The sequence below is a fragment of the Crassostrea angulata genome, chromosome 3 (genome assembly GCF_025612915.1).
Source record: "Crassostrea angulata isolate pt1a10 chromosome 3, ASM2561291v2, whole genome shotgun sequence".
Classification (NCBI taxonomy): domain Eukaryota; kingdom Metazoa; phylum Mollusca; class Bivalvia; order Ostreida; family Ostreidae; genus Magallana; species Magallana angulata.
In genome coordinates, this window is record NC_069113.1 from 45,731,808 (window position 1) to 45,795,060 (window position 63,253).

Consider the following 63,253-nt stretch of genomic DNA (forward strand, 5'->3'; position numbering starts at 1 on the left):
TACAATTTCTCAGAAATATTTCGATTACTGATACTACTTGCCATGCAAAATCACATATCGCTGATTTTAAAATAAATGATAATCGATAAAATCAACTCCCGTCAGTACTTCAGTACTTTGATTAATGATCGGGTTCGGTATGTATTGAATAAACGAGGAAAGTACATGTATGTAGTCAGTAATAATATCGTACATTATTTGTACCATACCTTTTATTGATTCTAACAAACAAATAAGTTCTGTAAAATAGTGTCAAGCATTGTGTTATAAATCTAATCGACAGGGGGTTTTTTTGTATTATTACAATCCGGTTCGTTATCGGGTTGGTCTGTTGAAGAGTAAGGGGTAAAAAATGATATTCTGCATAACAGTGCATTGTTTTCACAAATTTCTACCAGCAAATACTTAATGGACTTGGCGAAATTACAAGAGATAAAATAAAGAGTATTATTTTACCCATTTTTTTATTTCATTTCTTTATCAAGTATGTAGTTTGAATTTCCTCTATCCTTTTATCTCTGATTAAAGCATACTATCTCGTTTATTATAGTTTTGAAATAGATGTAATACATGCTTCTAAGCTTTCATAGAAAAATACAAACTGGTAGGGGACGTGTATTGCTTATGCAATACTCTCAGAATGCTTGTTAGTCCCCTAACGGTTTCGTCGGAGGGGACTATAGCTTTCCTCTGCGTCCGTCTGTCCGTCCGTCCGTCTGTCTGTCCCACTTCAGTTTTCCACACTTTTTTTCTTTATGCGTTTGAGGAATTATATGAAATTTGCTGAACAGCTTCAAAATGTCAAACTACAGATCAAGTTTACACTTTTGTAACGTCTGGTTGACATATTTTCGAGAAAATTAATTTTCTATATTCAATTTTTTTAATGTTCAGGTTCGTTATCGGGTTTGGTGTGTATTGAATAAACGAGAAAAGTATGTAGTCAGTAATAATATCGTGATTTACTTGTACCATTCCTTTTATTGTTTCTAACAAACAAATAAGTTCAATCTGTAAAATAGTGTCAAGCATTGTGTTGTAAATCTAATAGACGGGGTATTTTGTATTATTACAATCGTGTTCGCTATCGGGTTAGTCTGTTGATTCAGGGAACAGAAGACGGTAAGAAATGATATTCTGCATTACAGTGCAATGTTTTCACAAAATTTTACCAGCAAATACTTAATGGACTTGGCGAAATTACTGGAGATAAAATAAAGAGTATTATTTAACCATTTTTTATTTAATTTCTATATCAACTATGTAGTTTGAATTTCCTCTGTTCATCTATCTCTGATTAAAGCATAACATTTCCTTTATAATAGTTTTAAAATAGATGTATGCGTCGAAGCTTTCATAGAATAATACAAACCGGTAGGGGACGTGTATTGCTTATACAATACTTTCATAATGCTTGTTATGTATGCTATTTATTGCACCTCAAGTACATATTATAATACATGATACACAACAGCACGAAAGACATTGTAAAAGTAGCAAAAAATAACAGACTTTATATCCACAATCTGTATAAAGAACAAACAACCTAAAGTCCGGTTTTTAGTCCCCTACCGGTTTTCACCGGAAGGGACTATAGCTTTCCTCTGCGTCCGTCAGTCCGTCTGTCCATCCGTCTGTCTTCCCCACTTCAGGTTTCCACACTTTTTTCTTTATGCGTTTGAGGAATAATGTGAAATTTGCTAAACAGCTTCAAAATGTCAAACTACAGTTCAAGTTTACACTTTTGTAGCGTCTGGTTGACATATTTTCGAGAAAATTATTTTTTTATATTCCAATTTTTTAATGTTCGGGTTCGATATTCTGCATAACAGTGCATTGTTTTCACAATTTCCTCAAACCGGTAGGGGACGAGTATTGCTTATGCAATACTCTCAGAATGCTTGTTCTTGTAGTCATTATGCAGCAATAAACAGTTTTGGCCAAAAAACTTGCTCTTCTCTCCATAGACCAGAATAAAACCTTCATAAAATACTGATTGAAACTAATGGTACATGAACTGAATGTACAATATAACAAAACTATTTCTAATGAAAGAAACTACTAGTAAGTCCCAAAACATTCAAAACTCCGTGAAAGTGTGCAGTTACTGTGTATATACTTTTGTCTTTATAATTAATAACAAAGTTCTAGGTTCATAAGGACTCAACTTGGAATAGTTTTAGTGAAAAACTTAAAGAGATAATGAATGGAAAAGGATGATAGAAAAAAATTCTCTAATTTGTTCATTGTCTTTTTATTGTTTAATTGACAAATTATCTTGAAAGGAGCTTTATGCTCTTTGAAAACATTCGTTCATGACAGAGAGAGCGAGTTGTGCAGGGTGGTACCAGAACTGTAACAAGAGTATTACCAATATGTATACATATGCATGCACATGGGTAAAATCTCTGTATTCAAAGAGCAATAATTAATAAATGCTAAATTAATGATCTCTGAAATTCTTTCTGAGTGGTATTTGTAATGAAATCATGATATTTTATTCAAACAGGTAGCATAGTAAAAAAAAAAGTGGAAAGGGGGAGACTCGCCCAAAAATTCTTTACATGCAAAATTACTTCTCAATAATTCGAAAATCGTTAACCGTGGGGGTAGCCTTAAACGTAAGTTTTTTTCTGTTTATTTCCTCCCATTCACTTCAATTTTTTACATACTTTAAAAATGTTTGGGGCAACTCTTTTTTTATTCATTTCTTTATATGCAAATTAAAGAAAATGTTTGCTGCGAGCAAAAGTGGGGGGTACCCCCCCCCCGTCTCCCTGCCCCCCCCCCCCTTCTTAGACGCTACGTGGTTACATTGCTTTTATTGTCCTCTCTAATATTTAATTAATTTATTTTTACCATAAACCGATTATACATATATTTTTATCATTTTTAAGAACTATATGATATAAAAATCGTGCTTCCCTTTTTATTGCACACAATCTGATTAAAATCAGATCCTTTGATACGCTCACGAAGATCGCTACACAACACAAGCCTTGAGGATCTTGAAATTCCACCGATCGGCGCACAATTTTTGGTTTATCAGTTACACCTGTATTTGATATTTCCTTAAAACGTTTTATATGCTCAGGTTTATAATTAACAGTCTCTATATTTAATGTCTTGTCTTGGTTATCACAGGGCTTCGTAGCATTCGTTTGGTAATAGTCTTTCTTTTGGGAGAAAGAAGCTGTAGAAGTTGCCAGTGTATCGTTAACTGTTCTTGCCATGCTCCATATTTGTTCTTTCATGTTATTGTTTTTCTGTTCAGATTTTAAAACACTCTCTACACTTCTGTAAAACTTTAAACATACAGCACTGTTATCCGAAAAGTTGATCTTTGTAACTTTATATACGTTTTCTTGCCTTTATTGTTAAATCTGAGTTTTCTGTCAAAATGCTTATGAGCAACAAGCTCACCGTTTTCTTTCTTTTCGTATTCAATAAAAGAAAACCCACACAACACACAAATATCACTCAGCACACACGTTTTTCTACTTTCGTTTTAAATCCTCTTTTGTAATGCACCGGCTATTACTCAAAACTGTTTAAATTCCGAATGATTTACAGAATCTTGCAAACCGTCGTTTGATTGGATACTACAATTAAAGGTCATTCGGACGTGACCCTTTATTGGCTTACTTCAGATATCCTTGTGTAGCGATCTTCGTGAGCGGGTCAAAAGATCTGATTTTAATCAGATTGTATTGCACATATATCAGTTCGAAGATACTCCAAAAAGCTTTCTTAAAAACGTTTACCGATCCCGATGGAAAGTTGGTTCACGCTTGCGCACATCCTAGTTATAATTCCTAGTTACGTTATACAAAATATTATCAATTCTAGACCAGACTGGCGTGGAATTCATCGCTTTTTTAAAGTTTGACGTATTCTCACAGTTTGGTGATGTAATGAGATGAAAAATGCAGATATTTTTAATAAATCAGCATGCTCATTGAGTAATAGCATTGATTTAACAAATTTTTGTAATTTTGCGTAGAAACCCGTAAAAAAAAATATGTATTATCTGGTGCTTCTGGTGAAATTGCGTTGTTACATATCTCACAGTTCCTTTCTATGAAGGAATTCTAGCAAAACCCATAAAGAAAGGTGTCTTTTGGAAATGTTACATCTGTTACCATGGTTAAACCAACAGCTGTGACAATACATTCCTCCATTTTTGCTTTTACACTGGTTTACTTCATTTGCCATTTTGCCCTCTAACGTTGGACAATTGATCAGCGCATTTCGGCGAACGCCTATATGGGACAAATGAAGTCCGTTCCGTTTACTTTGTTCACGCAATATATGGAATTTGTTATTACAAATTTAACGAAAATACGTTTTAACACATTTTAAAAACCGAAAATACGAATTATAACTTTGAAATAACGAATTCAAGAATTCATTATTTCAAATTTAATTTGTTGAAACAGATTTCAAAATCTGAATGAAAAAAAAACGAATTCATAAAAGAACTATATATGATTTTAGTCAAATCTGGCCCCCATTTTTCGCTATTTTTTAAATGATTCAGGTACATTAATTTGTTGTGTTATATTATAAAAGAGTTGACATGAAATATGTTATTCACCTATTTATTTGATTTACATGCACTCACTGGCAGTATATGACGTCAGAAGTGACGCTATATTTATAATTCAACCAAACTCAATCAAATTTTGACATTTTTCTTATCTTTTTTCGAATGGGAAATATAGAGCGACTCTTTGAACAAGAACTTTTTGTCACTCTTAAGTATTGGAGAGATACGTCTTTGGTGAAAATGTTTTCTTTGTTCAAGCAGTCGCTCAATGCTTTCCTTAAAGAAAAACTGCTTCAAAACAAGCCGTTTTATGCTTAAAATGGGAAAATGGCGGGAAAAGGTAAACATTATGATGTCATATTTTTAAATTGTGGTCACAAAAATCAAAATGAAAATTATGACAAAACTTCAAATGCATATTTGTAGAAATAAAACAAAGAATTTCAGTAAAATGACAATGTTCATTTTAGGGGGCCATTTTAGGCTCAAACCATATATAGTCCTTTGTTATAACAGATTAAATTCATTTTAACGATTTCCTAAAATTTGTTATAACAAATTTAATTCGTTATTACGGATTCAACAATTTGTGAAAACGATTTGAATTCGTTTTAACAAATTCAAGAATTCGTTATGTCAAATTCAAAAATATTTTTGATAGGTCCTAGCGGGCTTCCGTACGTGCATGATATAAAAAGGATACAAATATAAATAGTTAATGTCATTGGTGGTTTAAAAACTACTTTTTTTAGCTCACCGAGCTGAAAGCTCAAGTGAGCTATTCTGATCTCATTTTGTCTGTCGTCCGTCCGTCTGTCCGTCTGTAAACTTTTCACATTTTCAACATCTTCTCAAGAACCACTGGACCAATTTCAACCAAACTTGGCACAAAGCATCCTTAGCCTAAGGGGACCACGCCCTTTTGCAAAGGGAGATAATTAGGAATTTATGAACATTTTCGAGCAATTTTCAAAAATCTTCTTCTCATGAACTATAAGACCAGGAAAGCTGAAACTTGTGTGAAAGCATCCTCAGGTAGTGTATATTTAAATTGTGTAAATCATGACCCCCGGGGGTAGGGTGAGGCTACAATGGGGGGTCGAAGTTTAACATAGGAATATATAGAGTAAATCTTTAAAAATCTTCTTCTCAGAAACTAATCAGCCAGGAAAGCTGACAATTGTGTGGAAGCATCCTCAGGTAGTGTAGATACAAAGTTGTGAGAATTATGACCCCCAGGGGTAGGATGGGACCATAATGGGGGGTTGAAGTTTAACATAGGAATATATAGAGTAAATCTTTAAAAATCTTCTTCTCAGAAACTAATCAGCCAGGAAAGCTGAAACTTGTGTGGAAGCATCCTCAGGTAGTGTAGATACAAAGTTGTGAAAATCATGACCCCCGGGGGTAGGTTTTGGCCACAATGGGGGGTCAAAGTTTTACATAGGAATATATAGAGTAAATCTTTAAAAATCTTCTTCTCAGAAACTAATCAGTCAGGAAAGCTGAAACTTGTGTGGAAGCATCCTCAGGTAATGTAGATACAAATTTGTGAAAATCATGACCCCCGGGGGTAGGTTTTAGCCACAATGGGGGGTCAAAGTTTTACATAGGAATATATAGAGTAAATCTTTAAAAATCTTCTTCTCAGAAACTAATCAGTCAGGAAAGCTGAAACTTGTGTGGAAGCATCCTCAGATCGTGTAGATTCAAAGTTGTGAAAATCATGATCCCCAGGGGTAGGGTGGGGCCACGATGGGGGGGTCAAAGTTTAACAAAGGAATATATAGAGTAATTTTTTTAAAATCTTCCTCTCAGAAACTAATCAGCCAGATGATTCTTTATAATTTATAAGACTTTGGCCCCAGGACAATTCTTTGGCTTCACAAGAAGGTTCAGAGTTTGATGTATGTTTATATCCCATATATAAGCTATTGTTAAGGATCTTTTTGAGAACTGCAATACTCAACATATGATATGACTTTAAAATCATCCTGTTAGAAAAGGGACTAATGATTATAAACGTAAGAATATCCAGGGGAAAATGGATTTTATTTATACAGGATCTACATGTATTATTGTACATTGTCCAGATAGTTTGTATTATGACTGCATTAAGCTGATTTTATCATACCTATTGTTCCTCAGGTGAGCGATGTGGCCCATGGGCATCTTGTTAAACCTTTCTAGACAAGGCAAAAAGATAATAAAACATTTTTTTAAATATTTTTTATGTACGCAGAACACTCAAGTCAAGAGGAACGATGGCTCTTCGAATGCCTATCTGTTACGGCGATCGCAGACTCTTTTTCTTCCTATGCAGAATTCAGCCCGCGATGATGATGATTATAAAACCGTTTTTTACATCATTTTTGGACAACATTGTACACCATTTTCCTTTGGTGTACAATAGATATGTTGTAAGAATGCGCTTTTTTTTTACATCAATGACCACTGCTTTTTTATTGAAAACATTTCTGTCTCATTCTTGACGTTTTCATTACTCACGAACATTTACGGATATGGTTGGCAAGAATATACACTTGACACTAAATATAACAATTTTGTGAATGGAAAGAATTCGATGCACTTCCATATTGCTGCCTTGCAATACCGTATAGCTGAATTTTGACCGTGTATACAACATTGGCCTATTTCGCTGCTTTTTGAAGATTCACCAAAATTAAAATAGTGAAGTTTGCCTCATACGGTAAAAAGATTCGTTAAAAAACGTTCCCGGAGGTTTTTTGTTTTGACGTCGCATAAAACAATAAATATTACATAGTTGACAGTGTAGAGACTACACGAACTTTAGAAACATTTTATTTCTGAGAAAAATGTCCACGCAGTCACAATTTTGGTAGAGGGTTTCGATGACATTATAACCACTCACACGTGTGGGTGAGAGAAGAAGATTTTAGCCTATTTGACCCCGCCTGTGGCGCCCCGAGGGGGTGGGGGCGGGGGGGGGGGGGGGTTAGAGCCAATGATTTCATAATTTAGATTCCTCTAACCATAGAGATGTTTTACAACGAAACTGGTTACAATTGGCCTTGCAGTTTTTAAGAAGTTAAAAATGTAAAATTGTTAACGCACGACGACGAACGAAGACCAATTGCATTATGTCACCTGAGTGACTCAGGTGACCTAAAATCATGTTTGGAAAAATAACAAATATGGAGAAATTATTTTCAATCAGAGTCGTGTACCTTTTCAATATCAGGTCATGCACTCTATTATGATCTTTAATTTTTTTTGCTAAAATATAGGTTTCATAGTCCTTTTTTATAGATTTCAGGCAGGAAGATGGGCGTCATTAAATATTTAAATTTTTCTACTCCAGAATGAAACTTAGATAAATGCAGATATGAGACTCCACGACTAGTCTATGTATAGGCTACGGTAGTCTAAGGTGAGCGTTAAGGCATATTGGCCTCTTGTTTTCAATTAAGCGAACCTATATTGTTTAAATCCAATCTAGTTGTCTAACATTTGTCAGAGATAAATTGTCATATTTTGATTGTCTGGATATATATTTATGTACATGAACGCTATTCAAACTCTTTCAGTCTTGACAGAATATCTCGTGTCACCATTGTCCCTTATGATTAATTATGTCTGGGCTGAACGCAAGTGCAAATTTTATCTCAATTTGCTGTCTTGATTAACACTAATAGGCGAAGAATGATAAAAGGGGAGAATTGCATTGCTTTATTTCTTTTATCTTGATTGCCCAGCCAATGTGCAAGTAAGCTTTTTGTGTTTTTTGAAACGCAACGCGTATAAAATATATTAAAAACATGTTGATAAACTGAATTCTCACACGCATGAATTTAAATTTTTTTATTGAGTAAGCAAGTAAACAAGCAGCAAGCAATGCGACTTACAATTATACAAAGAAATTCCACATATATGTACTATATAAAGAAAACTCAAATTTGCTTACAAATTCATAAAAAAAAGGAGAATTAGCATTGTATTTCAGAATTTTAAAGTAAGAACTAAATATGTTTAGGAAATTTTACAACTAGCTTAGCTTTAAAATGAATTGTTTTATTAATATACCAGCATCATATATAAAAGTTCTTACAAATCATTCTTATTACTTTGTCTTAAAATGAAAGCTTCATCACTTAAATTTATTTCAGTATCTTTTGATAAACACATACATTGTACTATGAAGACTTTCTATAAGTATTTGAACAATTGGACATTTCTACTTTTCTAGAGTAACTGCATAGAGGAGTGGTTTAAAATCAACTCCCAAAAATGAATAGTGCCTGTTTGGGAGGGTAAGAGTTGAAATTGACACCCCTCGAAAACCATTGTCAACCGACGCGAAGCGGAGGTCGACAATGGTTTTCGAGGGATGTTAATTTCAACTCTTACCCTCCCAAACAGGCACTATTTATTTTTGGGAGTTGATTTTAAACCACTCCCCTATGCAGTTACTCTGACAAACCGAAAGTGAAACAGTGTTTGGACCAAAGCACAAATCATCGCCACTGACAAGAATTAGTTCTTGAGAATAATTGATAAATCCGAAATAATGTATGCTAAAGCATTGTTTTTTTTCAAGGAAACATATTTATAAATACCTTGAAAATAGTCAGATTTTTTTAAAAATGGTACGAACAATTTAGATATTGTTTGTAGTTGTATGTATTCTTACGCCAGAGTTCGATATAGTCTCGTTCAACTCGACGCTCGGCTGTCTCCGTAAATCTCCGACAAGCAGAGAGTCTCACTTGCTTGTCGGAGAATAACGGCGACAGCCGAGCGTTTGGTTGAACAAGACAAGAATTCAATATTGCTTGGATCCATAAATTTTCCAGAAATATTTCTATCACTGATACATAGTTTGATTGAATTTATTATATCTTTAGATATTACTTAACATGATTCATATGGGGTTTTATCAACATTCTTGTGTCGAAAAAGTCCGAAAATTCATATTATAAAAATGTGCGTAATTCAAATACAGATTAGAAACTACCTGTACTTGTCGTGCAAAATAACATATCATTGATTTTAAAATAAATAACCATCGATAAAATCAACTCCCGTCAGTTCTTCGGTACTTTGATATTACATGTATACTGAATGTCTTAATTTCAAAGAAAAACTTTACTGGCACTGTACCAGTTATCGGCTAAAATTTAACGTTTTCTTTTCGTAATTCCTTATTTCTTGATATTTTTCGATAAAACTTGGCATACTTTAAAAAGTGAAGTCCTTATTTATCAATCTGTTAGTTTATATCATTATTTAGAACCCAAAACATCTTGTTTTGTGCTTTTAAGCACGCCCCGAATTTGCCGAGTTTTTACAATTTACTGTACCAGTTATCGGCTTCGTGATAAAAACATAGTAAAAATCCGTGTTCATGTTGATTTTATACTCTGCTATATGTAGTTTGAATTATGCCCCTTCTGAGGTCAGACTAAAGCATTCGGGGTCGTGATACATTTTAAACAAAACTCATAAAACAATTTGTTTATTATCATACGGTAATACACCAAATCGTATACTATTCAATACATAATTGTGCAATCAGGCGTTCAATTGCGCTAAGAATCTCTCGGAAATTCGTTAATTCCTTTTGTTTATACATGTTAAATGTATTGATTTTATATGTCAAATCAAAGAAGGGATATAATAACGTATCACAAAGAAGTAATATTCTATTTTTAGCTCACCTGAACCGAAGGTTCAAGTGAGCTTTTCTGATCACCCGTTGTCCGTCGTCCGTCCGTCCGTCCGTCCGTCTGTCTGTCTGTCCGTCCGTCTGTAAACTTTTCACATTTTCAACTTCTTCTCAAAAACCACCTGGCCAAATTTAACCAAATTTGGTACAAAGCATCCTTATGGAAAGGGGATTATAAATTGTTAAAATGAAGGGCACAGCCCTTTTCAAAAGGGAGATAATTGCGAAACAGTAAGTATAGGGTGCATGTCTTTAAAAATCTTCTTCTCAAGAACCACTGCACCAGAAATGCCAATATTTACACAAAAGCTTGTATATATAGTGAAGATTCTAAATTGTAAAAATCGTGACCCTCGGACCAAAACTGGGGCCCCAGGCGGGGTTCAAAGTTTAACATAGAAATACATAGGAAAATGTTTAAAAAATCTTCTTCTCAAGAACCACTGCACAAGAAATGCCAATATTAACACAAAAGCTTGTATATATAGTGAAGATTCTAAATTGTAAAAATCGTGACCCTCGGACCAAAACTGGGGCCCCAGGCGGGGTTCAAAGTTTAACATAGAACCACATATGGAAAAGTTTAAAAAATCTTCTTCTCAAGAACCACTGCACCAGAAATGCCAATATTTACACAAAAACTTGTATATATAGTGAAGATTCTAAATTGTAAAAATCGTGACCCTCGGACCAAAACTGGGGCCCCAGGCGGGGTTCAAAGTTTAACATAGAAATACATAGGAAAATGTTTAAAAAATCTTCTTCTCAAGAACCACTGCACCAGAAATGCCAATATTTACACAAAAGCTTGTATATATAGTTAAGATTCTAAATTGTAAAAATCGTGACCCTCGGACCAAAACTGGGGCCCCAGGCGGGGTTCAATGTTTAACATAGAAATACATAGGAAAATGTTTTAAAAATCTTCTTCTCAAGAACCACTGCACCAGAAATGCCAATATTTACACAAAAGCTTGTATATATAGTGAAGACTCTAAATTGTAAAAATCGTGACCCTCGGACCAAAACTGGGGCCCCAGGCGGGGTTCAAAGTTTAACATAGAACTACATATGGAAAATGTTTAAAAAATCTTCTTCTCAAGAACCACTGCACCAGAAATGCCAATATTTACACAAAAGCTTGTATGTATAGTGAAGACTCTAAATTGTAAAAATCGTGACCCTCGGACCAAAACTGGGGCCCCAGGCGGGGTTCAAAGTTTAACATAGAACTACATATGGAAAATGTTTTAAAAATCTTCTTCTCAAGAACCACTGCACCAGAAATGCCAATATTTACACAAAAGCTTGTATATACAGTGAAGATTCTAAATTGTAAAAATTGTGACCCTCAGACCAAAACTAGGGCCCCAGGCGGGGTTCAAAGTTTAACATAGAAATACATAGGAAAATGTTTAAAAAATCTTCTTCTCAAGAACCACTGCACCAGAAATGCCAATATTTACACAAAAGCTTGTATATATAGTGAAGATTCTAAATTGTAAAAATCGTGACCCTCGGACCAAAACTGGGACCCCAGGCGGGGTTCAAAGTTTAACATAGAACTACATATGGAAAATGTTTAAAAAATCTTCTTCTCAAGAACCACTGCACCAGAAATGCCAATATTTACACAAAAGCGTGTATGTATAATGAAGATTCTAAATTGTAGAAATCGTGACCCTCAGACGAAAACTACAGCCCCAAGCGGGGTTCAAAGTTTAACATATAACTACATATGAAAAATGTTTAAAAATTTTCTTCTCAAGAACCACTTCACCAAAAATGCCAATACATACACAAAAGGTTGTATATATAGTGAAGATTGTAAAAATTGTGACCCCCGAACAAAAAGTGGGGCCCCAGTAGGGGTTTAGATTTTAACATATATAGGAAAATGTTTTAAAATCTTCTTCTCAAGAACTATAGTGCAACTGTTTGGGATATTACTATGCATACATGTACATCCTTAAATAATGTAGATTGTAAAAAATTGTAACTCCTGGACAATTGATGGGCACCAAGAGGGGTTCAAAATTTAAACATTTTAAAAAACATAAAGGAAAAGTTTAAAAAATTTTCTTCTCAAGAACTACAATGTTTTAGTTTGTGGAATTTCTATGCATGCATCCTTCGCTTATGTAGATTCCTAATTGGTAAAATCGTGACCCCCGGACCAATACTGGGGCCCCAAGATGGGGTCAAAGTTTATTATAGAAATATAAAGGTAACGTTAAAATATCTTCTTCTCGAGAACTACAATGCCTCAATTTGTAAGATTACTATCATGCATACAACCTTGGATAATGAAGGTTCGACAGTTTTAAAAAAGTGACCCCTGGACTAATACTAGAGACCCAAGATGGGTTTAAAGTTAAATGTAGAAGTACCGGTATATATGGAAAATGTTTAAAAATCTTCTTTTCGAGAACTACAATGCATCAATTTGTCAGATAACTACGTAAGCACCCTCAAATAGTGTAGATTCGAAATTATAAAAGCTGTGACCTCAATCTAATACTGGGGCCCCAAGAGGTGTTCAAAGTTTAGCATAGAAATATAGAGGGAAAATGTTGAAAAATCTTTTTCTAGGGAACTATAATGCTTCAGCTTGTGAGATAACTATGCAAGCATCCTTAAATAATGTAGATTCCAAATGATTAAAACTTTAGCCCTGGACTAATACTGTGGCCCCAAGAGGGGTTCAAAGTTTAACATAGAAAGATATATTGAAAATGTTTTTAAAAAGTTTTTCTCGAGAACTATAATGCTACAGTTTGTGAGATTATTATGCAAGGATCCTCAAATTGTGTAAACTCTAATGTAGTGGAACCAAGAGTTATCTTTCTTGATGTTCTGTACAGTCTGAGAGTTATTTCTCTTGAAGTGGAACTCTGCTACGTTCAGTTTTTCAGGTTGTGTACGTGCGGTCCTACCGCAGTGCTACACATTTTCATTCGTATGTTACTGTTTATGTTGTTCAAGCCAACCATAAACCTCGGACCATAACTGGGTCCCCAGAAAGGGGTTCAATGTTTAAAATAGAAAAAGCATATGCTACGAAATGTAATGTTACAAGGAACTGCTGTTCAGGTGAGCGATGTGGCCCATGGGCCCCTTGTTTGTTGTTTATAGAGAAACCCTGAAACAAATATTCATGTCCAGTAAAGCTTTACCCATGGTATCCATAAAGGTAACTGAATTCATACAACATATACTCTCTTGAAGTATATTACATGTAGGTTAGTCAAATAACCAGTTCAAATTATACCAGCCATGGTCACTTACCAGTACAATGTAGAAGGTCTTTGGAAGTAAGAATTGACTTTTAAGCGCTCTATACATAGTAATCCTTTGATAATCAACTGTAAACATGATAAATTTGCATAGATAAAAACAAGATGAGTGCTTCACAGCATACGATTCATTGAAATACATTAGAAATTTATGAGGATGTTTATATCATACAGTTCTATGTACATGTATTTCAGTGCTCACCCTACCATGTTGAAGACAAAGGACTGATAATGGGAGATGCAGCACATGCCATGGTACCATTCTACGGCCAGGGAATGAATGCAGTAAGTATGGAGACTTTTACTTGTACTCAAACATGTACTCTGTATATATCTATATATATCCAGTACTTAATGGTAGGTACTATACAGTATTATATAAATAGTGCCTGTTTGGGAGGGTAACAGTTAAAATTGACACCCCTCGAATATCATTGTCAACCTCCGCTTCGCGTCTGTTGACAATGGTTTTCTCGGGGTGTCAATTTCAACAGTTACCCTCTCAAATAGGCACTATTTATATTCACGTTGGTTGACAATGGTTTCCTCGGGTTGTCAATTTCAACTGTTACCCTCCCAAACAGACACTCTTTATATAGTGTTACCCATTCCCAAGTGTGTTGCTAAAGCTGAGGGTAATAGAATGAATTATCAACTGCGTCTAAACCAATCAGATTACAGTATTTAACATGAAAGTAGTCTACAACAAATCTGTAATACTGGTATAGTTGTTAACAGACATGTAGCTTGAAATTGGTTCCAACATTATCAATATGCATAAACTGATATATTTTATGAAACACATGTACTGAATATGTGCATTTATAAATTATAGGAAGGTGGTTCTTTGAAGGGAATCTGTGATTCAGTTGGATTGATAAAGAATAGTTAATACATGTTGATAACATATATTCAGATAATAATTAATAGACATATTGATTGTTAGTAATAATTATTAATAATCTTTTATTACAAAACAGGGATTTGAAGACTGTATTGCTTTGGATGAAATGCTGGACCTATATAAGAATGATTTCTGTAAGTTCACGGAAATCTTAAATATTTATTAAATCTTGTTTTTGTTTTAAAAAAATACATATAAATGCACAAAAACAAGCAATGGATTACTCCTCATTTATTGCTCATCTTTTAATTTGCTTTGTAATTTTAGCCAAGGCTTTGCCGGCGTACTCCGAGACTAGGACAGTGGACGCTCATGCTATCTGTGATCTGGCCATGTACAACTATGTGGAGGTATAATATTAGGTCACCAGACTGTTTAAAGAAACTTGTATCCCTCTTTTATAAGTTAAAGATTTTTGATGCCCCACTTTGCTGGTGCCCTACAGTGGTCAGTCAATCTGCATGTCCTTCTGTTCATCTGTCCATCTGAGATCACTTTTTTGGAGTATATCTTCTCTCCATTGGCCCAATTTGGCTGATATTTCACCTAAAGAGTTCTTCTGGGTAAAGGTTGTGCAGTGACCTTGAAGTAAAGGATTATATATATAATTTGAGCCTAAAATGGCCCCTTTAAATGAACATTGTCATTTTACTGTAGTTCTTTGTTTTCTTTGAACATATTCAAATTTAACATAGATATACCTTAGGAAAATGTTTAAAAAATCTTCTTCTCAAGAACCACTGCACCAGAAATGCCAATATTTACACAAAAGCTTGTATATATAGTGAAGATTCTAAATTGTAACAATCGTGACCCTCGGACCAAAACTGGGGCCCCAGGCGGGGTTCAAAGTTTAACATAAAAATACATAGGAAAATGTTTTAAAAATCTTCTTCTCAAGAACCACTGCACCAGAAATGCCAATATTCACACAAAAACTTGTATACATGTATATAGTGAAAATTCTAAATTGTAAAAATCGTGACCCTCGGACCAAAACTGGGGCCCCAGGCGGGGTTCAAAGTTTAACATAGAAATACATAGGAAAATGTTTAAAAAATCTTCTTCTCAAGAACCACTGCACCAGAAATGCCAATATTTACACATAAGCTTGTATACATAGTGAAGATTCTAAATTGTAAAAATCGTGACTCTCGGACCAAAACTGGGGCCCCAGGCGGGGTTCAAAGTTTAACATAGAAATACATAGGAAAATGTTTAAAAAATCTTCTTCACCAGAAATGCCAATATTTACACATAAGCTTGTATATATAGTGAAGATTCTAAATTGTAAAAATCGTGACCCTCGGACCAAAACTGGGGCCCCAGGCGGGGTTCAAAGTTTAACATAGATATACCATAGGAAAATGTTTAAAAAATCTTCTTCTCAAGAACCACTGCACCAGAAATGCCAATATTTACACAAAAGCTTGTATATATAGTGAAGATTCTAAATTGTAACAATCGTGACCCTCGGACCAAAACTGGGGCCCCAGGCGGGGTTCAAAGTTTAACATAGAAATACATAGGAAGATGTTTTAAAAATCTTCTTCTCAAGAACCACTGCACCAGAAATGCCAATATTCACACAAAAACTTGTTTATATAGTGAAGATTCTAAATTGTAAAAATCGTGACCCTCGGACCAAAACTGGGGCCCCAGGCGGGGTTCAAAGTTTAACATAGAAATACATAGGAAAATGTTTAAAAAATCTTCTTCTCAAGAACCACTGCACCAGAAATGCCAATATTTACACATAAGCTTGTATACATAGTGAAGATTCTAAATTGTAAAAATCGTGACCCTCGGACCAAAACTGGGGCCCCAGGCGGGGTTCAAATTTAACATAGATATACCTTAGGAAAATGTTTAAAAAATCTTCTTCTCAAGAACCACTGCACCAGAAATGCCAATATTTACACAAAAGCTTGTATATATAGTGAAGATTCTAAATTGTAACAATCGTGACCCTCGGACCAAAACTGGGGCCCCAGGCGGGGTTCAAAGTTTAACATAGAAATACATAGGAAAATGTTTTAAAAATCTTCTTCTCAAGAACCACTGCACCAGAAATGCCAATATTCACACAAAAACTTGTATACATGTATATAGTGAAAATTCTAAATTGTAAAAATCGTGACCCTCGGACCAAAACTGGGGCCCCAGGCGGGGTTCAAAGTTTAACATAGAAATACATAGGAAAATGTTTAAAAAATCTTCTTCTCAAGAACCACTGCACCAGAAATGCCAATATTTACACATAAGCTTGTATACATAGTGAAGATTCTAAATTGTAAAAATCGTGACTCTCGGACTAAAACTGGGGCCCCAGGCGGGGTTCAAAGTTTAACATAGAAATACATAGGAAAATGTTTAAAAAATCTTCTTCACCAGAAATGCCAATATTTACACATAAGCTTGTATATATAGTGAAGATTCTAAATTGTAAAAATCGTGACCCTCGGACCAAAACTGGGGCCCCAGGCGGGGTTCAAAGTTTAACATAGATATACCTTAGGAAAATGTTTAAAAAATCTTCTTCTCAAGAACCACTGCACCAGAAATGCCAATATTTACACAAAAGCTTGTATATATAGTGAAGATTCTAAATTGTAACAATCGTGACCTTCGGACCAAAACTGGGGCCCCAGGCGGGGTTCAAAGTTTAACATAGAAATACATAGGAAGATGTTTTAAAAATCTTCTTCTCAAGAACCACTGCACCAGAAATGCCAATATTCACACAAAAACTTGTTTATATAGTGAAGATTCTAAATTGTAAAAATCGTGACCCTCGGACCAAAACTGGGGCCCCAGGCGGGGTTCAAAGTTTAACATAGAAATACATAGGAAAATGTTTAAAAAATTTTCTTCTCAAGAACCACTGCACCAGAAATGCTTATATTTACACATAAGCTTGTATACATAGTGAAGATTCTAAATTGTAAAAATCGTGACCCTCGGACCAAAACTGGGGCCCCAGGCGGGGTTCAAATTTAACATAGATATACCTTAGGAAAATGTTTAAAAAATCTTCTTCTCAAGAACCACTGCACCAGAAATGCCAATATTTACACAAAAGCTTGTATATATAGTGAAGATTCTAAATTGTAACAATCGTGACCCTCGGACCAAAACTGGGGCCCCAGGCGGGGTTCAAAGTTTAACATAGATATACCTTAGGAAAATGTTTAAAAAATCTTCTTCTCAAGAACCACTGCACCAGAAATGCCAATATTTACACAAAAGCTTGTATGTATAATGAAGATTCTAAATTGTAGAAATCGTGACCCTCAAATCAAAACTGCAGCCCCAGGCGGGGTTCAAAGTTTAACATAGAACTACATATGAAAAATGTTTAAAAATTTTCTTCTCAAAAACCACTTCACCAAAAATGCCAATACATACACAAACGGTTGTATATATAGTGAAGATTGTAAAAATCGTGACCCCTGAACAAAAAAGTGGGGCCCCAGTAGGGGTTTAGATTTTAACATATATAGGAAAACGTTTTAAAATCTTCTTCTCAAGAACTATAGTGCAACTGTTTGGGATATTACTATGCATACATGTATATCCTTAAATAATGTAGATTCAAAAAATTGTAACTCCCGGACAATTGATGGGCACCAAGAGGGGTTCAAAATTTAAACATTTTAAAAAACATAAAGGAAAAGTTTAAAAAATTTTCTTCTCAAGAACTACAATGTTTTAGTTTGTGGAATTTCTATGCCTTCGCTCATGTAGATTCCTAATTGGTAAAATCGTGACCCCCGGACCAATACTGGGGCCCCAAGATGGGGTCAAAGTTTATTATAGAAATATAAAGGTAACGTTAAAATATCTTCTTCTCGAGAACTACAATGCCTCAATTTGTAAGATTACTATCATGCATACAACCTTGGATAATGAAGGTTCGACAGTTTTAAAAAAGTGACCCCTGGACAAATACTAGAGACCCAAGATGGGTTTAAAGTTAAATGTAGAAGTACCGGTATATATGGAAAATGTTTAAAAATCTTCTTTTCGAGAACTACAATGCATCAATTTGTCAGATAACTACGTAAGCACCCTCAAATAGTGTAGATTCGAAATTATAAAAGCTGTGACCTCAATCTAATACTGGGGCCCCAAGAGGTGTTCAAAGTTTAGCATAGAAATAAAGAGGGAAAATGTTGAAAAATCTTTTTCTTGGGAACTATAATGCTTCAGCTTGTGAGATAACTATGCAAGCATCCTTAAATAATGTAGATTCCAAATAATAAAAACTTTAGCACTGGACTAATACTGTGGCCCCAAGAGGGGTTCAAAGTTTAACATAGAAAGATATATTGAAAATGTTTTTAAAAAGTTTTTCTCGAGATCTATAATGCTACAGTTTGTGAGATTACTATGCAAGGATCCTCAAATTGTGTAAACTCTAATGTAGTGGAACCAAGAGTTATCTTTCTTGATGTTCTGTACAGTCTGAGAGTTATTCCTCTTGAAGTGGAACTCTTCTACGTTCAGTTTTTCAGGTTGTGTACGTGCGGTCCCACCGCAGTGCTACATATTTTCATTCCTATGTTACTATTTATGTTGTTCAAGCCAACCATAAACCTCGGACCATAACTGGGTCCCCAGAAAGGGGTTCAATGTTTAAAATAGAAAAAGCATATGCTACGAAATGTAATGTTACAAGGAACTGTTGTTCAGGTGAGCGATGTGGCCCATGGGCCTCTTGTTAACTTATTACGTCACTTCCCCCACTGCTGAAAGTGCAAAGATGTAAAATCAGCGGTAAACAATGATCGTTTAAGCTCATGTATAAAACATATTCATAAAAGTTTTCAAGCAAACTTACTTTTCTTTATTCGAAAAAGACGACTGAATTAAAAAATCTTGCATTGTCGCGTGCTATAAACCCAAACTCTCAGTTTAGCCGATAACTGGTCTTAGCCGATAACTGGTACAGTACCAGTACTGCTTTTATATAGAAATAACGTGAATTTTATGGCGAACCGTACGCGCATAATTTACGTTATAACAAATCGTTGTGTTACCCGTTGCCAGGGGTGTTGCTAACGCTGAAGGTAATAGAACGAATTATTAACTGCGTTTAAACCAATCAGATTTCAGTATTTAACATGAAAGTATAATAATATATGTTATACTTTTTCTGTACATTAGACTAATAGTAGACATAACTGCGGTTTACTGCCCTGTGAAACAAGAAATGGCGATCGAAGTGAGCTCTATCAACCAGTGCGTGCGAAAAAGAACGAGCTAAATCTTTTTGGCAGCATTCCATAATGCTCTCTAATGCTTTCACCCGTAGTGCTATGCCAAAAATCAATCATTTTGAATCCAAAATATACATGTAGATTATTCTGGGTTGAAACTTTTCTTTTTATTTTATTGACATTTGAATTTCATGGAAAATTTAACAACATATGTTTAGATTCTTTAAAAAGCTAATTTCTAGGGTTGAGATAAATAGATGATTAAGATGATTTGAATAACGTGACTTTACCAGTCGAGGTTTAATTTCTCTTATTCCACTGTTCCACAATTAATTTGATTTTTTTTTCATAATTTTTTGTCATAACTCATGTCAGATCTACATTATATGTAATACCGAGAAGTTTAAAGTAAGTTGTCAATATTATAATTCAATTTCCTGACAAAATTTGTTATTAAAAATATGTTTACTACCCAGCCATACAACTTCAGTTTTTTAGCTCACCTGAGCTGAAAGCTCAAGTGAGCTATTCTGATCACATTTTGTCCGTCGTCCGTCTGTCCGTCTGTCTGTCCGTCCGTCCGTCCGTCCGTCCGTCTGTAAACTTTTTACATTTTGAACTTCTTCTCTAAAACCGCTTATCCAATTTCAACCAAATTTGGCACAAAGCATCCTTATGGGATGGCGAATATAAATTGCAGAAATAAAAGTACGATCTGTATTCAAAGCGGAGAAAACCTTGAAACTGTAGAAAAAGGGGGGTGCATTTTTAAAAATCTTCTTCTCAAGAACTACCGAGGCAAATTCAACGTAGTTTAGCATAAATTATCCTTATGGGAAGGAAAATATAAATTGCAAAAATTAAGGTCTAATTCAGTTTCAAATCTGAGTTATTACGAAAATAATGATAAAGGAAAGGCGTGTTTCAGCTTCGGTTCGGTTCGGCATCCGGTAAAATGGGTAGGCAAGACTTGGCCTGGTCAAAACAAAAGATTGGCAGTTATTAATCTGCCAATCTCATTAAAATTTCAGGATATTTGATGGACCAGTTATATTTGTATTCGCTGTAAATATTGCCGCAAAATAATGCGTATTTGGAATTGATGATTGCCGATCTACCCCGGCTTTTATTTTGCCACGGCCCGGGTTTGCATACCCATTTTACCAAGACTCGTATTCCATACTTCTAAAACGAGGTTCTTTGTTTAAAGCAGCCATGACATTATACGAAAAAGGGTCGATCTGACTATGATGAATTTGCTTGTTTATGCAACAGTTCGTGTATGAAGGGAAATTTTTGAAACATGCAAAATATATTGGTGCCGATTTTGTGAAGTTAATTGAGGCTAAATATTTCAATGTGTTGACAGTTTTCACACATGACGTTGGTGTTAGCTTGTTTTGATTTTCGTTTCGTTTTCATTATTTATGCTTTGTAACCTGGAAACTATCGACTGTATTTCGTAATTTTTACGTATCAAATCAAACAGAGACTTCGGTAAATCAAACAGTTAACTCTTTACCTGTGCAAATTAAGCAAAATCTGATGTATCAAAAAAGTACTGAAATACAATTCATTCTATCGGTAATTCGGCATTATCTTTTGCGTAATGGTAGATTAATGCAATAGGTTTTGTTGAGATCGATGCTCGGCATTTTCTCGAGTTTATTCAGTTTAAATAGAGTTTGATATCGCTGAAGGAAATATGTAGGTATATATACATGTGTATATATGATTCATTTCGAAAAAATAAATTGTGTTCTTTATTTGTTATAGTGCATGCATGTTTCTTGTGTTTAATTGTTTACAATTTCTATTTACTAACCATATTTGAGTGTTAAGCTTCGAATTATAAGCAATTAAGATACAGAGATTTGCTCACAATTCTATGTTTGTACACAGATCTTAAAAACTAAAGATTAAAAAAGTAAAAAATTTGTCAATATTTATTAAGAAAATTTTCAAAGTCTGTTCTTCCAGAAACCAATTTTAACAACTTATTGTATTTTAAACTTAACCTTTTTTCGTCATTATTACTCCTACTGTACATGTGATCCTTGACTGTGTTTGTGTACATTTGTATAAACTGATTTTGAACCTTAAATACCAATGAACTGGTCTTGAGTGAATAAAAGAATTGAAAATCTTAGGCCATTCTTTTTTTCCATTTTAAATGCTGAATAGGAAATACCAAGTTAAAAATCTTAAGCTGAATGTAATAAAGTCATGTCAACAAAATATGACTCAAACCTAGGGAAACTGTGAGCTCTGTATCTTGCTTATAATTCTACGATTGACGCTGAAATTTTGGTTGAACATTAGAAATTCTATATGAATTAGAGTATGTTAAATACTTGTACAAAAAAAATAAAAGAATTATATTCTGTATATACCTACTCTCTGGGGTCCCCTCATTATACAATAAATAATGTGAAATCTACATCAATTTTGATAGTTTTTCAGACACGAGTAAATAAAAACGACATCTTTAAAACAGTTTCCATAGTTTTGACACATTTCTGTTATGGGGATAAAATAATAGCCGATTTCCGGGATGCTCTGTTTTACCGTATTGGTTTTTATTTTACGCACCGCGGTCACGTGACGATGCTGATTTGTTAGGCATGTTGTCATAATTGTGGACAATTTGTGTAATGGCTAAACCAAATATTTCCAAGTACTGGTGTGTTGTCCCAGGTTGTACGTCAGACGGACGTAAAAAGCGGAACCTGGAAAAGTATCCTGCAATGGAAGGAGTCGATTTTTTCCCGTTTCCCACCCGCTTAAAGAACAATAAAATTAGAAAGCGGTGGATCTCTCAGGTACATTGTTTTTGCAAAAGCAAGCCATGGTACTTAATTTTTGACGTATATATAAAATTCCAATCAGTTATTTTGCAAATCTTAATCAGAAAATAAAGTCGGTTATTCTAGATTTTAAGAATGTAAACATGACAGACTGTCAATCCGAATTTTCTCCATAAACCATTTATATGAATACAAATATTTTACTGATTTACTAGATTAATAGAGAGAATTTTGAACCAAAAAGACATCACCGGGTGTGTTCTAATCATTTTGTTGATGGAAGACCTACTGAGTGTAACCCAATCCCAACATTGTTTCCAAGAAATAATTTCATGCGCCCTTTGAAGGAGAGACCACAGAATGCTGTAGAAAAAAGAAACATCACTTCTGCTCGACTTGATCAACTTCAGGATGATAATACAACTGAGACTGAACTTTTCAATGCACCACCAGTTGCAGCAGAAGTTATTGTAACTGCAGTTATGGAAGGTAAAATCAAAAATAAATGTCTCGGATCTTTTGATACCCATGTAGTTGACCAGTTGCAGTAAAACTTTACTTATATATATTCTGGAGTGTGACCAGTTCTCGCCGAGGACCATTCTCGCCCAGTGCATTGTTACGTCATTTTATCAACACAAAATTATATACGAAAAATGAGGTACCGGTAACAATGCACTGGCAAGAAATGGTACTCGGCAAGAACTGGTCGCGCACCAGTATAGTTGATGTTTTACAATGCACATATAACTCAGGTTTATGGTATTGTATTGTTTGTCTCTTTCTTATTGTTAAAGGTGAAAACACAGTTTCTCATGTTCGATCCAGAAAATTGCCAGGAATAGCAGCAAAGTCCAGTAAGGCTCATTTATAAAATTTTGTAATGATAAATTATAATACTGCAATTATTTAAATTACGAAGGTTTTAAAGTTAAACATAGATGCAAAAGTATATGCAAATCGCTCTTTTCACTAAATTTATATCATTGTAGGTGTTGTGAATCATGATCATTCATACATGTCTGAAGAAAAAAGCTGGGAAAGACCTGAACCTGTTGACATGTCCACACAAACAGATCTCACAGGAGAGGGCATTGAACTCTTGCAGCGGCAAACCAGAGAGATGAAAGCAAAACTATCTGACAAAGAAGCATTGTTGCGAGACTGTTTTTTTAGAAAATGTCATCAAGTCCGATGTTTCAGTGAAACATTACACAGGGTTACCCAGTAAACCTATTTTGGATGGATTGTTTTCATCAATAGAAGCAGATAAATGCAAACTCAAATACTGGTCAGGAAAAAAATCTGTCGGTGATATGAAGTATGAAGAGGAAGGTAAAAAACCAGGACCCAAACGGAAGCTCAGTCCCTATGAGGAATTCATTTTAACTCTTGTTAGACTAAGACTTGGAATAGTAGGATTTGTTCTTGCAGATTTATTTGGTGTTTCAAAGACCCGGGTATCCCAAATTTTTACTACCTGGATATCATATATGCACGATGTTTTCAGTCCACTTATTAAATGGCAGTCTAGAGAAAAAAATATCAAATACATGCCAAAATCATTTAAGAAATCGTTCCCTAGGACTTGTGCTATTATAGACTGCACAGAATTTTTTGTTCAGAGGCCAAAAACTCCTACTTGTCAGTCAGCAACCTACAGCTCTTACAAACATCATAACACTTTCAAGTGTTTAGTAAGCATTACCCCTTCAGGTGCATTTAACTATATTTCAGACTTGTGGTCTGGAAATGTATCAGATAGGTATATTACCGAGAATAGTTCCTTTTTAGATAATATAGAGCCATTCGATGAAGTTATGGCTGATCGTGGCTTTAACATTGGGGACCTTTTGACCTTGAGAAGAGCTACTCTAAACATTCCTCCCTTTACTCACAAGTGTCCTTGGGGTAAAGGAAAACGTTTGAATGCTAGCGAAGTAAGGAAAACTAGAAAAATAGCAAATTTAAGAATTCATGTAGAAAGGGCAATACAAAGACTAAAGTGTTTCAAACTACTCTCAAATATTATTCCATTGAAATTAAAACCTATTTGTAATCAAATGCTAAAAGTTGCTGCATTTTTCTGCAATATTGACAAACCTCTTGTGAAAAATTAGATGTATCACCTGTGTATAAAGTGCATAATTATGATGCTTATAACTTATTGTAAGTTTTTGTATTTAGGTATTTGCATGTGCCTGGTCACTACTGGTTATCATGGTATTGATAATTTAGTCACTACTGGTTATCATTGTATTGATAATTTAGTCAAACAGCGATGTTGTTTATGTCTGAACTTGTATTACATTTTTAAATTTACTTTATCTATATTAAAAGCTGAAATTAAATAATGCGCTGTCTGCATGGTCAGTGTGACAACTTGTTTAGAGAGTGGCACATTTTCTATTTCTTTGGAAGAGAAGTTTAAAGTATTGATTTTTCTTGGAAAATTTTAAGAGTATTGTATATTCATGATAAAAAGCTATTAAATTGTCATGCTGATTGGTTTTAATATTTTTCAATGATTTGAATTGTGATAAATTTGAGCATTTTTGTAAAAGTGCACAAGTATTAAAACAAAATTAAATGATAAAACAAAATACAAGTTATTGTGTTTTAATATTTCATTTGTAATTTTTTTTAAGAGCAGGAATTACATATTTGTTGAAGAAGAAATTTGATTTTGATACAATCATTTCAAATAAGGTATTGTCAAAAGAAATTCTGTCGACAGATATTCCTTTCTGTGTGTAAAAGACAAAGTCACACCATTTTCTGTCACACACACCAAGCTGGGTCTGAATTTGGTAATACCAAGATGTGTTTGTTTTCAACTTAACATTGTTGTTGTCGTCCATATAAACAAAATAATTTTTGTCCCTTGTAGCAACTTCATCTGGAGATAAGTCTTTGTGTGTATATGTGCACTTAATCTCTAGAAGTCCATTCCCGCAGCATTTGCATTGCACAAGTCCATCTGGCGAGGCACCCATGTATGGATATTGCTTGGACACATGTAATCCACTTTCAACAATATGGGCTTTTATGTGCTCTTTTTTATAATTTTCCTGGTATAAAAGTCGAGCGATTGCTTCATGCTCTTTTCCATATTTAATTGCAGGAGTTGAAAGGGGCACAGAGCTGGAGTTCATGATTTTTTTTACAATATAATTATCTTCTTTGTTTGAATCTCTAAAGTGACACACAGAAAATGCAAGAGAGGCAGTGATTCTGCCTTCACGATATTTGAACCACTCAGTACAATTTCCTTGACCTTTTGTTAATACTTCAATTTTACTAATTAAATTTATATCGCATTTGCTTTTCAAAAAGGTAAGAAAATCTGTATTAACTTTCTCTCTTATAAATTCACTCATATAGTTTGTCATATTTGGTGGCTGCTCATCCTTTATTTCTTCATCACTGTCATCTGAGGGAGGCTCGAGAACATGAAGCAGTAAAGAATCTGATCCTTTACACAATCTATACAAATGACATTCTACATCTCGCAAGGATTGTTCATGAACTTTAGAAGAGTGGAAAGCTGCAGAAGTAGGTGCAATGCACGGATTATTTTTATTGTATCTAACATCAAGGTCATCAATTTTTGTGGGAACTGACACTTTTCTAGGTATGTCCCATATGCACGGGCGATCTGTTCCTACTTGTGTGTTCCTGTCCATATGGCGAGTGCAAAAATCAGCCAAGGAAAACAGTAAAGCTGTGCAGTGTTTACACGTTCCATCATCTCTAAAAATGATTAAATCTGAATTGTAAAGTGTGTATATTTGCTAATACATCTATACTGATTTACAAAACAATGAAAAGTGCTCCTAGATAAAACATCACAATACATTTGGAAAATATTTACACTATCAAGCATGTAGCAGGACAGGCCCCCTTAAATTGTCATTAGTGCCCCCCCCCCCCCCCCCACTTTGAAAACAATGAGCAATACATGATACATGCCTGCAAATGTAGATCCTGAATGCACAAATCCAGAATATTTTTCTGGGGGGGAGGGGGGTCTGACGGTTATTTGAGTTTGTCGGTTACGGGGGGTGGGTGGGGTCCAAGACATATTTTTGGTGAGTATATAATGTAATTTTTAAAAAATTTAAAGAAAGAAAAGAATTTTGCAGAGGGGGAAGGGGGGTCTGGACCCCCCCCCCCCCCCCCAAGATCCGCGCATGTCTTATAAGTTTCCCACTAATTTTAAAGGCAAATTCAGTGTAAACATTACTAAATGAATACGTGTTGATGAATATTATGTTTTATTTACATAATTTTGTAATGCATTAAACTTTTTATTCAGTACTGTAGTGATAAACACTTACGCAACACAAGCACATCCAGCAGAAATTACTTGGCCATCCTTTTTCTGTAATATCCATGTAATATAAGGTTTCTCGCTTAAAGTTGTTTCCCTAACACATGTGGCCGAAACGTAATTATAATCTGAGTTTGGAATGTTGTACATCTGCACATTACTAATGTGTCCATCTTTGTACAGTTTATAGCCGTTGTCTTGTCTGTAATTCTTTAATCTGTTATCTGACCAGGCAGAAGACCGCAGCAAATATATCAACACATCGCATATTTCCAGACAAGGAAGTTCTTTAAGATTCTTTGTAAAGCGACTTATAATAGTCGTTATATCTGGGGCGACAATTTCTTCTCCATCAAGACTTCGTATGGTGCGCCGTTTCAAGTTCATGACTTTGTAGTCGTCTTTCGCGACAATGATCGGTAACTGAAGTTCTAGTGCGACTTGAGCCAACCTGACTAACGTGAACTTTCTATATTCATTACAGCTGATTCCCCTTTCTCTCAAAAAAATGCGTAATTCTGGGACGGTTTTTGCACCGATGTGATGATGCTGATCTGCCATTTTTTATGCCTAACAAATGATCACGTGACAGCAACTTTTCTACCTCCGCAGTAAAGACGATAAGATCTCGGAAATCGGCTATTATCGCTATTCCTAAGAAAATATCACAGCGGAAAATTATCCTGGTTTTTTTTAAATTTCTAAAGATTTTTTAAATAAAATACAATAACTATTATATATTTTTTTTAAATACAATAACAAGTAAGTAGTTGATGAAACAAATGTACCTATATGCTCTCATATATTTTGATCGCTTTACAAAGTGTGTGTAGGGGGGGGGGGGGGGCAGAACGAAAATATAGGGAATTGGAAGTTAACAACTTAACAGTGTACCCCTACCAAATGTTTAGTTTTATATCTTGCGTAGGATTTTCTTATTCTGGTAAAAAATAGTATTTCATGAAGGTACAATGTCAAAGATTACGTGTATGCAAAAATAATTGTAAAATTCGAATACTTGACAATATTTATTTTTTGTTATTCTACCGAGGGACCATATGGCACAATATCTTTTGAACTCCAATTGTTGCTCAGGTGAGCGATGTGGCCCCATGGGCCTCTTGTTCTTTCTCTGACTTTTTAACAGCCATTGCCCTCTCTTTGAAAGATTCCGAGAAATCAAATGTCAAAACCGCTAGTTTGTATCAAACAGGAATCAACTCCTCAGCTATATATGCCACCAGCAGTAAACCCAAGGAGGTTAGAAAGGTAAAAATGCATACATCATTTTAAGAAACCCCAAGACCCAATATTAAAACTGCATACAAACTGGGATTAGAAATTACCGGTATAGCATATCCAATTGCCTGAGAAGGTCTATTTGAATTGTCTAGAATGTGGACAAAATTTCAGCTGATGGCTCTGTGGTCATGCATGTATAAGGATACTAGAGGGTCTTGTCTCCTTGAGTTTAGTAGTTTCACCATCCCTTTATATATTGACTTGATTATCTTCAGATCTCTCTATATGTTGACTTGATTATCTTTAAATATCTCTATATATTCACTTGATTATTATCATATCTACATCTAATTATGCTGTGTATTAGGGAAAAATACATGCTTTGTAGGGACACAGTTATTTCCTAAATAATAATCAGGACTGGCAAATTTTGAGCAGATCAGGCAACTGTTGAAAAAATAGCTGGCCCTCTAGAGTAACTGATATTTCAGCCCTATGTAATCAAGCAAAATAATGTGGAGTTGTTGGTAGGAAATGTGTTGATGAGATAAATATTTGTGTATCATATGGAATGAATTGTTGCAGGTTCGAGCCCTGTATGACTTTGAAGCAGCGGAGGACAATGAGCTGACCTTTAAATCCGGAGAATTCATCAGTGTCACTGACGATAGGTAACCAATCCTGAATAGACAATGAATACAGCTCTCTTCTCTTTAAAATCTGTAGTTGTTTGTATTCTTAACTTTATCATGAGAATTAATTAATTTATTTTTAAATATGAATTCTTTGCAAACGAAACATAGATATTATTCACTATCACCATTTTGATTAAACTTGAGAAAACTTTATTTCAAAAGTACTGTTTGTGAAATCGCTCTGTTTAAGGTGGTATGGGACACCTCCATATTGTGCATACTATTTATCAAAAAAGACAATAAAATCGAGTGTGATTTTATAAATAGTTTCTTTCCCAAAATTGTCAACTAATAGCATAGTGCAGTGGGTTAGAGGATTCATTACCAATATGTAAGTCATGAGTTCAAGTATTGACAGAGATTTAAAAAATTTTACCTTTCCAACAATTTTCAAAACATTTTTAGCTCACCTGAGCTGAAAGCTCAAGTGAGCTATTCTGATCACATTTTGTCCGTCTGTCCGTCCGTCCGTCTGTAAACTTTTTACATTTTGAACTTCTTCTCTAAAACCGCTTATCCAATTTCAACCAAATTTGGCACAAAGCATCCTTATGGGAGGGCAAATATGAATTGCAGAAATAAAAGTCTGATCTGTATTCAAAGCAGAGAAAACCTTGAAATTGTAGAAAAAGGGGGGTGCATTTTTTAAAATCTTCTCAAGAACTACTGAGGCAAATTCAACGTAGTTTAGCATAAATTATCCTTATGGGAAGGAAAATATAAATTGCAAAAATAAGGGGTAATTCTGTTTCAAATCTGAGTTATTACGAAAATAATAATAAAGGAAAGGCGTGTTTCAATCAGTTTAATAGCTTCGGGTTCGGCATCCGGTAAAATGGGTAGGCAAGACTTGGCCAGGGCAAAACAAAAGATTGGCAGTTATTAATCTGCCAATCTCATTACAATTTCAGGATATTTGATGGACTAGTATATTTGTATTCGCTGTAAATATTGCTGCAAAATAATGCGTATTTGGAATTGATGATTGCCGATCTGCCCCGGCTTTTATTTTGCCACGGCCCGGGTTTGCATACCCATTTTACCAAGACTCGTATTCCATACTTCTAAAACGAGGTTCTTTGTTTAAAGCAGCCATGACATTATACGAAAAAGGGTCGATCTGACTATGATGAATTTGCTTGTTGTGCAACAGTTCACGTATGAAGGGAAATTTTGAAACATGCAAAATATATTGGTGCCAATTTTGTGAAGTAAATTGAGGCTAAATATTTCAATGTGTTGACAGTTTTCACACATGACGTTGGTGTTAGCTTGTTTTGATTTTCGTTTCGTTTTCATTATTTATGCTTTGTAACCTGGAAACTATCGACTGTATTTCGTAATTTTTACGTATCAAATCAAACAGAGACTTCGGTAAATCAAACAGTTAACTGTTTACCTGCGCAAATTAAGCAAAATCTGATGTAGGGGTAGGTGCCTACTGAAATACAATTCATTCTATCGGTAATTCAGCATTATCTTTTGCGTAATGGTAGATTAACGCAATAGGTTTTGTTGAGATGCTCGGCATTTTCTCGAGTTTATTCAGTTTAAATAGAGTTTGATATCGCTAACAGAAATATTTTGGTATATACATGTATATATATGATTCATTTCGAAAAAATAAATTGTGTTCTTTATTTGTTATACATGTAGTGCATGTTTCTTGTGTTAAATTGTTTACAATTTTCATTTACTAACCATATTTGAGTGTTAAGCTTCGAATTATAAGCAAGATACAGAGATTTGCTCACAATTCTATGTTTGTACACAGATCTTAAAAACTAAAGATTAAAAAAGTAAAAAAATTTGTCAATATTTATTAAGAAAATTTTCAAAGTCTGTTCTTTCAGAAACCAACTTTAACAACTTATTGTATTGTAAACTTAACCTTTTTAGCTCACCTGAGGGTGGGGCCACAATGGGGGGTCGAATTTTAACAAATGAATATATAGAGTAAATCTTTAAAAATCTTCTTCTCAGAAATTAATCAGCCAGGAAAGCTAAAACTTGTTTGAAAGCATCATCAGGTAATGTAGATTCAAATTTGTGAAAATCAAGACCCCCAGGGGTAGGGTGGGGCCACAATGGGGGATCGAAGTTTAACAAAGGAATATAGAGTAAATCTTAAAAAATCTTCTCAGAAACTAATCAGCCGGCAAAGCTGAAACTTGTGTGGAAGCATCCTCAGGTAATGTAGATTCAAATTTTTGAAAATAATAACCCCTGGGGATAGGGTGGGGCCACAATGGGGGGGTCGAAGTTTAACATATGATTATATAGAGTAAATCTTTAAAAATCTTCTTCTCAGAAACTAATTAGCCGGGAAAGCTGAAACTTGTGTGGAAGCATCCTCAGGTAATGTAGATTCAAATTTGTGAAAATCATAACCCTGGGGGTAGGTTTGGCCCTCAATGGGAGGTTGATGTTTTACATAGGAATAAACAGAGTAAATTTTTAAAAGTCTTCTTCTCAGAAACTAATCAGTCAGGAAAGCTGAAACTTGTGTGAAAGCATCATCAGGTAGTGTAGATTCAAAGTTGTGAAAATCATGATCCCAAGGGGTAGGGTGGGGCCACAATGGGGGGTCAAAGTTTAACAAAGGAATATATAGGGTTAATCTTTAAAAATCTTCTCAGAAACTAATCAGCCAGATGATTCTTTATAATTGTTAAGACTTTGGCCCCAGGACAATTATTTGGCCTCACGAAAAGGTTCAGAGGTTGATGTACGTTTATATCCCATATATAAACTATTGATAAGGATCTTTTTGAGAACTGCAATACTCAACATATGATATGACTGTTAGAAAAGGGACTAATGATTATAAACATAAGAATATCCAGGGGAAAATGGATTTTATTTATACAGGATCTACATGTATTATTGTACATTGTCCAGATAGTTTGTATTGTGACTCCATTAAGCTTATTTTATCATACCTATTGTTCCTCAGGTGAGCGATGTGGCCCATGGGCCTCTTGTTTAGCCTTGGCATATAAAAACTTTTTAAGGACTTAAGAGACTTTTCTGATCCATCGAGGTTATTATTGTAGTATCATCATCATATTGGGAAATTAAAAATTCAATATTTACTTTTTCAGTTCCCTTCATGCTTTTGTTGTCTTGAATATTTTCTGCGTACAAAAGAAAACAATGTAGGGAGATGCTGTCACATTGTCGACAACTGGATACAATGGATGAAAAGCCAGCCTAGATCTCACATGAATTTAATTTGAATTGTATTTGAGAAAATTTTAAACATACCCAACATAACAATTTGCGATAAGTATCAAATTTTCTACCTGTAGGTCAGTCTTTTGTTGTTTCCTTTTTTTTTAGGGGGGGGGGGGGGGGGGGAGCGCATCTCCTCTTAAACCGCTCCACCAAATGTTGCCATATATTAGATAAGGTAATGAACAGTGTCAGCTCAATACCTCTTAAACCGTCTCGCAGAATTTCATTGCAGGTCACAATATATAGGACACAGTGTGTAGATTTGCATATTACCATCATTTTTTTTAGTTTCGTCGACGTCCCTTCTGAATTTAGAATTTTGTCTTTATTATACACAATGTATATGTGTGCATTTTATGGGATTTTTTTCGATGAATGCCCCATTTATGAAATATTTTTTGTTTGTTGAATGCGTATCCTTCCATTCTTTTAAAAATCTTTTGGTAATAAAAAAAGAACAACTAATATACATGTGAATTTCACAACTATTTGTTTGGATGTTTAGCATATATAAGGTAACAAAAGTTTTCTTATTGTATGTCTGTTTAAAATAAAACTGGACTGCGATGAAGAGTGTAAGTATTTTTGTTTAAAACAGATTTTCTTGATATATATTTTATGGCGGCTACAGTAATTTCACTAATTCAGGGACTATTTTCCCTCCTTTGACACAGTCTGGCTCACATTTAACTTGCAGTCCTTTGGTGATTTGACCTTAAACCAATATCGAGGTCAAATGTAGAGTTGAAAGCAGGCACCTGTCCCCGTATCATATGTAGGATATGTATTCCTGTCCATTGGTCCAACCTGGCCCAAACTTCACCCACATAGTAGGTGTGTTGTGAACTTGAACAAAGGTCATGTCAAATCCTTCTCTGGATCATATATTCCCGCTGATAAAGACGTAAAAGACATTGACCATTATAAAATAATATGGTTGCAAGCGACCCTGCACCAAGATATTCTTTTAACTCTAGTGATACAGAGTAAGTATGACATGCGGTTATGTTTCATAACCGATTTATTTGAATCTGTAGAACCAATAAATTATTGAATTTATATACTGAATATAGATAGAGTTATCTTTTTGAATCTCAAAAAAATTAATCTTTTAAAAGATTTTCATTTATTGCCTTCCTTTTCCATTTAACATTCTGGTTATAAAATATTAATATTAATGTAGTTGCTTTATTTGACTTCCAGTTTGAGACTGTTCACGTCCGGGTACATAATAGTTTTCCATGTTAAGCCAAGACCAAGTTGTCATATCTTTTCTCTCATTTTTCCTTCTTTCTTTATTCCCAATGCTTTTGATAATTTAACAATTAATGTGTAAAAAGGTAGTTAAAAGATAATTTATACACTCAAACTGACCACTTCTCTCCTCACTGTCATTGTTTTATGTTCTGTTCTGGCATTTGGATGTAGAGCCAAGCTTTGCAAGACAGAATTCACTGCGCCGGACCATAACGGATAGTAGAGGGGTCAACAGATCACAGGTCCCTCTGTCATTTTATGCTCAAGAAAGTATAAATGTATAGTAAAAAATGAAAATAGACAGTAGAGGAGCCCATTCTGTAAACATGACGCGCGCTGTGGTGATTTCCGTGCTTTTGTTCTGTTCTTTAGCTGATTCAGCCAGAATTAAAAGTAAGTTTATTTCAGTCGAAAAATAAATCAATCACATTTTATACAAGCTGCTTAGAAGTTCACTTTTTAAACAAAAGTACTGCTTAGATACATTTTTTTAAAACTTTAACATTTATAGTTTCTCACAATATATCAATAAATGTAGGGGAAAATATTTATTACAACATGAGCTGCAATTTTCTTGTAAAAAAAAATACTTTTTTAATATTGTTAATATTTTTTCAGTGACATAAAATGTATTGAAAATTTCAGACAACAATGCATTTGTTTTATATTCACTGGTACGGAAATCTATATGATCTTGATAAAGTTTAATTCATTGTTTATTTATAATGAAAGTTTAAGTTACATGAAAACTATCACAAAAGCAAAATCAGGAATATACGCTTTAAATATCGTTTTGATAATCCAACTTGTTTTTTCCCGCGTATTAAATATTTTCAATGAAAATTAGTTTCTTTGGAATACTCATGTTCATAAGCAATACCATTTATTTGTTTAAAATATCTGCAATTGATGTTTGCAAACTATGTTTTCGTAGAAGAATTGAAATGTGATTAAGTATATCTGGGAAATACTTGACTTTAAGTCCGTTTATCTTTTAAAAAGTAAAAGTAAGCTGCATTTTTCATGTCATTAATTTAAGCGTGAAATTGCAATTACAAAGACGGTTATATTGAATAAAATTCTGCTGTTTGTTTGTTGTGGGAAGTGCTGCTTAAATCCTCTCAAAAAAGCAAAATGACATTAATGTTGTCCTGTACAAATTTGATTTGCGATATGTTTCATTATCTTTTTATCGTAAAAGGTAATTATTTGTTTAAATCGTATTTATCATTAAGTTAATATTTTGTTGCAGATTTTTTTTTGGCGCCCAAAATAAATTCCTAAAAAACACGGCTCATACTAATTAAATAATAAATCTTTCAAAATTAAAATGGAAACATATATCCGGATAAAAATGTTTCACAAAAATAGTATTATACTTTCATATTAATTATCATGGTAATTATGACATTCTGTGCTATATTTACCTGAATAAAATGAAATAAATAATTGGTGATTAAATATGGTTCACTTTACCACGTGATCTATTTTAGCGCACTTTTTCTGAATCTAGACGACTTTTATTAGTCTGTGCTTAGATTAATTCATTTGTTCGGAAGAATATGTCAATTGTTTTGTGCTAGGCAATGGTGTTTATTTTGTACATACATCATTGAGTAAAATTTCATTGAACTATTATTCAAGACATTTTGTATGAAACCTGAAATTTACACTCCTTTATTTGTTATCAAGTTGCAATATATCTATATCACATTTTATCTTTCAAAAGATTAATTCCAAAAAAAAATTGTTTACGTAAGGTGCAATAGCTTAATCGTTTTAAATAACTGTTACTTTGTGGACTTGATCTAATTGACTCACTCGATTTGAAGTTTTACTCCGGTTCAAATATCACTCATGCTTATAGTGCCAATTACTATTGTTTACAATTCTTTTTTATGCCACTTAGCCATCATTATCGTCAGTCAAGAACTTGGCTTCGGATTGTTCGGTAGTAGTTTATGGATTCCCAGAAATCATCTATACCGACCTAAGTTCAAATAAAGTGCCTTTTACCATCTAGAGCATTTTAATCTTATTGTCGCCGGATTCATAGAGACACTACATTTTCCCGGTGATACATATATTAATGGAAGACTTTTAGGTTTATGAATTTTAGACAAATTCGGTATTTTGTTTTCCTCCATTTCAGTCTTTTAAAGATCATTTGATATCGCCAGTGTTAGACATGCGCATTTTAAATTGTGTCACGTGAATACGATTGACGTTAGAATTGTTTACAATTAGATTCAATTTGAGGAGAAAGAAATTGTCGTGAATGCAAGCTTAAGTACCTACACTTCTTTGCGATGCACTTTAAAAAAGCACTGACGATTACCTTTTAGTATAAGCAGTAAGCTTACATTGTTCCATTACTGGATTTCATTTACTTTCCATTACCACCTGTAATAACGGTTGCTAAACAATCAATGTTTCACTAGACGTTACACTGGATGTAAGACATAATTTGTCCTGGCAATTCTGGTACCTGACTGATGACCAGTTTAGATTTTTAATTTGTTGTCACATCAAAGGACTATGTGCGGTTTGGTCAAATATCTGCCCCCGATTTCAACCAATTTTTAAATAGTATTGAATAAAAATGGAATCTTCACAAATCATTGTAAAGAGGATGCCTATAACTTTAATCTTGATTTTAGTCATTATTGCTCACTCGCTTTTTATCTATGACGTCATCTAAATGACCTAATTCCCGCAAAGTTGCAAACAAATGAAGATATTCTCATTTTTGCTCTATATTTTGCATTCGGAAGTATAGAGCGCAGGTCTGCTCAAGTGCAATTTTAACATATGTTTTACTTCAGATAGTTATACATATTATACTAAAAAATGGTACTTGAGCAAGCCTGCGCTCGATGTTTCCCAGTCGAAAAACCATCGGAAAACACCCATATTTTGCTACAAAACATTATTTTATCAAAATAATGCAATATTCATGACGTCATTTCGACGTTATGACGTCACTGTGGTGATAACCTTTTACACCTCTATTTCCAATATGATTTTAACTATCTTTCATCTTATTTTAAAGCTCTTTCTAAGACTTTGATTTTGGGGGGCAAAAATTGCATAAAACCGCACTTAGTCCTTTGTCAAATATTTTTTGTTTATCTTTTCGACGTGGTTTTTTCTTACAAATGTGCATATTTATTGCGTGCACTTTAAGCCGTATATAATGTTTACGGTAGTTTGACAGTTGATAAATTACGCACACAAAATGCCGACAATATCTCTTAGAATGTAGTCACGTGTAGTAAAAAGTTAAAGAATAGAAATATTGATGTAGGCAAGTAGATACAAAATAAACGCCCTAACGGTCATTATTAGCATACGTATAGCTCTGCCTCACCTGACTTGGTAAATACTTCAAAGCACAATATCAACTTAAAACTCGATCTTTTATGTTTGAATAATTTTAGAAGGAAATAATTGCATCAGTGCCATTGCATGGATGCAACATGTCCTGGAATAGTCCAAAATATGTGGCGATTCCTGGCTTTTTTACGATTTTGCTATTTTACTTATATATTTTTTAAGCTAGTCAAGGTTTTTTTTTTAACTGAGTTATGTTTCCTCCCCATGAATTTAAAAACGCTTCGTTGTGTTGCTATATTGTATAAGAAAAAGCATAAGTCGACATTTTCTGAAAAAATACAGAACAAAAATCAAAAATTAGTCATACAATTTTAAAAGAAAATAAAATCAACACCCTCATAAAGCATATTTGTAGGGAGCAAAATAACTATTTGTCTACAATGTAGGTATTTAGCACTTTAATTAAGCCATTGACTGTTCATTAATAGAAGGATAACATGATGCCATTTTATTTTCATTGTGTATAAAGGTGACTATTTTATTCTAAACGACAATGTTATCAAAAAAAATTCCAGCCATCTAGCAGTTAAGGTTGATTCACTGAGGTTTCTGAAGGGTAGTAGTTTAACTGTTAAGTTTTCTACAACCCATCCTAGCCCAATAGACTTACCCACTCTAGCCCAAAATACTAACCTACAACCCTTTAACCACCATGCCTCAATATGTTAATATGTAGATAAAAATCCGATAAATAGTATTATGTTAAAAAATGCGCCCACTTTGGAATTTAAAATTCTGCAGAAAAAGGTGATGTTGGGTTTGTTTGCCATAACAAGTGCATCCACACGTTCAACTCAGGCCATGTTCCTGTTTACATTTTGAATTTTGCAAGTTTCGACCTAAAGCCCCTTTCACAATTGGCGCACGAGCAGAAGCGACCAAATATTCGTGCGACCGAAAAAAATAGATATGAATCGCCAATTGTTGCCGAAATAATCGCATATGAAAAAAGTATTCGTACGAATTTCGCAATATCTAAGCGAGCGTTGTGCGATGTAAACGCATCGAATCTTGCGATATATCTTGCGTCTATATGCGACTGTTGTACAATGAAAGCAACTGTTGAAAGATAATACGATAAGAACGCGCGAGAGACTAAGTGATCAAACGATTGAACGTGCGCCAATGTGATTGGACGTGCGATTATGCCTTCCATGGTACGAATGATCGTGCGAGTCAGCGGGAGCATGTACACCGCCCATATTCAGTAGACATAGTTGGAAGCGGGAAAAGATGAGACCCAGAAGGTACAGATATGCAGCAGCATTTATTATCATACCTCAATATGATTATTCTATTATATCTGATTGGTCTAGAAAGTCACGTGACATGGAGATATCATAGGAATGAAAAAGCAGATATGAGCATACGATGTAGACAAATATGATTAAATAAAAAATATTTAATCATTATGATTCTCTTTATATCTCAGAACCAACTTAACTATCTATGATTCATGAAAGAAAAGTGAGACAGTTACATGGGAAATCAAACAATCACGACGTTAATGTTGCAACTGTTGAAAAGTAAAACATTATTAGAAATCAACGTATTTCGTGTAATCATATGTTGCTTGGTATAATAAAACGTTTATTGCATTAATGTTCAGGGAATATGAGGATTTATTCCCCGGAATAATACGCCCTCGGGAAATATGATTTTTCTTGAGGGAATAAATCTTCATACATGTATTTCCCTCACCATCATGCAATAAATGAATATTGTTCATTTTGTTCTGAAACAGAGATACTTATACAGGGTATATATACTAATAGTAAAGCATGACATATTGAGGCTGATAAGTCGTGCAATGATGGTAAAACGTTGCAAGATTACATGGGATACGTTGAGCAACAGTCTCAAGGTCTCAAAACAGACGCATAAACACCAGCGATTTATCTTACGATCTTTATAAATCGTGTATCACTCTTGCGAATACACAAAACGTTGTAAAACGTTCGTACTAATGTTCGTGCGTTCCACTGCGATAATTTGGATCGCGTTGGGTCGCGTCTGAATAGTGTGCATGTCCACTATTCAGAGGAGACTTGATGCGACCAGTAAAACGTATGCAACGAATGCGAGAGCTCGTGCAACGTAAGCGAGGGCTCGTGCAACGTATGCGAGAGCTTGTGCGAAGCTAAAAAATTTCGATCGCAAAGTGGTGTAAAGTGGTCGTGCGCCAATTGTGAAAGGGGCTTTATATGATTGTGACAAATGCTGGGAGCTGTTTATGAATGTTCAAAACTAATCAGCAGATAGAAATATCAGCTTGAATATGTACTATAACCAATGTAAATAAAAACATGGCACAAGCTGTGTTTGCATAGCAAGGAATTTTGAGCTCTGTATTTTACTTATAACTCTACAAATGTTATTCAAATTTTGGTTGTTCATTAGAAATGATTTTAAGTTACTAAAGCATTTTAAACAATAAGAATAGAAAAATCAAATTTGACCGTAATCGTGACCATGCCCCTTTAAAATATCTAAAGCAAAGATAAGCATAGGTACTTTAATTTCAGTTCCTAATTCGACCCAACAGTACAAAAACCAATGCTGAAAATATCATTCCTTTTTTACTTAAATCGTAATCTCAATTCCGAGTTTGAGAATATACTTACCTTGTTCTCTATTATATGAAATGTTTTGAAGGCGCTTTCCGGGGGTAATAACGCCATAGTACTTGCTAAGCATACCGGGGTATAGCTATCGATTACAATGGCAAAAAAGAGTAAACACCAAGTGATAAAAAAACACTTTATGATTACGGTGGAAAAAAAATGAATTATTTTTATATTTTTGAGATACAATACCATAGTACACAAGTACTCTGAAATTTCGACCGTAACCATATAAAAACACATTACTTTTAAAAAAAACTCAAAGACACGAAATGATGCTCTTTTATTTATACTCTAAAAATTAATGGTCGTATGGGTTTGTTTATTTTAACAGGACGGGTAGCATCACGTGCGTATGATAATCGTGGGGGAGAAGGACCAGGCCTTTGGTCGCGAGAACCGAATGCAAATCCAACAGGGCCCAATTCCTACGATAATCGTGGAGGAGAGGGTCCAGGCCTGTGGTCTCGACGACCAAATGCAAATCCAACTGGACCAAATGCAAATCCAACTGGACCAAATTCTTACGATAATCGTGGAGGCGAAGGACCAGGTCTTTGGTCGCGAGAACCGAATGCAAATCCAACAGGGCCCAATTCCTACGACAATCGTGGAGGCGAAGGACCAGGCCTGTGGTCTCGACGACCTAATGCAAATCCAACTGGACCAAACGCAAATCCAACTGGACCAAATGCAAATCCAACTGGACCAAATTCTTACGATAATCGTGGAGGCGAAGGACCAGGTCTTTGGTCGCGAAAACCGAATGCAAATCCAACAGGGCCCAATTCCTACGACAATCGTGGAGGCGAAGGACCAGGCCTGTGGTCTCGACGACCTAATGCAAATCCAACTGGACCAAACGCAAATCCAACTGGACCAAATGCAAATCCAACTGGACCAAATTCATACGATAATCGTGGAGGTGAAGGACCAGGTCTTTGGTCGCGAGAACCGAATGCAAATCCAACAGGGCCCAATTCCTATGACAATCGTGGAGGGGAAGGACCAGGCCTGTGGTCGCGAGAACCGAATGCAAATCAAACTGGACCAAATTCATACGATAATCGTGGAGGCGAAGGACCAGGTCTTTGGTCGCGAGAACCGAATGCAAACCCAACTGGGCCTAATTCCTACGACAATCGTGGAGGGGAAGGGCCAGGACTTTGGTCCCGCGAACCAAACGCAAATCCAACAGGACCAAATTCTTACGATAATCGTGGGGGTGAAGGACCAGGCCTTTGGTCTCGAGAACCAAATGCAAATCCAACAGGGCCTAATTCCTATGATAATCGTGGAGGTGAAGGACCAGGACTTTGGTCGCGAGAACCAAATGCAAATCCAACAGGACCAAATTCATACGATAATCGTGGGGGTGAAGAACCGGGACTTTATTCACCAGAACGTTATGCAAATCCTTCTAGTTATTCAGGTTTAGTTCATCTTTCTTGATATAAAAATTCCTTGATAAAAAAGGAAATAACGATTTTTGATATATTATATATATATATATATATATATATATATATATATATATATATATATATATATATATATATATATATATATATATATGTATGTATGTATGTATGTATTTCATATTAGTATTGATTATCATTTCATTTATTGGTTCGTGCTCAACATCTATTTCGTTTAATTGCCATCGTATAACATTACAAATTCTCATAACTAGGACAAACTTGTGCCTCTATGGACGGTTCCTGCGTGGCGACTGAGGGCGAGTGTGCCAATGACGTAGTCCCGGGCCTAGGCTGTAATGAATCTCCACTATGCTGTCTCCCGGCAGTCTGTAAGAACACGTGGGGTTAGGTGGAGGTAAATTGGGGTGTGTGTAAGAACACGAACATGTGGGGTTAGGTGGAGGTAAATTGGGGTGTGTGTAAGAACACGAACACTTGGGATTAGGTGGAGGTAAATTGGGGTATATGTCGCATTGAAATATTCCTGTTGCATGCCTTATACATTTAATATTTTAATTGCATTTTAACAAATCTTAAACAGTGAAGAAATAAGGAGGGAAAACGGGCGTCAACAGTTTTGTTATTAAAATTAACTTTTGTTTTAAAGTTTGTTTTATTAAAGCAGACTGCTCTTGAGTACATTCTCTCATCTACCTCATGTTATTTTAGATGATGCACCAGTAGCTGGTAATTGGGTTTTGAAGTTCCTTACCCTTTTTCCAGACACTTTTCTTTGGGCCTGACCTTATAATTCATAAATTGTCATCGCTTCTCCATAGGATATGTAGCAATGGTGCTTTGAATTGGCATTTTATGAGCCTAAGCTGTATTGGCCATTTTATAATATAGTTTATATATAGAGGACAAGCTAGACAAATCGTTATTAAATTAAGTCTCTAAATGATTTTTTTAAACAGTTGCAAGATATTTTAACTGGCCAAGATATAATGTGATTAGTTAAAAAATATTAATGTTCATGAGTGCATAGACCAATCATTGACCACATGCCTCTTCTTAAAATGGGAAAAATCGTATTTCATGATTAATCATAGCTTAATATTGTAATATTAATGAATGAATTCAGTTTCTTTCATGCTTATTAGGAAAAGGTTTGCAGTGAACATGAACCATCTCCCTTGGCCAAATGACAAGTTCATAGTAGTTCTCTTTGAAATCCAATTTTGGACAATAATTTTTAACGTTACGCCTTGACCCAATCTGGTACAGAGCTTTCCAAACAATATCTGTTGCTAATGGTTTGAAATGAGCTTGAGGTAACTTTCTATATTTATGTCAAGGCCATTACAGATGAATGTGAATAATCCTCTGGATCACAATTACCCCTATGTCCCATCTGCATGCTTGACACCACAGTTATTGATCACTTTAAGAAAAAAGATGTGAAATGGACTTGATTTAGAGGTAAATGGCCTCCTAATTCTTTTCATTCGAAATTTGAGAAGCTGGTTGGTCTGCAAATTACTAATAAAGTTCTACCTTAAAATGTTATATTTCCTTTTTCTAGCCTGTTTTTGAGTAGCAGAGCAACCTTATATTAGCTTTAACTTTTAAATAATTCCATACATGTATCTTCATTTAAAACCTACCCTTTTCAAGGATTTTAATGTAGTAGAATGATCACAACCATCCATCTCTTCTAAATTAAAAAGGGTCCTTTCAGATGGACACCTTCACAATGATGTCTATTTTAAGCTCACCTGAGCTGAAAGCTCAAGTGAGCTTTATTGATCAATTATATCAATCAATTATTGATCAATTTTGTCTGTCGTTCGTCTGCCTTTCCGTCTGTCCGTTTCAAATTGTAAACATCTTCTCCAGAACCACTGGGCCAATTTGAATTAAACTTGGCGTAAAGCACCATTAGGCAAAGGAAATTCAAAACTTATGTGGAAGCATCCTCTGGTAATGTGAATTTAAAGTTGTTAAATTCATGAACCCCCGGGGGTAGGATGGGGCCACAATGGGAGGGTCGAATTTTACATAGGAATATATAGAGTAAATCTATAAAAATATATTTCTCAGAAACTAATAAGCGAAGAAAGATGACACTTATGTGGAAGCATCCAAAGCTAGTGTAAACTCAGGGTGATGAAAATCGTAATCCCCGAGATTGGGGTGGGCCAAAATAAGGGTCGAATTCTTACACTTGAATATATAGAGTAAATCTTTCAAAAATCTTCTCAAAAACTAATCAGCCAGGAAAGCAGACACTTATGCGGAAGCATTCTCAGTAAATGTACATTCAAAGTTGTAAAAATCATGACCCCGAAGGGTGGGGCCAGTACGGGGGTCGAATCTTTACATGTGAATATATTGAGAAAATCTTTTCCTCAGAAACTTATTTGCCAGGAAAGCTGAAACTTTTGCGGAAGCATTATCAGCAAGTGAATATTAAAGTTGTGAAAATCATGACATCTGGGGTTGGGTTGAATCACAATTTGTGTCGAATTCTTACGTAGGAATACTGAGTATATAGAGTAAATCTTTGAAAATCGTTTTCTCAAACACCAACCATCCAGGAAAGCTGAAACTTGTAAGGATGCATCCTCAGATAGTGTAGATTCAATTTTGTTCAAATCATAATCTTGGGGGGGGGGGTATGGTGGGGCCACAATGTTGGGGTCGAATTTTTACATAGATTTATTAACCGAGTTTTCCAACGGAAAAATCCGGTTACTAAAATGGTGAGAATGGCGAGCGGGCGGCTGCAAAAAGGGTACCCTCATTGTACGGATAACTCCTTCTACAGTTTCAAGATAGGAAGTTGTTCTTTTGCGATCAATTGTACATACATTAGAGGTATGCATATTGCTAGAATTTTGATTTCTGATAATTGATAAAAGAAAAAAAAACAGCTTTTGAACTTAGTCATTTTTTGGCACAATATCATATAGGGTACTCCAATATTATGTTATAAAATTATGTATACAGTTCACATAAAACAAAACTCGGTTTGCTATCACATTGACAGATTTTCACTTGTATAGAGTATATCTTAAAATTCTTCTCAGAAACCAATCAGTCGGGAAAGCTGTAACTTGTGTGGAGGTAGAGTAGATTCAAGTTTGTTCAAATCATCATTCCCAGGGGTAGTGATGGGCCACAAGGGGGATGTTGAATGTTTACATAGGCATATATAGAAAAAATATTTTAAAAAACCGATTGGCTAGAAAATCTAAAACTTGTGTTGAAGCATCCTCAGGTAGGGACTGTGCAGATACAAGTTTGTTCCCAAAGGGTAGGATGGGGTCACAACGGAGGGACAATTTTTACACAGGAATATATAGAGAAAATACTTTTAAAATCTTCTACAAAATCATTTGCCTAGAAAAGCTGTAATTTTAGTAAAAGCAACCTTAGGTAATTTAGAATCAAATTCGTTCAAATCAAAATTTTGAGGAGTAGGGTCGGGCCACATTGGGACTCCAATTTTAAAAAGGAAAACATTTAAATTCTCAAAAACTGAAATGTTATAATATATGGTTTTACTTATATGCAAGTATTTTGACAAATTGCTGATTCTTAAAAATTGTTTAGACTTTGCTCCCTAGAGTATTCTGGGGTCTCACAAGGGGTTCAGGGTTTGATGTAGGTTTATATCCTATATATAAACAATTTTTTAGGATCTTGTTGAGGAGTGAAATGCTCAACATGTGATATGATTATAAATCTTGTTAGAAAAGGGGTCTGATTATAGACATGGGAATATTCAAGGAAAAATAGATACTATTTATTTATACAGGATCTACATACTACAATATAACTATATATACTATAATACTACATTGCCCTGAAATTTTGTATTATGACTACATTAAGCTGATTTTATCATGCCTATTGTTGCTCAGGTGAGCGATGTGGCCCATGGGCCTCTTGTTTTTAATATTCTTTATTCATACTATAGAATTGGTGATTGGGTTAACTTTTAAAAGTTGATTTTAAATTGTTAAATTTGAAATTAGAGATACTTGTAGATAAAAATTTTATTGACTAATTTATATTTCTTTAATGCTCTCTTTTACTAAACATTATATATCATGAAATCATTTTGCCGATTTCATCAATAACAATATTCAAAACTTATTAAAAGTATTAATATTTAATACGAAAAAAGAATTCCTATTAAATTCCAAGTAACACCGTACTGAATCGTTGTGGTTCTTTTTGACAGTGCCTGAGCACATTGGAGGCTTGGAGGGATTAAAGGGCCCCATCCCAGGCACTATGATTGTCGGGGGGACAGAGGCGGCTCGCAACCGATGGCCGTGGCAGGTGTCTCTCCAGACCAGCCAAGGGTTCCACTTCTGTGGGGGTAGTCTACTCAATGACCAGTGGGTGCTGACCGCGGCACATTGTCTGGCAAGGTAAATATGAGACACAAATGAGAAAGATATATTTCTTTCAGTTTCAAGTTATATATTAGATATATCTGATGATTAAGTACGGGTTAAGTTCTATGAATTATGCATATTTAAGATACAGATGAGGTTTTACATACCAAAACAATCATTACCATCCAAATTAATTGAACATTTTTATGACACTAGCTGAATAGTCAATACTGATTGAAGTCTGTTTTTACTGGATAAAGTTTAGGATTTTTTTCAAATAGGGCGCTAGAAATAAATTGTTTAGTGTAAGATGTTTCAGTGGTTAAAGTCGTTCCATCTCTTTGTTATCACATATATTTTAAAAATATTTATCTTTCTTATATCTTATGAAGAAGCCCTGCAAGCTGGGGGTAAATCTAAATCTAAATTGGTTATGAAACCCTTCTCTGAATACACGTATCTTTAGCAAAATTTTAATCTAGTTTACTTATGTAATCAAAGTGTCAAGTTGTAAATTTTAAATTTACCGGGTGGTCTTCCCGATGAAACCTGAAAATCACGATGACACGATAAAGATCCCTTGCTGTTCAATGATCATACAAATGATACGGTATACATGTACTATTGACCCGATCTGCAAATTACATATAATTTCATTAAATTTTCGTAGCATTTAGATTTGATGGTTTGACAGATATGTGACGTCGGGTTCGTTATTACAATTATAAATCAGCATATTTTAAGTTGTGTCCCTTTGTACATTTGCAGTAGATCTATTGGTCGTGTTGTGTTGGGTGACCATGACCTCACCACTCATCAGGGGACAGAAGTCATCCGCGGGGTGTCCCATGTTGTTGAGGTATGAAAAGTAACGTTTATATTTTTAAAATATGGTGTTACATGTATATTGGTCAATGTCGATGTAAAGGTTTTTTTACAATACATAATCAAGGTTTCCAAAAAATACTGATCGGTTTTTTTGTTTTCATTATGAGATTTTAACTGTTATACTTTATTCTAAGAATATGAATTGTTCTCAGAATTCAAAATTTTCTTTTTATTTTCTTCAAACGTTTCTATTTAGCAAAAAATACTATTTTATTCCATTGTATTTGGTATCAAAACTCGGATTGCATCCACATTTTAAAATATAATGCAGTCATTCTATCATTGTTTCATGCTGTGTTTCTGTTTAAGCAGTTTGCTATGCTTGTAGATAATAAAATGTGTTTGCTAGAAGTATGACCTTTTATCAATATCTTACAGTTATACTATAACAGCGGATGTATGACCCTTGCGCCTTATAATTTTTTTTAGAATGAAAAAAAAATATATTATATGACAATAATCAAATGTGCATATTTCACATAAAAGTCCTCAGTAAGTCGTAATTCCCATTTCACCCTTAGTGTTGAATAAACTAAAAAAAACTTGAGAATTTTTTAGATTTAAAGAATTAACTGAATGATTCAAGTCCTATCTAATCATCCTTAAAATTATATAATTTGATTTGCTGCAACATATTTTTCCATGTTGTTCTTTAAGATAATCGTGAATTTGTTTCTTTAATGCTTTAAAAAGCACCCAAGTTTCCAAAACTATGGCTCATATCCGAACGACATTGCTCTGGTCAAACTGGACACTCCGGTCTCCTTCTCTGCCGCTGTACAGCCCATCTACCTGTCTAACGAGGGGGACTCCTTCAATACCAACGAGTGCTGGATTACAGGATGGGGCGAAACTAGAAGTACGTGGTGATGTTAGGAGAAAAACGTATCTTTTTGTTTGTGTTTGGCTAAAAAAAATCCTTGTGCATGTAGATCTATTTTTTTTTAAATTGGAACATATTTGATCATATTTTAATAATGTCCTTAATTTGATACTTTTTATTAAAAAAAATTACATATGTAGGGCGTTCGGAAAGAGATTGTTTACATGTGTGTGAAGCATTACACACAATTTTTCCGATTTATTAATTAATCCTGACGTTCCCAATTGTTTTCAGACACAGGTGATCCGACCAAACTGAATGAATTGGTGATCAAAGTGATTGACCAACAAAGCTGTGCACGACAGTGGCAGCCCACGGCCATCCTGAATACTCACATATGTGTAGGGGACGGGGAAACGGGTGCCTGTAGTGTGAGTAAAATTTGGTGTATATCATTGAACATTTGTAAATATATATGACGATATCGCTGATAATCTGTTTTGGGTAGGGTTTTTTTTATTTCTTCGGGGGGGGGGCGGTTCGTACGATTTGTAAACGATAAAAGTATATATCTAAGTGTTTGTGGCAAAAATTGCGAAATATGAATTCAAACATTCGAAAACATGAAATAAAGAAAACCTATGTAATACGTGTATCGCATATAAAGGCCTAGAAGACGGTTTAGATGTCTGATTTTTTGTGTTTTTAGGGCGATTCTGGAGGACCACTGTCTTGTATGAAAAATGGGAAATGGACGCTGGCCGGTGTGACGTCATTTGGGGTTGCCGGATGCGAGACAGGCGGTTCCCCGGATGTTTATACACGCGTGTCCATGTACAGACCCTGGATCGAATACGTTATAAGAAGAGGGGGACGAGAATAAATTCTTTTTTCAACATCCTGCAAAGTCACATTTAAATACGAAAAAAAAGACTTTTTATTTAACAAATATATTTTTTTCCTATTTTCAAGAAATAAAAAACAATTTCCGTACCATTTTCATATTTCATTTTGTAACCTGATTGCAACATTTAAACATAAATTCTTTCCTTTTTTGTTTAGCTCTTTTCTTTGCTGTTCTAGCAATTAATAAAAGAAAATTATTAATTGTATGATAAATGTAAACTTCTTTTAAATATAACATAATAAAAAATGCTAAATTACAATTGAAAAACAACACATTAAACTTTTAATTTTACAAACACTACTGAGAACCACGTATATTTTTCTTCTTTTGTCTAGAAATTATTTCATCTTTTATGAGAGTTTCTTCCCTTTTCACGTATTGATGCCTACAGTTTAGACTCGTGAGTCCATCAATCACCTTTGATACTAGAATTTGATAATCAGTATAGTTGTATGATTGATTTCCATAACATCGTTAGTTTCATCGACTCTCTTGACTTTTGTTATACAAAGAAACTGGCTAGGTTATGTTTATTTACCTAACCGTTTTGCTCAAAAAGAATATTTTATTAATTTATAAATTAATTAAGTATCTTAACAAGTATTATCATAATAATATGGTATTTTATCAAACCCTCTTCACGTGGTTTATGGGGAAACAAATGACTCGTGCATACTTTACCTAGTTCACCTTCTTTTTGGAATTATAGTCTACAGAATATGTAATTTTATGTAAAAGTAATCAATTTCATGCAGTTTAACTGTTAGAAAACGCTATTACCATTGATACCATCAAAGCTACACGATAAAGCTGTGATCAGAGCTGCAGCACATCGCGAAAAATTCAGCGTCAAGTTTTAGACTTGTATTAATTCTACTGAACAAAGAATTTCAAATTTGTATCATTTCTCATAATTAATCCTGAAAAAATAAATTGATAAAATTGATAACGTGACAAACATTTGTCCAAAAAGTATTTTGAATCCAGAGGCTTCCGAGGGCTTATTCCTGCCACTTAAGTGGATTCGGAAAGGGGGGTGCCTAAAAAATGGTACATGAACCCCATCCCATTCCAAAACTTCAAATCCTTGTTGCGCCACTAGTGTATGCGATTTATAATGCACTCAAATCTAGTAGTAAAATACTAATTCATGTTTTAAAAGGTGTTTAAGACAACTATCATTGCATTTTTAGAGTTCAGTCCCTTAGAGTTTTCATTTTTCTAGTTTTCAAACAAACTTTAACTTCGGCTGATGTGTATAGATTTAATATAATTTTACATCTCAGATCAAATTGTGATATAGGTTTACGTCTCTCCATGTCACCACGCTTGTCGAAAATTTGCTAGGCAACGATACCTTTTTGACCTCGCGATCAACCCCACTAACAGATTGCGCAACATAGTGGTCATAATGGAAAGTACACAACATCCGGTCAAAATTGATAAACTGATCGTTTAGAGTGGCTGGGTTTTGATAAAGAGCGATGAAACCTTTCAGATATCCCGGAATGTGGACGTGTATTGGCCGTTTTTCTTGCAGCTTAATTATCTCGACTTTTTCTTAGGTTTATCTACAGGCGTTTTGTAATCAAACAATACGTCTGATCTAAGTCTGCGTAAACTGTAATCGGCTTGGTCAATATTTTACACTTGAATTAGAAGCCGGCTATTCAAATGTGTATTTAATGGCCAAACATTGTGTAACTCCCCACACTGCCATGACCCGGCTAGTCTATTTTGGGTTGCCCGATCTGTAATCAATTTTCATACTCTAGATTTCTGATGGCATGCCTCGTACAAATATTAGTTTTACCTCTGTTGAATTTTTACAGTACAAGTGAATCGGTCCGCGCTAAATTAGATAATAGACGAATCTATTCGTTCTATTCATTATTATGTTACATCTAAAAATCTCTCTCTCTCTCTCTCTCTCTCTCTCTCTCTCTCTCTCTCTCTCTCTCTCTGTGTGTGTTCAAAGAAATAAGTGATTAATTAACTAAATACTAAACGTTTTGTTTTCAAGCTGACGACCTTCAAAGTATGTTTATCAAAATTCCGATTGTTCTATAAGAATTATTTAATGGGTAAAGAATTTTAAAGACAAGTCCTCCCCAAAAGTTTCTTTTCTTAATAATTAAAATCATTACACCCAATCCCCCCTCCCTGATAAAAAAAAAATTTTTGTAAGTTCCCCCCGGCCCCTTCTGGAGGGCCTCTTGTAAAAATAAAGCATGTACTGTATCTTTTGTGTTAAACATGAGTTTGTACATTTGTAACAAACAAATTATGAACAATGATAATCAGTTACGTAAGACCTATTCTCTGATACACAATATATCCGCTGGCAGCGGTGAAAGCCAATACACCAATGTAGAGCAAACATTGTAACAGTGTATAACACGTTGCATAATGCGTTCTTGTGTGTATTACAGTATAATAGTCCACTCACAGTCCGTTATCTAATATATAAATAAATGGATAAGATGTATTGCTAGTTGTTGCGTCAGCTGTGGATTATGACTGTGTGATATTGGAAAACTGCCGAGGGGTTACACAGAGTCGGCAGGAAATACCTTGATAATGACCAATACATCGCTTGTTATTAATATACAAATACATGTAGACGATTGGAGTTTTTACCTAACCGTTAACATTATGCAAGACACTCTTTTCTCTTTTTTTTTAAAGTTCAGTAACAGATATTGGCTGTGATCCCGTTAAAATTTGGGATTAAGAGCACGACATAACAAATTTAAAGTGTATGACTTAACCAGACCAAATTATTACGTCTTGGAAGCAAGTAACAGGTCAAAAGCCGAGTTTGACAGACTAATCCCATCTAATCCCCCCACTAGCCGCTCAAAGGTTCTTTTCAATGTCCACATAAAGTACATTGTGTAACCATTGGGTAACACAAAAAAGTTACTTCAATTTTTCTAAAGGAGGATTGTCCCTTTTTTAAAGAGTTGTGTATTTCCACGGTGTCACGCATGCGTTGTTTATCTAATCGATCCCTCGAGAGAGATTTGTTGAAATTTGCATTTACGCAATAATTATGGTATCGCTTGATCAAATATACCTCACCGGGCGAAAGCAGACCATTTTAAACTTCTCGCGGTGAGGTGAAAAGTTCATCTTTTCATATCGGTTTAAGTAAATGTTGAATAACTCGACATAACATCTTTTGATAAAATATGGTCCCTTGCACTAGAGAGAAAACACGTGACTTTCATCTGGATAAACTAGGGGGGAAATATTTTTGATAAAACCAAACTGCTTCACCGCAGGTTGAGCTATTTGAAATGGTCATGCATCGGTCATATTACGTTATAAATAAATGAGATAAACAAATTCAAGGCCAAAGAAATGTACTCATACATTCTTTAGACGCCATGCTATCTAATTCTCTGCACCATCAATACGTTATATATCGTTAACTACAGTGCAAAAAAGGCCCCTGGCAGCCGCTGATTTAACTTGTTGCAAAGAAAACAAACTAAGATGTTTGTTTTGAGGAATGTTATTCGAACGCGCCTATCACCGTCTGTTAATACGCAAGTGCAAAGGAATTTCTTCCGACATTTGATTCGTTTTCAAAAGTAACATTATTTATAGCCGTTTCATTATTAGGACATTCTAAAACAGAGAAATAACTTATCGAACTTTATGATACAATAAAGACTACAGAAATTAATAGAAATTTGTATTTAATTTGCATGTTTAACCTGTCAATAATTCCCTGAATTCTTACAAGAGAAGAAGCATATGTATGGTGGAGATTTTCGTATTGCACACATTTCAGAAAATTGAAAACCACCCAGATACCCGGGTACCAAAAGACTGAGGAGGCCAAGGGTGACCTTTGAGGAAAGGTCTCCACGTCTGGCATAACAATTACACTGAAAGCATCGATAAAAAGCTACACTCCACACGGCGAACATGTGAGGCATGACACCCTCTCTCAGAGACACAATTGAAATCCATTTTACAATTTTACGTCTTAGGACTCTCGTCTTGCCATAATAAGGTGATACATTAAGATTGTATCAGACTTTACTGTGGTCAGTTCACGCCTGTTTCTTGTCAGTGGACTCAAGTCAAATTAAATCTCGGGGATAGTTTTCAAAAGTTCAAATAGAGGTTCCCTCTACCTCATCAGGCGATGTGTATCTGGCTGTACATGTTGTCAAACGATTTAAGGACATTTAAATAAGTCTACGAAAAGCAATTTTGATGGTGTAAATCTTATAGGTAAAGAAAAAAGTCTAAAAGCCTTGCTAATTATATGTTTCTTTCAACTTTCCATTTAACTGGAGAACCTATAGCACATATGTTGATGAGATAACCATCCCTGCCTTTATTTTTCGTAAAAATGTAAGAATCTTGAACTTTATGGTTAAACGTGAAATTTGGTCACACCAAAATACGACTCTCTCCGCTCGCATTTTTTTCTCCATTACAAGACTTCATTTATGTCAGGTTCTGCATCTAGTCATTAAGGAAATCAGAATCTTCAAGTTAAATGAATCGTCACGAGTTTCATCTTTGTATTCATTTTAATCATGTGTTTTGCAGATCAATGTATTTTCCGTGAAGTCCTCGTGTATTATTATCATCTGTCATAAGGACACACATAAGGAATGATCAACCATCATCCCCCGGAAAATGCCGCTCAATATGATCATATTTATGATTAATTAGGTCTTAATGGATTGTGTGGCATTAGATAAGAAACCGCCGTAGTGGGTTCATATTGCTATAACTTAATGCAACTTAACAGTCAATGATGGCAAGAAAGCATGTCATAGTGCGATGGATGAAATCCGCGGGACAAAGGACAGATTAGAGGCAAGGGGGATAATTAGAGACACAACGGATAAATTGCATTCTTCGGATGTCAACATTCTTAAAGACGCTCTGACAGATCCCCAAGTAAATCCCGATTTTTAATTTCTCTTGTGCCTCCGCAGATTCAAAATAAAGATGACATAAAATATTAATTATCAGTACCGTTTCCACTGCGTTGACTCTATTGGTAGGATACAATTACAGTTGAATAATTAAGCAACAAATATGAAATTTTACATCTAGAATTAATTTTATTTTGTATGCTTTAAGTTATTGTTTTATACTGAATGCTTAATTCACACTAGAATAGTAATTTAATTTTTTTAATATCAATAAATCTAATATCGACTAAGCTTACAGTTTTAGTGTGGGAATTTTACAGGTGATTTAAAAAGTTTGACAGCAAATCATTTTGTTAATTCTCTGCCTCTTAAAAATCTTGTAAATTGTTTGAAAACATACACGCGGTTATTTATTGCTAAGGAAATTCCGCCCAATGCCTACGATTGAATAAATATATCAACATATTACGTTTAAAAAATATGTCTTTCGGACTTCATATCATTTTATTTCGATTAATGGCATTTCATTATTGCATGCCATTCGTTGATAAAATGTTGAATATATTTTTTGTTCGTAACAAGTTTCTACAAGAAATTCTAATGAATTATGGATGTTCCGTTGGTCGATATCCTCGAACTGGAAAATGGTTTTCCAAAATTTTAATTGGACCTATTGATTCTAAAAAGGACATTGATCCTTGTATTTTAACTTATGACTTTTCCCTAATTTCGTTGTTTCACGGTTAGATGTAAAAGGAAATCTCCTTTTCCCGAACAAGTCTATTTATTCTTTTGTAATGATAAGAGAATTTCCGCCTCAAAGTGTTGTGTTATCCGGCATAATGATATTTAATCTTCATTAACATGTTAATGTATTTCCAAGGGGGGACCAGAAAAGGGAAAAATATGAAATAATTGCTTTCAATAAACTTAAATTTCCATATGTAATTGATTTAGTGTTCGATCAATATTTTTGAGTGTGAAGTTGTTTATATTATATCACTCTACAATTTATTATGTACTTCTATATTTGTTGTACTTATCTGAATACACATCACTAATATAACAAAAAATCCCCCCTTAGGGGCCTTTGAGGGTGAGATATTTACTTATATGTATTACATATGAGGCCGCAACAGTCTTGTTAGTATCCATCCCCGGAAACACTAGAAAATAAAAAGAGTGCGCCAATTACAAGCTTGCATAAGTCCCACTTGAGTGGGTGACAGAGAGAGAGCGACCCCCACTTGATAGGATTACGACTGTCCCCTCATCATCTGCTGGATACTTCTATGTGGTATATACAAATTTATTGTTCTATTATTCGAAGAAGGGGAAAAACTATTTTATTAGACTTACTATCATTAGGAAAAATTCGGTACTTTTTTGGCCACAAAGAAATAATCACCAATAAGACATATTTATTTGTTATGATATTTCTTTCATTACATTATTACATGTAACATTTCAGTAAAAATTTTCTTTTCAGTCTTTTATTTTTTAAATTGGATTTAGATACTGTGTGTTTACTTGTTTTGGAATTTTCGCCCTGTTACCTATCAAACTTCATTATTTGATGATGGATATGGTTACTTTTTTTCATTATTTTTTTCGTGGGGGAGGGATAGTATAAGGGGTGAAGGGGATGAAGTAATTGTTGTTTTTACTTTTATTGCAATTAAATTTTTAGTTTATATTAGGAATTATCATTTTAACTATTGTCTTTTAATATCAAAAACAGTTGTTACACTCACTTGGGAATGCGAATTAGCAACATAATAAGCTGTACTTTTTACTTCGTGTTGAATGGCTTAAGCGATATTCAATACACGTCCATCAAGTTTTTAGGGTACTTAAAAATAGACTTGCTATAACTTGATTACATGTAGTTAAACATGTCTTTTTCTAAGTCCATGACTTTGAAAAGTATATCTATCAGTAGATGATCATTAGCATCATTTTAGATTTATATTTGATTTTTTTCTTTAATGCATGTGGTAACTCGTTTCTTAAAAATGTTTTTAACATTCATTTCTGCATTAAAAACGTCTGCTGTTAATATAACAATTTTCCTACGGGTTGTTTATCATTGTATCTGAAATATATTTTTACTGACATCGGAATCAGCTCTATCTCGAGGCCTTGGAAGCTGACTTTTTGTTTTAAATGGTATCGGACTTACAATATTTACTTTTAAAGTTCAAGTGCCGTGCAAACCATTGACTCACAATACCTGTTTGTGTTACGCCAGTGTTATAACATATTGACACCAGGCTATTGATCGACTGGCCACAAATAGCTTTAACCGTTCCCCGTTTTTCGCCCCAGCAACCAGTGATAGAACTCAATGATGATATAATTAATTCGGGGTTTTTTTAGCACAGAATTGTTTTTCGCCACTTGCGTAATCATGTTGCACAATATACAAATTTTACCTAATAACCATCCTCCCGGTGCTTTGAATTTCAGAGAGATTATCTAATAATGATCGTGCTTTGCGATGCTGTAAGTGTGTTTGAAACAAAATGATTATTACATGTTTAAACAGTACATCTCCCTTCTCTGCCTCTTATGCTGTGAGAAAGGTATGATTCATATTAAACAATTTAACTGCTCAAGACGAAGTATTTTGTATCTCCTCTACATCACTGGCCAAAAACGCCTTGCGGTCAATTTGACCCCAGCAAACAACTTCCGGTAAACAAGAAATATATCCATTCAAACTTCAACTACGCCCGTTTAGCACGGCCCCTTATATCCTGCCTTCGACGCTTACAACAAAAACTTGTCAAATGTTGCTTTTATTGTTTTTTGCAGTGGTCATCATCCGTCCCTCTAAGCAAAGAAACAAGTTCTAATGAAAGTGATTAGAGAAATAGGTCAGATACGTCACATGCGCAGGCCTTTATGTAGTTATTGTGCAAGAAGGTCATTTCGAGTTCATCCACTGCAAATAAGCGTATAAGCGCCGGCCATCGGTTGGTCAGTTTTCATTAAGCTCTGGTCAGTGGGAGGCACTAGTGTTAAGAGACTTTTATCGGGATTTCTCCACTGTAGGACGAAACTATCAATAAGAACAGTTCGTTTTGACATACACAGGTAAAAATAAATAATTAATCATTTTTATAATAGGTAATTTTATAACATGTTTATTATTTCCTATTTTTACTTTTCATAAAAATATTTTTTTTTTGCCAAGTGGGAATATTTATTAGGTCATGACCGTTTAGGAAGTTGTAAACAACTGTGCGTTGGTACAGATGCAAAACGATTGGAAAACACAATGATGTTTTTGCATTTGATTTATATGTAAACATGTTTTGTTTGACTTGTTTTCTTTGAATACATATCTTTAAAATTATATAGACTTTATATTGTTTTCAATTTTCAGCTGATTGCCGAAATGGCAGACACGGCCTTAGACTTGTCTTCTAAGCCAGGGGTGGATTTAGAACGAGCCTCTAAATTTCTCAGCAGGACTTCCACCCACTCCAACTCCGGGGGGTCAGGACGGAACTCCCCTGCATCCTCAGTGCACTCCGATGGAAATGAAAGTGACAGTTCGTTGAAGAACAGTGTATTCGACAGAAGAGGCAGCAATCCCCCGGTCATCCCGCACGGTGAAAATTCGAACAGTACCTCCATTAAAAGTGAGGAAGATGCTGGAGGTTCGGACAAATTGGGCTCTCCGACTGTGTCGAGGCCTTTTAAAATGTACCCCATGGACCCTTTCTCAATATACAGTATGGCAACTACTACGCCATCTTCCCCTCTATCCCCTACAGTAACTTCCCCCGCTGCGTTGGGGGTTCCCCCCGCTGTGTACGAGAATCCCGCAGGATTTCCCGGTTTTCCGTTAGCACCGTTGACGTCTCATTTACTGCAACGAAAAAGACGGTCCGAATCTCGGCCGGATCTAACGGACCCGAAAAAGACGAAACCTGTTCCAGAGGAAAAGAAAGATGACGCTTACTGGGAAAGGAGAAGAAAAAATAACGAGGCTGCTAAACGGTCGCGGGACGCCCGGCGCCATAAAGAAGAAGAAATAGCAATGAGGGCAGCATTTCTGGAACAAGAAAACCTCAAACTTCGTGCTCAGGTTGCTATTCTGAAAAACGAAACAGCAAAGTTACATTACATGTTGTATAACAGATTATGAGATTGTGGAACATTAAGAGCTCTCATTATTCAAACTTTGAATGTGGCATTGAAGGTGCAAAAGAAAGACGAAAGTGCTAATTGTATTTTAATCGCTGGATCGGATTAACTTTGCAAGAGAATGCAACACAAAGACACATTTAGATTTAAGTTACTGAGTTCAATTTTTGTCCGCAAAACGTCCATTTTAGTTTTAAAGTTTTTACCACAAAGATACATCTTTGCAGATTAATTAAAGCAATACATTTCACCAGTGCTTTAAATATTTCAGGTAGTATTATATTTTTTTTTATAGTCATTTAATATTTTTTCTTGGTAACAAACTGATCAAATGCTGATTTTAAAGCCTTCGTTTTTCTTTCTTTAAGTGATCAAATGCTGAACTTTTTGTCTTTTATTTTCAAATGATTCATGTATGTGTGAAATGAATGCTAGTGTGATTGGTTTAATTTCAACTTTGCTTGTGTCCAGTGCTATGAAAGAGTTATAACGTGCATTTTTTTCGTTTTTAATTCAAGAGGAATATTTATTATTATCATGGTTTTTTTTTTAATGTGCTATTGTTAACAGAACTTCGGCTGGGATAAAATCTCGGACAATCTCTTCTCTTTGTCTAATTTACAGAATATTACAGTCTATATATTTATACTTTACATCAGAGCATCTTCAGTGTGAAAAAAAACTTGTTGTTAACATGGTCACGTGACAACAGATACTCATACACTCATTTCAGGAATTTTATTTTACATGTATTTTGTCACTAATTGAACATAATTCTGTTTTTTATTTTGTATGAAAATAGATGATAATTTTATTTCTAAACCCGGTTAATTCATCTTTTTTTTCGAAGTTCAACTCATTTTTCTCCATTATAAACATTGGAAATAAGAATCAAATCACAACAATAATGATTGATTATATAAAAAGACATCTTTCTTTGATAGGTAAATTAAATTGTCGGTTGAGTAACATTTTTTTCCTCTCAATGTTCCAAGAAAATTTTAAGGTACTGATCTCAATTGTAATATTTGAAATCCACTTGTTCGAGAGCTTTATACTTTCTTCTTTTGAAAGAATATGATTTTAATCTACAAACTGCTTATGTTTCAAATACTTCAATATGTATAAATTATATATACTCTTTTTACTTCATCTGGTGCATCTTTTATTTTTCATTTTTTTCACAATCAGTGTTATTTAATCTTGAAAAACTAAATAAAGCTGAGTCAGAATAATTTTGTGTTGCATTTCAATTACGTTTTGTGGGGATTTAAAATGTGTTTTGATGTTTATTTTGTTTTCAATCTTTGTTTTGATTTCCATGTACACTGTTTTTCAAGTAAACAAAAATCTACCTTTTACTGAAAATATAAATCTTGTTAGTAAATACCTTTTGGGAGAATGTGGTGGCGGATTTTGTAGACTGGACAAATATCGGGGTCATGGGCACTAAATGCTGGTGTTAATATTATCAAGAATCCTATTTTAGCTTAGTTCAATTACATTTTAGACAACAGAATATTTTGAGATGCGTACATGTAAAATCGTGTTTTCCCTTGAGGGTTTGAACTTTTAAATGGATATTTAATAACTGGCCTCTCGATACACAATTCCTATTCACGGTCTGTTGAAATTTTGCCATCTTTCTTTATCGCTAAGTCAACGATTACCCGAAAATTACATAAGGTTACCGAAGAATATGATGTCACTTCGAATGGTCGTTATGCAACAAATGATCGAAGCGGCGAGCAAACAATTGGAATATAGGGCAAATCATTTGCTGTTACCTTAAGTGTTAACAAATGAATACAATTACAGCTGACCTAAGCTATGTTTACAATAGATATCAGAATCATAATGTGACCTAATACGGCCATCTACCTTTGGGAAAAAGGAAATGTATTGTAGAGCACGAACGGGCACTTTGCGGAACAATTTTAGGATCTGTGCTGTAATGTTGCACAAGGATACATGCCTGAAACGGAAGTTAGTGCGCCGTTACGATATTGGGCTTCGAAATCAAGTCAAGGTCTTTGCGCAGAGTGTTCATTCGATCTTATCTGCACTGTAAACTGGCAAACGATGGCGTAACTCTACGTAACATTTATCGACTGAAACAGGAACAGAGGGCACCGAGAGAAAGGAACCATTGTCAATATTTATTATTATTACAAAAATTATCAAAAGTTTACAAATGTACTGACAGACTTTGAAGTGTCCTTTTATATAAGTTTTCCGCATGACCAGTGGATTTCATGAGTCAACGTATTGACCTCGAGTTTTTGACCCTCTTCTCTCCCTCTCAGACGGGCAAAGGAATCGGTCAAGTTTAACCATATGATAATTGAATGCATATCCGGTCAAACTAAAATTACGTCATATTTCTACACACTCCCTATAACTTTAACCTCTGTCGCCTTGTACTTTTGGAGAACGTCCTTCCCCGTTAACCACAGTACATACGGAACTGACAGAACTATACGTAACGAGCGGCCGAAGTACTCCGGACGCATCCAGAGAGAATAGGGTTGTTAAAACTCAAGAACTTAGTGCACTGGGTTTAATTTTCCTCCACGCGACAGCGTTTTTTGGTTTTTAGTGACATGGAGGAACATGGAACTTTGCCATTCCCAGATATTATAGTCTCTCTGTTCGAAATGAAATAGTGATTTATGTTCCCTTCACTTACGTTGCTTTAATTGGTTTTCTTTTCTTTAGAACCTGTAGTTTGGTAAATAATTGATCATTGAAGACCGTGTTGTACTCTTTTTACAGATTGTGGTGTTGCTTTTCATTGAGAAGTACTATACGTTCATCGTTAAATTCATTGACAATTTTACAGCCATTCCTGAAACATTATGAACTTTATCATGAGAAATACATTTGTAGTCCGTTGGCAATTTTGTTTTTAAAATGACTTGAGTCGGGGATTATACTTTCGAATAGATCAAAACTGAAATATGCCTCATATAATAGAGAAGCGTCTGACCATAACATACCTATACAACCAACCCACTGTAATTTACTACTGTATTTTCTTTATTACATATACAAGTACTTAGTATTTGTGACCCTTGCCTGTTTTTGTGTCCATTTGTATATTGCTATTATGAACCTCATATACCAGTGAACTGGTCTTTGGTGATTAAATAATTGAATAATTGGACAATAGTATAATTATTGCATTTAGTTGTTTTTTTATAAATACATGTGCACGGTCTTTTATAATGCTCATTTCGTTTTGACACAAAACATATTATAAATTCCATAACGATGGATCAGGTGCTAATTTTTCGCATTTTTATCCATTGTGATCCAAACATTTCACGGTAATCAGGTAGCGTTGATTAATAAACGTTAAATGATTAAATGCACTTGCAATTACTAGTAATGTAAATTAAACATTTTATATGAATATACATATGTACAAGTATCCAATGAATTCCATGTAGTTTAATTGTCTTCTACTAATACTTCAACCAATGTTACAATAGCTTAATAAAAATATATATTTACGCCACCATGATTAAAAAGGAAAAGTATTTAAATTTCAAAAAGTAGTCAAACATTCTCAAAGAATAAAATAGGCAATAGTTTACAAAATAAATATTTGAGATGACATATGCATGACAACGTCCAATGGATTCAATGGGTAAAAACCTTTTAACAATTTTGGAGGAAAGTAGCTAGATGGTAATTGAATATTTTGCCATTACCCGAAGAAGCGAAAAATAATGTTATGTGCGGACCCCGGAATGGTCATTGACAACCAGAAACAAGCTTTTATCATGTTATTTAGCTTATTGCATTCTGTTTGTGTAATTGCATTTCTCTCTCTCTCTCTCTCTCTCTCTCTCTCTCTCTCTCTCTCTCTCTCCACACAAGAAATGAGAAATATTTTTATCACTTTGGAGTGGTTACTAAATTCGTCAGGAATGCGAGGCTGAGAGGAAGCGGTCAAGATGACCGAACAAATTCGCAATATTGAATTTCGTGCAATATATTTCAAACTGGCCGACACCGGGGCGATTATGGTTGGTATTTTGGCGAGAAGTGGGAAATCTTATCCCCTTTTATCCCGTGTGTTTGTTTACATGACTTCAGCAGTAAGTAAGGGCATTTCAAATTACATAAACATTAGCATTTGTTTGACATAAAGTCGAGAAGCAGGGGATCCATCAAAGTGATTTTATCTGATGCTGACCGTTGGCCACATGCTGCTGTTCTGATTTCACTTCGATAGATCGTTTCAAGAATGACCAGTACTTGAAACAAAAGTACATGGTGCTGAAAAAAGTCCTCAGAGTTGAAGCCTTAACGTCATATTCTCTGCTGGGTGTTAACAGAAAAAAGGGAATAGTTCTTGTCAAGATTTCAAAATTGTTGTAAACCAGAGAGGCAGAAAAATGAGCTTTGTAAACGGGCAAATTTTTGAAACAGGCATTGATATAAAAACGGAAGTTTTACATGAATTTGATAGTCTATGAATTCTTTCATCACCGACTTTTAAAACATTTTCCCGCCTGAAGTTCCATAGTCAGATGCGTGTTCACAACGCGTATTATTGTCGCAGATAACCATTAGAAATGTCAAGCCGTCGCAATCTGCTTGGTATCTTCAATTATTAATCTCCCCAACTGTGCTCTAAATGAACAAATATCTAAAAATAATACAGAATGGGTCCCATACAACACCGAACAAAGAGGACAGTCCCTGCATCCGGATTGGGATGCATCTCCAATAACGCACCTTTTGTTCAGTCTCTCAATGGCCGCTTACGACATGGCAGTAATATGTCCGGAGAATTCAATTAATTATATAATTCGATCGCGCTGGTCAACTTGTGTGAAATCCATAATTTACGACTGAATTGTTGCTTTCTTTTCTCTGCCTGAAACGTGGGAAAACTCCAAGTCATTAGAACCTGTCCGGTCGGTTTGTATCTTGGACAGTTCCAGAGTCCTACAGCCATCAGGGATTTGCTGTCAAGTGTGCGAGCTATTGTGAAGCAGGTAGCGCTTTGAAAACTCGAAACAAGACACTGTTGTTTCGCAACCGTTGCCGTCTGATTCCATCCTAATCAATTGGTTACTCCATGTCAGAGATACAAATTTCCACTGTGAGGAAATTATTGAATAATTTACATGTCAAAATCTAGGGTCGCTGTTTGTCCAGGCAATAAGTGGACCCTAGTAATTAAATTTTCATGAAGCGTGCTTGTAAACTGTGATGCTGTTGTGTCATTTCTTGATTAAGAACCCTAAAGCCATATTAACTATCTGCTGTAATTTTAGTGTCATTATTAGAGCGATATAGAACAAACCACTAAATACGCCCATTACGTTTCAACTGAGTTTCCCGAGAACTCTTTTTGTGTCTCACTTGTTCTTTGTAATATATTTCAAAATGACATATGTATGTATATACTAGTACCCTTATATACAAATTTCGCATTGCATAAAAATTAAATAGACTGTCGATTATTTTCCAGTAACGCTAATTCTTCTATTAGCTCTCACTTATATTTTTTATATAGTGATAAGACTAACAAATCATCTTCATGTATACTTGTATGTTGAACATGCACCAAAAAAATCGTAACACAATTTTAAATTTAAAAAAAATAGATTTTGAAAAAAAATTAGCTGCAAACAAGGCAAAAAGTTGAACGAAGCCTAGGCTACAGAATGTCATGTTGTAAATTTTGAATTTACATCTTAATCCATCGAGTTCATTCAAAATTAACAAAATGAAAAAAAAACACTTTAGAAATATTACAGTTAGCTCATTACAATATCCATACTGTCTACAATACTAAAGCACAACCTCTTAACAAAAACAAATATTAAGTTATCCAATTCGTAATTATTTTGCAAATTTTAGTTAACATTTTTATTTTAAAAAATTTTTGGCAAACTTTTTTAACAAAACAGTACATAAAAGACGACCATAAGATATAAACTGATATCTCTGTACATTAAATAAAATATTTATTTTTCATTTTGCAACATTAAAGATATATTTTAAGGTTAAAAATAAAAATTCTTCGATGAAAAAAAAACCATTCGCATACCCTTATGATACCCTTATATTCATTGTCAGGTGGTTTTTGAAAAGTTTTATGATTTTTATAGTGATAAAAAAACTAATTATGATTAAGAATGTCGTCTTTTGCCCATCCAAGACACGAGAGGGGGTTTAACTTTGATGACCCGCGTGTGTCCTGTCAAAGGGGGCAAATAAAAAAGAATATACAACCCATAAATACATGGATTGTCCTCCCGAGGAACAATGCCCGCCCCGAACGTGTCCAATAGTATTAGTTTCCGAGGGCCACATCTGGCACGAGTTGGAATAGTTTCTTTTATTGGAATTCTAAAACACAATAAAACAGATTATTTTGAAAACGTCAACATAAAACAAAGATTGAAAAGCGAAAAATTAATGAGACGAATGGTCTATAAA

General features: G+C 34.6%; 5 protein-coding genes across 5 annotated transcripts; 4 read left to right on the forward strand and 1 right to left on the reverse strand.

Moving 5' to 3' along the window:
• The first annotated feature begins 13,397 nt into the window (after positions 1 to 13,397).
• On the forward strand, positions 13,398 to 15,072 carry LOC128177695 (kynurenine 3-monooxygenase-like). Its single transcript, XM_052844517.1, has 4 exons — positions 13,398 to 13,449; positions 13,748 to 13,837; positions 14,533 to 14,590; positions 14,724 to 15,072. The coding sequence occupies exons 1-4, from the start codon at positions 13,414 to 13,416 to the stop codon at positions 14,810 to 14,812; spliced, it is 273 nt and encodes a 90-aa protein (XP_052700477.1). The 5' UTR covers positions 13,398 to 13,413; the 3' UTR covers positions 14,813 to 15,072.
• A 7,170-nt stretch (positions 15,073 to 22,242) lies between these two features.
• On the forward strand, positions 22,243 to 23,796 carry LOC128178104 (THAP domain-containing protein 11-like). Its single transcript, XM_052845115.1, has 4 exons — positions 22,243 to 22,500; positions 22,701 to 22,974; positions 23,283 to 23,342; positions 23,478 to 23,796. Exons 1-4 carry the CDS (start codon positions 22,333 to 22,335, stop codon positions 23,714 to 23,716), a joined length of 741 nt encoding a protein of 246 aa, XP_052701075.1. The 5' UTR covers positions 22,243 to 22,332; the 3' UTR covers positions 23,717 to 23,796.
• Positions 23,797 to 24,603: 807 nt separating this feature from the next.
• LOC128178103 (uncharacterized) lies at positions 24,604 to 27,435 on the reverse strand. Its single transcript, XM_052845114.1, has 2 exons — positions 26,826 to 27,435; positions 24,604 to 26,238 (listed from the first exon to the last, which is right to left on the reverse strand). The coding sequence occupies exons 1-2, from the start codon at positions 27,377 to 27,379 to the stop codon at positions 25,113 to 25,115; spliced, it is 1,680 nt and encodes a 559-aa protein (XP_052701074.1). The 5' UTR covers positions 27,380 to 27,435; the 3' UTR covers positions 24,604 to 25,112.
• Positions 27,436 to 33,504: 6,069 nt separating this feature from the next.
• Positions 33,505 to 47,870, forward strand: LOC128176605 (collagen alpha-1(I) chain-like). Its single transcript, XM_052843048.1, has 8 exons — positions 33,505 to 33,642; positions 39,604 to 40,701; positions 40,963 to 41,079; positions 44,943 to 45,135; positions 45,871 to 45,961; positions 46,684 to 46,849; positions 47,108 to 47,244; positions 47,523 to 47,870. Exons 1-8 carry the CDS (start codon positions 33,540 to 33,542, stop codon positions 47,694 to 47,696), a joined length of 2,079 nt encoding a protein of 692 aa, XP_052699008.1. The 5' UTR covers positions 33,505 to 33,539; the 3' UTR covers positions 47,697 to 47,870.
• A 7,572-nt stretch (positions 47,871 to 55,442) lies between these two features.
• On the forward strand, positions 55,443 to 57,700 carry LOC128176444 (transcription factor VBP-like). Its single transcript, XM_052842797.1, has 2 exons — positions 55,443 to 55,729; positions 56,022 to 57,700. Exon 2 carries the CDS (start codon positions 56,034 to 56,036, stop codon positions 56,787 to 56,789), a length of 756 nt encoding a protein of 251 aa, XP_052698757.1. The 5' UTR covers positions 55,443 to 55,729; positions 56,022 to 56,033; the 3' UTR covers positions 56,790 to 57,700.
• Positions 57,701 to 63,253: the final 5,553 nt, after the last annotated feature.

Excerpts from the sequence above, each read along its gene's own strand:
- LOC128177695 (XM_052844517.1), top strand. The coding sequence starts at position 13,414 with ATGTCCAGTAAAGCTTTACCCATGGTATCCATAAAG. Across the intron at positions 13,838-14,532 it reads ACGGCCAGGGAATGAATGCA|GGATTTGAAGACTGTATTGC; the intron begins GTAAGTATGGAG and ends ATTACAAAACAG. Across the intron at positions 14,591-14,723 it reads CCTATATAAGAATGATTTCT|CCAAGGCTTTGCCGGCGTAC; the intron begins GTAAGTTCACGG and ends TTGTAATTTTAG.
- LOC128178104 (XM_052845115.1), top strand. The coding sequence starts at position 22,333 with ATGGCTAAACCAAATATTTCCAAGTACTGGTGTGTTGTCCCAGGTTGT. Across the intron at positions 22,975-23,282 it reads TGTAACTGCAGTTATGGAAG|GTGAAAACACAGTTTCTCAT; the intron begins GTAAAATCAAAA and ends TTATTGTTAAAG. Across the intron at positions 23,343-23,477 it reads AGGAATAGCAGCAAAGTCCA|GTGTTGTGAATCATGATCAT; the intron begins GTAAGGCTCATT and ends ATATCATTGTAG.
- LOC128178103 (XM_052845114.1), bottom strand. The coding sequence starts at position 27,379 with ATGGCAGATCAGCATCATCACATCGGTGCAAAAACCGTCCCAGAATTA. Across the intron at positions 26,239-26,825 it reads GCTGGATGTGCTTGTGTTGC|AGATGATGGAACGTGTAAAC; the intron begins GTAAGTGTTTAT and ends AATCATTTTTAG.
- LOC128176605 (XM_052843048.1), top strand. The coding sequence starts at position 33,540 with ATGAAAATAGACAGTAGAGGAGCCCATTCTGTAAACATGACGCGCGCT. Across the intron at positions 40,702-40,962 it reads AAATCCTTCTAGTTATTCAG|GACAAACTTGTGCCTCTATG; the intron begins GTTTAGTTCATC and ends TCTCATAACTAG. Across the intron at positions 45,136-45,870 it reads GCGGCACATTGTCTGGCAAG|TAGATCTATTGGTCGTGTTG; the intron begins GTAAATATGAGA and ends GTACATTTGCAG.
- LOC128176444 (XM_052842797.1), top strand. The coding sequence starts at position 56,034 with ATGGCAGACACGGCCTTAGACTTGTCTTCTAAGCCAGGGGTGGATTTA.